The sequence below is a fragment of the Apodemus sylvaticus genome, chromosome 4, assembly GCF_947179515.1.
Source record: "Apodemus sylvaticus chromosome 4, mApoSyl1.1, whole genome shotgun sequence".
NCBI classification, from domain to species: domain Eukaryota; kingdom Metazoa; phylum Chordata; class Mammalia; order Rodentia; family Muridae; genus Apodemus; species Apodemus sylvaticus.
Window position 1 is genome coordinate 108,525,071 of NC_067475.1, and position 72,089 is coordinate 108,597,159.

The window sequence follows — 72,089 nt, forward strand, 5'->3', positions numbered from 1 at the left end:
ACTGGGGTAAGGTGAAATCTCAGGGTTGTTTTGATTTGCATTTCGATCATGGGGAATTATTGTTTTGATGCGTTCTTGGATTCGGTTGGCAAGAATTTTATTGAGTATTTTTGCATCGATATTCATAAGGAAAATTGGTCTGAAAATTCTCTTTCTTTGTTTGATCTCTGTGTGGTTTTGGTATCAGTGTAATTGTGGCTTCATAGAATGAGTTGGAAAGTATTCCTTCTGTTTCTATTTTGTGGAATAGTTTGAAGAGTATTGGTGTTAGGTCTTCTTTGAAGGTGTGATAGAATTCTGCACTAAAACCATCTGGTCCTGTGCTTTTTTTGTTTGTTTGCTTGTTTGTTTGGTTTTGTTGGCAGACTTTCAATGACCGCTTCTATTATCCAGCCCATATACAGTTACAAAGGCCAGACATTATTGTGGATGTCCACAAGTGCTTGCTGACCAGAGCCAGATACAGATGTCACCTGGGAGGCTCTGCTAGTGCATGAAAAATACAGAGAGGGACGTTCTCAGCCAGTCATTGAACTGAGCACAGGGTTCCCAATGGTGGAGCTAGAGAAAGGACCCAAGGAGCTGAAGGGTTTGCAGTGCCATAGGAGGAACAACAATATGCACCACCCAGTACTCCCAGAGCCCCCAGGGACTAAACCATCAGCCAAAGAGTACACATGGAGGGACCCATGGCTCCAGAAGCATAGGCAGCAGAGGATGGCCTATCAAAGGAGGAGAGGTCCTTGGTCCTGGGAAAGCTCAGTGTTGCAGTGTAGGGTAATACCAGGACAGGGAAGCAGGAGTGAGTTGATTGGGGAACGGGGGAGGGGAGATCACTTGTGGGATTTTCCAGGGGTGGGGTACCAGGAACGGGGAAATCATTTGAAATGTAAATAGAGAATATATCTAATTTAAAAAAAAAGAATAAGGACCACAAAAAAAGAAAGAAAAGGAAGAGATGTCTACAAGTTTACTGATGACACTAAGAAATCTAGAAAAACTTAAAATGTTTAGAAACATTGAAGAAAAATTTCTAAGAAAATAAATGTGGTCATACATATCTGTACATATTTTATACAAATAATTAAACTCTTCGATTAAATATAATAATTATTTTCTCATAGGTTTTTACTGGGGGTATAGCCCGAGCTATTCTTCTTTCTTGTTTGGTTGTTCTTGAGGCAGTGGATGGGAGAGAGCGGTTAGCAGGGTTAGGGGTGTGGGTAAGATTGGTCTTATGAGATATTTAGTGTTGCTGTATAATAATAAAACTTTTATCTAAGTCACTTTGCTTCAGTAGCTGAAGCTGACCTGCCTTCTGTGAGTTTCTCTGAGTTCAGAAACTGTATAGCACCTCATCATAAAAGAGCAGAGGGTTAAGTGAAAAGATTTATTGCTAGTACTCCTTTCATTGGTGAATCAGCTAGAAGCCTCTCTGACTAAGCTGGTTAACTCTTTGTGAACCAGAGAAGGAAAGAAGAATAATTAAAATGTTTTGTAGAGGCAACTATACACAGACATATATACATTCAAACATTCATACACCCACACTTTGGCCAGGCCTGACCACCTGTCACAATCAACTCCACAAGTATTCTTGCATGGTTACATACATAACAGATATACATACACACAAACATATAGACAAACAGCCATGTACATTTGGATGGATCGATGGATGGGTGGATGGAGCAAATCTCCCCAACCCAAACCATTCAACTAACAATTTTCTTTTTTCTTGTTATGTTATACCTTCTTAGACAAAAAGGTTCTTTAGAAAATTACCTCAGAGATAAAATGTTATCCTTATATATAGAAGGATGTTGATATTAAGTTCAAAGCAGTGTTTTGTTATAATATACTCATTAAAAGTTCAAAGCAACAGTTTTTACATGGCCTTGTCTTATCACATTGCACATCTGTGACTTTAACCTTGGACCTAAATGTTTTTTCTTGAACACAAAATTTCTCCTTTTAGTGTGATTGTGAATACTCACTGAATTTCTTCTTATGAAGCCTTTCTTATTATTCTGAGTAGTGGGCCCAACTTGAGATCCACTTTTAATCCAGTCATTAAAAACAAAAACATTGTGATTTTTTTCAGGCAAGTGAGTAGAACTTGAGAATTTCATCCTGAGTGAGATAACCCAATCAAAAGAACAGGCATGGTATGTAGTCACTTGTAGGTGGATATTAGTCATAAAGTACAGAATACCCATAATACATACCACAGACCTAAAGAAGATAAACAAGAAGGAAGGCCTAGCAAGGATGCTTGAATCTCTCTTAGAAGACGGAATAAAATAGTCATAGGAGATGGATGGAGTGAGAACTGGCTGGAAGGGGGGATGGGGAGGAGAATGGGGTGTTGTCCTGGATCAGGAATGTGGAGAAAAATGAGAGAGGACTGGAGGGCAAGAAGAATGGAGGGAGTTGTTGAAGAAATCAACAGGATATGTCAGAGGCCTAGTTTGGGGGAAGCTCCTAGTAATCAAAGGGTAACTTTAGATGAATCCATTGGAGCAATAAAGACACCAAACGTCCCATAAAATTTTTGACCCAAAGTGTATCCTGCCTACAAGAAATGTGGGAGCAGATAGGGACTAAGGGAATACTAACCAATAACTCGCCCAACTTGAGATCCATCTCATGGGCAAGCACCAATCCTGACACTATTAATGATACTCAATTATGCTTGAAGACAGAAGCCTATCAAACTGGCCTCTGAGAGGCTCTATATAGCATCTGACTGAAACAGATGCAGAGTCCCACAGCCAAGCACTGGATGAAGGTTGGGGATCATTATGGAAGGGTTGGGGGATGGATGGATGACCATGAAGGGGATAGGAACCCCACAGGAAGTATAATTAAAGATCACATACTTAAATAACAGGAATTATTTTCAGTTTAGATGTTAAGCTTCTCCACAATAAAGGAAGGCTTACTATTAAGAGTAGGTAAATTTCCAAAGATATAAAGTAAAAAAAAAAATGGGTTTAATTTATATTGAGCACATGGAACTAATGTATAGACAGCTTATAACTGGGAACCTTGCTAGGAATACAAAGCAGTATTCGCTCCATACAGCATTATTTACAATTTTTCTTCCTTAAACATTCTCATCTCTATCACTCACTTTTTATCACGGCCTGGAAATTGCCATGATTTTTTGATATAACTACATTTTAAGGCTGAACTACTATTTTTGAATTATAAGAGACTATCCATCACAATATAATACATTATAACAATGGAAATAGTAAGCAAATATCTCCACTTTATCAGTAAATAACATGTTTAATGTATATATTATATATAATGTAATATTATATGTATATTTATATGTAGGTTTAAATACAATTCTAATTATAATCATGCTTATGAAATTTTAGATTAAATTAAATTATAAGTTTTTTTCTAACCAACTGATATACTTATCTCTTATTCTTAATCCTAAATGTAAATTGTATGGCACTGTAATGAGTAACATGGCTCCATGTATCCCGTCTTCTATGTGATCATGAGTAACTTGAACCCCAACCTTTCTAAGCTGTGTGATATAAATAAGACCATCATCTCTTAGGATGTCATGTTCACAAGTGAGGATGTATGTTAATGGCAAACTCTGTAACTGGGAGTCACTGACTAGCAAAGGGGATAGCCTGCTGTCCACAAATGCTGGGTAGAAAGCATTTAGCTTTCCAAGAGAGGGCTCAGTATAAACATGGTTCTTTTTATACTTCTCAGGAAGGAAGTCACTCCAGTTAACAAACTTGAAGAGGTGTCTTGACCCTTTGGGCATGTGTTCATTTTTCTGCATAGCCTGGGGCAGTGCTGTGTCTTCAGTCACATATAGGCATCCCAACTTAATTCCAATCTCCCTTGAAAGAAAGGGACCATGTTCATAGTCTCGGTGAGATGGCATCCAGATGTCGATAAACTGTAGTCCTGGATACAGCAGGGCTTGTGCCTTTATTTTATCTTTGTGTTCTGGATTATTCTGTAGCTGTGAATATAAAAAAAAATCCTCAATTACTTTTACACATAAGGGATACATATTTGCATCAATAACCCAGGGTAAATAACTTCATAACATTTAAATACTAGTGATTATTCTCACACTATTACTTACTTGTTTAGTGATGTGAGGATGTGTCATTCCACATTCATCAATGTGGAAATGGTGTATGCTCTCCTATGCATACAGTTATTCTCAGTATGACAATAACCAAAAGATGATCAAGGGAGTCCCAGAGACAATGACAGCATAATTATATCTCAGACTAGTTTTTAAAAAAGTATTTGAATGTTTTTGCTTTGGTGTGGTGGTGGTGGTGATGGTGATGGTGAGGGTGATGGTGATAGTGATGGTATGTGTCTGTGTGTGTGCATGCGTGTGCATAAAAAAGAGAGAGACAGACAGAGAGAGAGGGGGGCATATATACCATGTTGTTTTAGAACATACAGTCCTCCTACCTCAGCCTCCAAACTACTCAGGTCATAGGCATGTGTCACCATTCTCTAATTGGTTAAAAACACACACACTCCCACACATATACACACGCAAACACATATGCATATATATATATATATGTGTGTGTGTGTGTGTGTGTGTGTGTGTGCAAAATGACTCCAAATCTGATATATAAATAAACTTTATAAAAGTGTAACCTTAACATGTTGAGGAAATGTCAGGAGCCATCTAGGAGAGGCTTAGACTAGCAGGTAAAGTTCCTGGAGGTGGCCCACCATTTTTTTTTTTTTTTGCATGATTCTGAGAGGCTCTGGTACCTGAGCTCTGAGAGGCAAGGTCCCAAGAGACTTCATCTCAGTACTGCTTCTTGCAGCTGATATGCCTTTCCTGTAATGATTTCATAGCTTAAGAATTCCTGGGCATTAGCAAACTCTACTGAGCAAATTTCTTGCAGGTTGACATAAAGATACACTTACATGAATTATTGCTGTTTAGAAGAATTAATAATTTTATAGAATTCTTAATTTGATTCAAACAAATTTAGAAAGAAAGTTTGAAGTGATGGTTTTACTTGTTTTGCCAGAAAGATATAATAAAGTTAGACTCACTAATAAAATATGGCAACTCCTCGTAACATAGTAAGTAAAGGGAGCTTACTATGGAATACAATGAGCTTTCACCATTACACTAAAGAGAAAACTCAGCTTGGGACAAAATTTGTCCCACTATGATAACGCAAGGACATGTGAAACAATTCCTTTGGACTTACAAAATGAAACACTGCTTTGTGCATATCAACTCATTTTGTAATTCTCCTTTTAGTAATAATATATATTCAAAAATAATAATTTTAAAGAATGGTTGTCTATTAAAAGATTATAGAAAAAACATAAAGTGGTACCTTGTGGGGTTCTGTCACATCCATCCATCCAAATGTATGCATGTGACATATGGGGTTCAGCCTAATCCTCCAAATGTATATATGTATATGTCTGTCTATATATATATATATATGTATATATATATATGTAGGTATATATGTTTGTATGTAAGCATGCATAAACGTGTGTGGATTTGATTAAGACAAATGACCAAGTCTGACGTGTGTGTGTGTGTGTGTGTGTGTGAGTGTCTGTGTATTTGTGTTTGTGTATGTGTGTGTGTGCATATTTGCCTCCATACAGAATTTTACTTCTAAGAAACCGGCAATGTTTCTCAGCCCTCCGAAGTTCTTCATGTGAAAAATCTTTGTTTAGTTTGGTACCCCACTTTTTAATGGGGTTATTTGGTTCTCTAGGTTCTACCTTCTTGAGTTCTTTGTATATATTAGATATTAGCCCTCTGTCAGATTTAGGGTTGGTGAAGATCCTTTCCCAATCTGTTGGTTGACATTTAGTACTTTTGACAGTGTCCTTCGCCTTACAGAAACTTTGTAGTTTTATGAGGTCCCATTTGTCAATTCTTGATCTTAGAGCATAAGCTATTGGTGTTCTATTCAGGAACTTTCCCCCTGTGCCCATGTCCTCAGGGGTCTTCCCCAGTTTCTTTTCTATTGATTCACATTTTTCTGCATGCTGACCTCCAATTGAACCAGCACCATTTGTAGAAAAGACTATCTTTTTTCCACTGGATGCTTTCAGCTCCTTTGTTGAAGATCAAGTGGCCATAGGTGTGTGGGTTCGTTTCTGGGTCTTCAATCCTATTCCATTGATCGGCTTGCCTGACATTGTACCGATACCATGCAGTTTTTATCACTATTGCTCTGTAGTAAAGTTTGAGGTCTGGGATACTGAATCCCCCTGAAGTTTTTTACTGTTGAGAATAGTTTTAGCTATACTGGCTTTTTTGTTATTCCAGATGAATTTGAGCATTGCTCTTTCTAGCTCTATGAAGAACTTGGTTGGGATTTTGATGGGGATTGCATTGAATCTGTAGATTGCCTTTGGCAATATGGCCATTTTAACTATATTAATCCTGCCAATCCATGAGCATGGAAGATTTTTCCATTTTCTGAGAAATGTTCGACATCATTAATCATTAGGGAAATGCAAATCAAAACAACCCTGAGATTTCACCTCTCACCAGTCAGAATGGCTAAGGTCAAAAACTCGGGAGACAGCAGGTGCTGGCAAGGATGTGGAGAAAGAGGGACACTCCTCCACTGCTGGTGGGATTGTAAGATGGTGCAACCACTTTGGAAATCAGTCTGGTGGCTCCTCAGAAAACTGGGCATGCCACTTCTGGAGGACCCTGCTATACCACTCCTGGGCATATACCCAGAGGATTCCCCAGCATGTAATAAGTACACATGCTCCACTATGTTCATAGCAGCCCTATTTGTAGCAGCCAGAAGCTGGAAACAACCCAGGTTTCCCTCAACAGAGGAATGGATACAAAAAATGTGGTATATTTACACAATGGAGTACTATTCAGCCATTAGAAACAATGAATTCATGAAATTCGTAGACAAATGGATGGAGCTGGAGAACATCATACTAAGTGAGGTAACCCAGTCTCAAGAGATCAGTCATGGTATGCACTCTCTGATAAGTGGATAATAACCTAGAAACTTGGAATACCCAAGAAATAATCCACATATTAAAAGATGTCCAAAAAGAACAGAGGAGTGGCCCCCCTTTCCAGATTCTGGAAAGACTCAGTGCAGCAGTATAGGGGAATACCAGAACAGGGAAGTGGGAAGGAGTTGATGGAGGAACAGGGGGAAGGAAGAGGGCTTTTGGGACTTGGGGGGAGTGGGGACCCAGAAAATGGGAAATCATTTGAAATGTAAATATAGAATACATCGAATAGAAAAGAAAAGAAAAAAAAGAAACCAGCAATTTTTATAAAAAATATTGAGAGAGTTACATTGCAAGAGATGAGTGCTCATTAAAGCAAAAATAATAAGACTACAAGGCCAGGGATTATCAATCTTTGACCATCATTTGACACTGTGTTAAGACCAGTAGCACTCCTCTAAGGACCTGGCCAATTCAAATATTAATCCTACCTTTAGGAAAAAATAGAATGATTTATAAAAGTCAAAAAAAGTCGGAGAAGATGAGGGATGCTCTGCGAATACAGCCCCCATCTTTACCAGAAATGGATATTGTCCTGAGATTATAGCTGTAAGAAGATTCCTCTTCTTCCCATTTTCTAGTTATGCACACAGCAGGAGAGAATGTGTAGTGGGTCCCTAATGCTCATTACTCCAACAGCACATATGCTCATGCAGCAGCACAATATCCACAAAAGTCCATCTCTGTAGCCCTCCACGGGGAGTTCTCAAGGACACGCCCTTGAAATCTCCACTGCACATAAGGAAAAGTAACTGACCAATCTCAAAATATGCAGACACACAATGGATGCAAAGTTCTACATGATAAAGAATTAATTACCGAAGAGAATCATTTTTGCTGTTTGTAAAATAAACACTAAAATTTTAAATTTAATGAGATAATATGTAAAATATTTTCTATATATTCATTTGTACATCCAAATGATAACAATTTCTTGTAGCCAAGTATATTTTTAGGCAAAGTTTCTGCCTTATGTAATTTACATATGAGTGTCTATGGAAAGGAACAACAAATCTGTAGTCTCATACCCATCCAAGCCTGCAGCTCAAACCCATATATGCCTGCCTTTTTAAAATAAATTAAAATGGAATGACATTAAAAATTTATATCCTCAGTCACATTAGCCAAATTTCAAGTATGCTAAGACATGACTAATGACTCCTTTCTTTGGTGTGGCGGGTATGTGTGTGTGTGTGGGGGGGGGGGGGTACTTGAGCTGAAAAGGGAATGCAGCATATCAGAAGATCAGAGAAGAGAGAGCATGGAACATGGTACAAAAACTTTGACAGATTTAAGTGATAGCTTCTCCACAAGGAAGCAGGTGTCATCTCAAGTGAATTGGTAGATGCTTCAGGTAAAGCCAAGTGCATCCCTGGACTGGGCACCTAGTGCCGCAGTTTCACAGAACTTCAAGTTCAGGGAATCATCTTACTTGAAAACAGATAAGACCTGAATGAGGTCTGCATGGATTTCTACACGTTTGTGCATAGATATGAGCAAGAAACAGCATACATGCGGACATTCACAGACATATGTATTCAAATTTATATACAAAAGAAAACAGAAATGAAGTGAAAACCAGCAAACTTTAGGGAAATGGGCAAGAATAGGCTTCCTTTGCAGGAGTTCAAATTTCCCCCATTTAAATCAAAGGAAGACAAAAGAGAGTACATTAATTAAGGGAAAACAGCAATATCTGGAATTCAGCTTTTACTATTCCTGTTCAGTCCTGAAACACTTGGTATCTTTTCCAATACCCATTATATTAAAACTACTAAACTTTTATAAAAGGAATGAATATCTTTATGTACCTTATACTTTGTGGTCAAACTATTCTTCATTATTAAAATCCCAAAATAGTGGATCCAAATGTGCTGAAACACTTCCTGAAGCTCACATAAAATAATCTCCCAGAGATGCTCTGATAACCAGGACATCCAGTTCAGGGCATTTTGTAAAACAGTAATTATAGAAAACTTTGTGTTGCCTAAATTAGTTTAGGACTGTGGAACAGTCCTGGGAACAGCTACTGAAGTCTCAGTCTTGGTCACTTAGCTGGATAACAAGTCTCACCTACCCAAAAGCATATGAAATTTCAGGATACAGACGAATCTATATGAAACCCCTGCTTTTCCCTTCCTACAGCCCTTTGTGAGTCACACCAGTGCTTTGTGGGAAGACTGTAGCGATCTCAATGGAATATATGTGTAATATTACATTCTACAGACACAGAGACCATTTGTCTAATTTCATGTCCACAAGGACCATGGACAGAAAACACTGCAGTTGAGTAGCCAGGCCATGTCTCCTCAACCAGAAAAGCTTCAGTCTGGCAAAGATGTGACCTGAGTACCAAACAGTGTCTCAAATGCTTGAATTATTTTTAGATTTGTCTTGTAGGGCACCTCATAGAATTTCATTAGCTATTTCAAATGTGTGTAGAGTCAGGTAGAAAAAGAGCAGAGCAAATTTGTTTGTGGTACCGGGCACAGCTTGGTAAAGTGAGATATACAGAACAGAAGCAAGCACCAAGACAGAATAGTAAAACATCTTCAGCAACACAACATACCAATTGAGTTGCTGTGGCTGCCAATGTACCACCAGAACTGTCTCCAGAAATACAAATACGAGTGGGATCTACTCCATACTTTTGAAGTATTGTGTCCTGGAGAAAGAACTTGATGACAAGAACACAGTCTTCAAGGGCAGCTGGGAATGGATGCTGAGGAGCAAGTCTGTAGCTTTAAAGGAAAACCAAACACCGAGAAGGCAACATGATAAAACTTATACATACAATGATCTCTCAGCTTCACCAACAATATATAAATAAAATTTGTCTTTCCTTTGAACCTTTAGTTCCATCAATAAACCTAGACTTACTAGCAGTTTCTGTTTTAAAACAGAAGCAGATACTGGCTTAAAGGGTTTCAGGTACTGGTCCTATGGTAATATGGGTGATAGAGGATGAATGTTAATGAGAATAAATTTTTATGAGAGAGACCATTATAAAGTATGTAGGATTCACCAGGCGTTCTGTGAAGTTTGTGACATAAAGCAGCAATTCCTGGTTATTATAGAAGTCCCCAGGAAAATGTAAAATCAGAGAATATGGCATCGATTAAACACAAGTGCCTTCATTTAGGAATTTGTTTAAGGCAGAATTCTATAAAAATAAAGAATTTCATATGAGAACCCTGAGCATTTGAATCAATATTAGAATTATATTAATTAATTAATAATTATTTAAATGTGTTATAATTAAATAATTATTAAATTATGTAATAATTTAATAATTATTTAATTATGTGATAATTTAATTAATTATGTAACAATAATAGAAATATTAAAATATTTATATATATTTAAGTATATCTTAACATTATATATGTATATTAATGCATCTTACCAAAATGCTATAAGTTAATTATTAAGAACATATTGTATTCTGTCTGTGTGTCTGTTTGTGGAGTGTGTGTGTGTGTGTGTGTGTTCTGATATGAGAGCACACCTCAATTGGACTCTCATATTATTTTCTTCTATTTTTTAAACCATTAGAATTCTTCAGCTATTTATATATCAATATAAACAATGTTATTCAGATAGTCTTAGTTTTAATATTTTAAATAGGGCCTAAATATTTTAAAATAGTCTAAATAAAGCAAATTTTAAAATAATGTATATATCAAGGCAAGTACAAGTACCTTAAGAAATATAGATTTATTAAAGTAAATGCAATATAATACACCATTTTAAAAGGTTACATAGCATAATAATGTGGTAGATTTGGTTGAAATTACAAGAGGATAGGAAGATCATCCTTAAGATTGTAAGTCATTTATTCCTTAAAATAAAAGAAGCTATTTTGATTACTTCAAAGAATGCTTATAAGGCCGTCACTAATCTCTACAGTATGTTTACTTGATTTTTTTACATTTGCAGTCAAGAAATTTCTTTCAGTGTATTCAGATGAGTCCATAATTCTGAAATTTCTGAACTATAGACTTGGCAGTAAGGATTCACCCTCATGATGAAGGTTTCACAAATATCAAGTATACCTAATACATATTAAAATAGTAGGAATCTTCCTGTCTTTGGTGTGTGATAGAAAAGTCTGGCCATAATAATGATATATGTAAAGTATTATTTGAGGAACACTTAAACTATTTATATAGTATCAACACTGGTCATTTAATATTACTAAATCCATGAATAATTCTAACCTACATTGTTCTTATTAGTAACTCAAATAAAACATATCCCAAGGCTGTTGTGGCTGTATTTTCTGTGTAAGAAAAAATAATTTAAACCCTAACATCAGAACGAGGATCCCGACTTTTTTTTTTTTTTTAAGGTTTAGTAAATTGTTTTCTTACTCTAGTCCCACAACAACAGCATCAAGCTTGTTTGCTGTCCATCTATTCAGGTAATCATACGGATGCAACTCTGAAATGAAAGAGATAAAAACAAGACTCTGCTTGGTGGATTATCAAGCAGTGGAAACACATGTAGATCTTAGAATGGCTCTAGAAATGTGAACCGTGATGAGTTGAGGACAACTCTAAGAATTAACCGTGTAACACCCATTGTTTTTGGTAGTCAGTGCTCTCAGGCAAAATCTGGTTGGACACAATGGAAGATGGGTCTTGTATATTGCTACCCTGCTTTGGGATAAACAGAACAGTTCCTCCACGGTCAAGGTAGTGCTCCAGTCAAGAGACGCCATAGGTGCAGACAGGTCCCCATGTAGCACACTGTGCTGATCTCTGGGGTGCGTTTCATGAGGAGGAGGTTTTTGATTAAGCAACACTGATAGAAACTTTATCAGGAAATATTGCACTCATGATGACCCATTAGCAGGAACTATGGACATAGTAAAAATGCTTGGTTAGCAATAAGCACATTGTTTTCCATGTTCGTTGGTTGAATTCTGTATTTCTCAAGAGATGGAAAAGTGTTATGTCTTGGCTCTCCAACTCCTCAATAACATGTTTCCTACAACTGTGGTTAGAAGTTGAACTTAACCAGAATTTTTATTTTTGTAAATTCAGATTTTTGCTATAATTGGCATCTTAATTAAGTTAGTCCCAATTTTGTATATTTTAACCTTTTTAAATCTTTGATATTATAATACAATTATGTAATTTTTCTTTTACTTTTCTCTGCCTGAAGCCTCCCAAATACCTCTCTTTTGTCTCTTTTCAATTTTGTGGTTTATTTTTCATTATTTATTGTTACATGCATCTAGTGTGTATATATACCTATATATACTTCTAAATAAAACCTACTTAGTCTATACAATGTTACTTGTATTCAGGACTGACCATTTGATATTGGCTAACCTATTGATATGCTCTTTGCTGGAGCAGATCTTTTGGGCATTTCTTGGTTGTCCATAGTTCTTTGTGTAGCACTGATGCCTGAAGGGCTATCCCCAGTCCACTTTGGCATGTATATTGCCCTTTGAGACTTAAACTAAAACTAGATGTACTTCTTGGTATAAATTTTTTAAATAAGATTTTTATGTTGCCATGAACATAAACACTTACATAAATATATTTATGTTTAAAAATTCATAAAAAACTGTACTTTCTAAACAAATGCATTCAGTCCTCATTAAAATAAGCAATATCATATTCTTGTATTAGAAATTCCTTATAAAATGTTTTATTAATTAAATCTAACTACTACATACTCACAAGGAGGTAGATTAAAAAGAGGGTTAAAATTTGTCATTAATATCTGATCAGAAAGCAATGTCAAAATTCCTTTTACTTATAAATGGAAACCAACTCACTTTAAAGCATAAAATGGCCTTCGATATATAAAAACAACCATTGTGACTACTGTTAAGTGCTCAAGGAAAGAGAAATCATTGCAGTAAAAACTGTGGCAAGGTCTGAGAAGTAAAAGCTCAGTTCAGAACATCAAGAGGCAATTTATTTAATTCTTACATCAAAAAAAAAAAAAACTTACTGCAGCTTCCTAAGGTAAAGGCACCACCATGAATGTAAATCACAGCTGGTCTCTTTCTTTCAGATTTCCTTTTAGGTAAATACAGACGAACAGGGATGTCACTGAAGTCTGTGTCAATCACTGTAATGTTTTCATCTGAAACGGGTTTTGTCAGTTGCAGTCTCAAAAGTATGGACAAAAAATCTTGATATTTCATAAGACCCATGTTTTCAAACATTTTGGCCTATCAAAACAAAAATTTAAATATTAATGGTTTGTATTAACAACAGATGTGTATATAGATGCAACTTGAAAACAAAAAAGTGATATGAAGATGCCTTAGGTGTGTATATCCCTGCCCTGAATATGTCCACAAACAGGAAGCAGATTACAAAGTCCTGACTAAAATGCAGTCTTCTGGCCATTATAAGATGCTGTACTTGTGACCCCACAGCAGCTAGGATTGCCTGAACGAGATTATGCCAGGCAACTTTCCAGTAAGTAGAAGTGAGTGATTCAGTAGGACCTTTTCTTGGTAAGAAACAATAGGCTAGTGGAGAATTAATGGAGAGTCAATTTCCTGTGGGGGTGTGACTCTAAGTAGATTACTCTGGCACTGGTAGATGGCCATATACCCATGCACATAGGGACTACTTGAACTAGACTCACCCCATTTTTTGTAGAACATGAAAGAGGCATGTGGTGTGGTAGAATCTGCAGATTTTGGATGGGGAGATTCAAGGATATATTTGATTGTAAAACATTGTACATATATACAAAATTCTCAAAGAATAAGTAATATATATGAAATATCACTAGACAAGTTCAAAGACAAATTAATAAAGAAAATATTTATAATAAATAAGTCAGAGTTACCATCTTTTTTTCAGAAACAACACTGATTGAATTATTACAAATTGTTTAGGTGCAAACCAAAAAGAGAAGGAGAAGTTGAGGATTCTTAACATGGTTACCTGTATAAGTGCAACACAAGACTGGTGCCATCAACTTTTTCTAGGGGGCATGGCAGGGGTCTCTGAAGCCCCATAATAACTTTAGGAACTATGGTTAGTCAATGTTTTCTGGGAGAGGTGGTGCCATTTTCTTCAGTGGTATAGACACTGATAATTTACCCTTCTTCTCTTAAGTATCTCTTCCAACACTCCAACATGAAACTACATAAGCCCAGGTGAATCTCACAAAAAGAAGGTATGACAGTAAAGGGGACTGGTTAAGAGGTTTCAGCAGAAGGGGAGTCATGAGAAAGGGAGAGAAAATTTATAAAATTGCCAAATAATTTTTAAAATATTGATTTCCTTCTTGATTTTCCATGGACTAAATTATCATTTAGCAATGTGCTGTCTAGTTTTGAAAAGCTTGTTTATTTTATATAGTTCCTATTATTGTTGATATCCTGATTTATTATTTTTTGATCATATAGAACTCAGTGTTATTTCACTTTTCTTATTTTGAGTGAAATTTGCTTTCTTTCCTGATATGTGGTGGATTTTGGAGAAAGTGGCATGATTTGATGAAAGAAAATGTATGTAGTTTGGGTGGGATATTCTGTAGATGTATTTTAGATTCCTTAGATTTATAAGGTCATTTGACATCAGAATTTCTCTGTTTACTTTTCTGTGAGTTATCTGTATATTGAGAGTAAAGCGGTAAAGCCACCCAATATCACTGTAGAAGGGTGAGCCCATCAATACCTTTTAGATCAAATAACAATTCTTTTAGGAAACTGCACACACACACACACACACACCAAATAACACTTCCCTATATAGAAAAATTTAAAAACTTTAAATTAAAAAACACAAGATATATAGTGCAAGTTTACTTTAACATGAAAATTGAAAAAAAGATTCCATATAAAATCCTTAATAATTGAAATATCATTATTTAAAAGAGGCAGTTCTGTAGTTTCCATAAACTGTTGGTAAATTTTATAGAAGAATTAGAAAGAAATGAAACTGGAATGTAACACAAGGCATGAGACAATACAGAAAACTATTGTATTGTCACCTGGTTCAGAGGTGAGTATGCTTCCTATAAAGTCTGTGATGACCAGAAATGTTGATCTTTCCAATCATTTGATATATTTAGAAAACTTAGAGCAAAAAGACAAGAGAAAAAAGAAAAGAAGTACAAATAAGGAAGAAAAAACTCTGGAGTGGTGAATGTACTTATTAACATAAAGACTGGAGTTCAAATGCTCAATGCCATGTAAATATCTTGAGTGTAAAAATGAGCTGTAACTCCAGATCTCAAATAGCAAAAATATGTGTCCTTGAGGCAAGATAGCTATCTAAAACTAATCAAAGCATGAGCTCCATGTCCAATAGAATATCCTCAACAAATAAAGTGAGGTACACTGTAAAAAAACATCCAGCGTTGATTTTGATTTGTTTGGTGTTATAGCTGTTATTGTTTTGTTCCCAGGCTACCTCACTCAAAAGACTATTAAAAAGAATATTTACCATTTTCCTGAAAATTACATAACATTTTCCTGTATGGAAAATAAAAAATAAAGGATTCAACTGTGTGTATTTAAGCATTTTAATTATCCATCCATTTTCTGGTAAACATTTATAAAGAATCCATTCCCTTGCTGTTGTAAATAAGGAAAGCTGCAAACATAGATGGGCTATGCATCTCTTTTAAGGATATGGAATGCTTTCATCACAACTCCTAAAATGTTGCAACCAATTTATATGATAGCTATATTTTTCAGAACTAGAAAAATTATCATAAATTTTGTAAGGAGATACAAAAGATGTCAAATGTCTAAAGCATAGGAAATAACCACAAGAACTGATATAGGGGATAAAAGGAAATGACAGACCTACTAAACATAGCAAGTGACTATCTGTAGAGTAAAAAGACAATCTAGAGAGTGACAGAAGACATTGAGAACTATACACTCAGAGAGGAAGCATGAAATAGAACATGTATAACTGAATTTCCAACAAATAAATGAACAAATCCAATGAAGGGATAGTACTCAAAAGAAATAATTTAATAAACATCTGAGATGGTTAATAAATGTCTGAGAATGGTAAAAACATCTTTGACTACCAGGGAATTAAAAATTAGACCTATTTTAGATTTTTTATCTCCTACAAACAGAACACCTAACACCAAGAAAACAAATAATGCCAAATGCTAATGAGGGTGCGGGGAAAAAAAGAACACTGACGGGCAAGGGGGCAACCTGGAAATGGAAAATCATTTGGAATGTAAACAAAGAATATATAAAATAAAAGGAACACTGGCACTGAAACATAATTATAATATGAGCAGTCACTGTGGAAAGCCCAGTGAGTGTCCCCACAAACACAACTAGAACTTCCACATCACCTAGATATACTGTTCCTGTGTATACCCAATGGACTATAAACTCTTACCACAGAGAAACTTGAACATACTGTTGCACTGCTCATAATGATTAGTACATAGATACTATGAAGCAATACTTACAATATATATATATACATATTGTAAGTATATTGTAAGTATAAGATTGTATATATATAAATATATATATACAATTATAAATTGCATATATTTATACAATTATATAAATTATCTTTGTGTAACTCTAGCCAAACAAGTGAAAGAATGTCAGGAGCCAATGAGTAGAAGGTAAATACTAGCAGGTGACTTCCTGAGATGGTCCACTTTGGATTAAATATATATGATGGATTTGCTGTGGTAGGCCAGGCCCAGGAGAAATCTGTTTTAGGAAAGAATCCTGCTATTTATATGCTTTTCTTTTTATTATATATAACAATCACTAGGTATTAGCCCACTCTTTTGAGCTGATCTCTGCAGAACAACAAAGATATACTGACCTGCACTGATATAGACAAATAGATTATTTCTTTAACCTTAATGAAGATCCTATAAGAATGCCTAAATCATAGTAATTATGTACTTTTTATACTAACACTGCTGTATATATATATACAATCTTATTTAGATGCAATGGAATATGAAATTAGAAAATTTGTCCCAGGGGAACCTCCATTCTCCTGTTACCTCTCCTCTACCTCCATCAGACTCCTGGAACACACAGGTAAGCTTTCTTTCTCCCAACCATCTTCCCTGTGTGCTAAACCCTCTAGGTCAATCCAAGTTGCTCTAAACATCCTGCTATCCCAGGAGGACCTCCATTCTCCGGCTGCCTCTCCTCCACCTCTATCAAACTCCTGACCAATAGTTAAGCTTCCCTTCTCACACACATCTATCCTGCTCTGCCTGAGCCCCATTGTCATTCCAGTGTGGACTTCTACCTCAACCCACCTCCCCCACAGCCTGCCTGTCATACGTGAAGCCCAACATAATCCGGATCATGGGTAAGATCCAAGCCCCAAATACCCATGTGGTTTGGGACACCCACAAAGTCCAAAAGATGTAGCATCTCTTTCTCTATACCTAAGCCCAATCATGCTTCCAGTCTGTACCTCTACTGAACCCTTAGCAGATCATTGTGCCTACCCCAGGACCCCCAAACCATCCTGTTTTCAAGGTGCCTGCCCTAACCAGGGACACGGGGATACAGAGACACTGCAGACTTGCTTTAACAAGGACCACGGGAGGCCTGCCCTAACCAGAGACAGAAATGTCTACCTCCCAGAAGGCCTGATCTAACCCAGGTTACACAGTTCTACTTACCTCCAAAGAAGTCAGCTCCAGTCAGACACCCAGGCCAGTTAACACCAGAGATAGCCAGATGGCAAAAGGGAAACCCAAGAACAAAAGCAACAGAAGCAAATGTAATTTGACACAATTAGAAGTCTATTGTCCTTCCACAGTAATCTCTGTCTACCCAACACGTCTGAAGAGCAAGATTCTGACCTAAAATCCAATCTCATGAAGACGATAGAGGCATTTGAGGAGGATATAAATAACTCCCTTAAATAAAGGTAGAAAAAAGAAAAGGAAGACAGAGGCAAGCCCTAAATGAGGAAACAAACAAATCCCTTAAAGAAATACAGGAAAGCACAATCAAACAGGTGAAGGCATTGAACAAACTGTCCAACAGCCTATATCAAATTAAATAGATGCTTGAATCAATGCCACTAAAAATCAGGGACAAGACAAGGCTGCCCAATCTTTACCTATCTATTCAATATAGTACTGAAAGTTCTCACTAGAGCAATTTGAGAACAAAAAGTGATCAAGGAGATCAAGATACTAATTGGAAAAGAAGAAATCAAGGTATAACTACTTGTGAATGATAAAGTAAAATACATAAGTGACCCCCAAAAATTTACCAGAGAATTCCTAGAGTTAATAAACAACTTCAGCACAGTGACTAGATATGAAATTAACTCAAACAAATCAGTAGCTTTCCTTTAAACAGATGATAAACAGGCTAGAAGGAAATTAGGGAAACAACACACTTCACAATAGCCACAAATGATATAAATTATCTTTGTGTAACTCTAGCCAAACAAGTGAAAGAATGTCAGGAGCCAATGAGTAGAAGGTAAATACTAGCAGGTGACTTCCTGAGATGGTCCACTTTGGATTAAATATATATGATGGATTTGCTGTGGTAGGCCAGGCCCAGGAGAAATCTGTTTTAGGAAAGAATCCTGCTATTTATATGTTTTTCTTTTTATTATATATAACAATCACTAGGTATTAGCCCACTCTTTTGAGCTGATCTCTGCAGAACAACAAAGATATACTGACCTGCACTGATATAGACAAATAGATTATTTCTTTAACCTTAATGAAGATCCTATAAGAATGCCTAAATCATAGTAATTATGTACTTTTTATACTAACACTGCTATTAAATCTTTTCTGATAGGTAAAACTTCAATGAGAACTCTGCCAGTCTTTAATGTCATGATGCAATTGCTTCTGAGATAGAAATCAGGCATCTACTACTCAGCGCATACTCTAAGGTGTTGTAAAAGCATAAACCAAAGGTCACAAAAAAGAAACTAATGATTTACTACAGGTGCTAGGACAGAAGAAATATTGACTGAGTTTATCTATATAACACTTCACTAATACCTTGATCACAAAAGTTACAATTTTTAACTCTCTATGACCCTGCAGAGATGATGGCAGGTTATATATGTTCAGCCAGACAATTACTCCAAATGGGATAAAACAAGTCTTTTTTTAATAGCAAGGTAGACTTAGTCATACTAAAGAGTACAAAACTTTCTTCTTACTGACTGCTTAAGTCACTTAGCAATAAAAAGGTAGAAGTGTTTTATTTCTCTATGCAATAAAGATTGGAACTCATTTTTCACACAGAATAAGTGAATTCTTTCTGCACTGATGCTTAGTATTTTGCTCCATATACATATGTAAGTGTTGATGTATGTTTGGAGTTATATAATCATGACACAGTATAAAAGCTGAACCCAACTGGTCTGAATGGAGATTTAAGAATGTGTATACATGAATATGATATGAATTTATGTGACTTTAATTCATATTTGCTTGTGTAAAATATTTTTCTTCTGTGAACATGATTCTTGTTTCCTGGCACAATAAAAGTTTATTGCTCCCTAGCCTGACAAGCAAGAGGCATCTAGACAAAAGGGAAAAGGTTCTAGCAATTAATCCTTTACTTAATACCCTGTTACTTTATGATGAGGTGCTAAATCCCAAAGACTGCAGTCTCTTGTCTCAAAGGGACAGAAGGAGATCAGCTACCATAGCAAAATGATTTAGACTTAGATAGGTAAACATTTTCTAATTATACGGCAACCCTAAATATCTCATGAATCCAAATCTTATTCATGCCAACATTCTTCCCCTTCTGCTGCCTCAAGAAGAACTAAGAACAAGTAAGAACTACCAGGACTGGTCCCCCAGCAAAAGATCCGTATGACAAGAACGTCAAGTCCCTGAAGAAAGAAATTGAAGCAGATCTCAGAATATGGAAAGATCTGCTATGCTCATGGATCAGTAGGAATAACAGACTAATAATGGGCATCTTACCAACCAATCTACAAATTCAATGCAATCCGCATCATAATTCTAACACAATTCTTCACAGCCATGGAAAGAACAATTCTCAACTTCATATGGAAAAACAAAAAACCCAGGATAGACAAAACTCTTTTGAAAAATAAAAGAACTTCTGGAGGAATCACCATCCCTGAGCTCCAGCTGTACTATAGAGCAGTGGTGATGTGATAGAGGCATGCAGATCTCTGAGTTCAAGGTCAAACTACAGAGCAAGTTCTAGCACAGCCAAGCTTAGGTAGTAAAGGGGTTGGAAAATAGAAAGTTGGTGATAGTGTAATAGAACAAGGGGGCATGTTCCAGGCCCAGCAAGCATCAGGACCTGGTTGCTTCAGCCATGTTGCTCTGGCTTTATAGTGAAGAATGGAAGGGACTACTTGGACAATTGATGCTTGTTAGCTGGAAATTAGTGGTGAATAAGAAGAGACCAGCATCACCAATGTAAAATCTTCTGGGAATTGTTTTCTGAAAGCAGAAAGAAGCTGTGTTCCAGAGTTAGCCAAGGTTGTAGCTCATGCTACAGCTGGTGTAAGAATTACCCAAGTGGTTGTGGTTTTGAAGGCATAAAGAGTTCATGAAGAACATGTAAGACTTTGAAACATGAGAGGCCAGGGAAGGCCATTGTTGAAGATGCAGCCTCCTTTTCAATTGATGGCCCGGGACTAAATGGGTCGTGCAATGAAGTTGAGGCTTGGAAACATGACAAGAGCCTTTTATAGGCTATTGGTGAGGCCTAGTTGCAGGGGAAGACTTCAGTGTATTGAAGATGTCAGTACTGTGGAATGATCACCAAGAACAGCAGCAGCAGTGGAATAGTCAACTGGGTCAAGAGTTATAGAGAAGCCACATCAGAACTCTGCCTCCCGCCAGTCAGTTACCAGGGCTCCATATTGGTTCTCGGTCGCCAGAGAAATCAGACTGAGGTACTCAAATATAACCCGAGACCAACATCGCGGGGGTCTAAGCCCGACGGGCGTTGGCCTGCACCCAGGCCCTGGGCTGATCGGGGGTCCACCGGGGTGCAAACCCGGCCAGGAGGTTTTTTTCCTCCCGGGCCGGCGCGCGCACCACCACCATTTTGCCTAAGGGAAGCCAGGGAGACCTAGCAGTCAAAACCAAACGGCTAACAGGCATAGCCCGAGGCGGACATAGCAGGGATCTCAGACAGTCAGGCCCCGGACTGCCCCCAGGTCCTGGGCTGCTCGGCGGGCCATCTGTGTGCCGACCCAGCCAGGAGCCGCCATTTTGCCTACGGGAAGCCAGAGAGACCTAGCAGGCAAAACCAAACCAGCTAACAGGCATAGCCCGAGGCAGACATAGCAGGGGTCTCAGACGGTCAGGCCCTGGACTGCCCCCAGGCCCAGGACTGCTCGGTGGGCCATCTGTGTGCCAACCCGGCCAGGAGGTTGTTTATCCGGGCCAGTTTGCGCACCACCGCCATTTTGACTATGGGAAGCCAGAGAGACCTAGCAGGCAAAACCAAACCAGCTAACAGGCATAGCCCAAGGAGGACATAGCAGGGGTCTCAGACAGTCAGGCCCTGGACTGCCCCCAGGCCCTGGGCTGCTCGTTGGGCCATCTGTGTGCTGACCCAGCCAGGAGGTTGTTAGCCCAGCAGGCTCTCCCAGCACTCTCAGGGAACTAGCGCACGCCACCATCCTAGCCACCTGACACACCCAATTAACACCCACAGCTGAGGGGAACTTTGCACCGACATTGGCCTGCCAGGCTTTTGCCTAGACTCAGGGCCTGAGCAGCTAGGCTAGCCTTGTGTGCACCAACCCGGTTGGGAGTTCTGCTGCCCAGATCAGCCTGGGCGGCAGCACCACATCTCCAAGTCCTGCAAGTGGCTAGCTGGGTTTCCGGGCGGCCAGCTGGGAGAAGTCAGTGTGCTCCAGTGAATCCAGCGGGCCCCAGCGGGAGCCTTCGGGTGCCTGCTTTGGGATCTGAACAGCCTAGGCAGCAGCACCCTGTCTACAAGCAGCGCAGGAGGTAAGCTGTGCACCAGAGGCCAACTGGGAAGGGGCAGCTTGCACTGGTGAGTCCAGCACTGGCAAGAAAAACTAACACCAGTGAGAACTAGATGGCAAAAGGCAAACACAGGAACGTCACTAACAGTAATCAAGGCAATATGGCAACATCTGAACCCAATTCTCCTCTACCAACATGTCCTGGATACCCCATCACACCAGTAAAACAAGATTTGGATTTAAAATCACTGGTCATGATGCTGGTACAGGAACACATGAAGGACATACTTAAAGAAATTCAGGAGAAAATGGGTCAAAAGTTAGAAGCCCTTGCAAGGGAAACACAAAAATCATTGAAAGAAATCCAGGAGAATACAAAAGCCAACAAGGAGGAAATGCAAAAAACACTTAAAGAAATACAGGAGAACTTTGCTCAACAGGCTGAGGTCATGAAAGACGAAACACAAAAATCTCTTAAAGAAATACAGGAGAACTTTGGTCAACAGGCTGAGCTCATGAAAGAGGAAACACAAAAATCTCTTAAAGAATTACAGGAAAACACAAACATGCAAGTGAAGGAGCTAAGCAAAACCATCCAGGATCTAAAATCAGAAGTAGAAACAACTAAGAAAACTCAAAGGGAGACAACTTTGGAGATAGAAAGCCTTGGGAAGAAATCAGGGGACAGAGATGCAAATATCAACAACAGAATACAAGAGATAGAAGAAAGAATCTCAGATGCTGAAGATTCCATAGAAACCATGGACTCAACAGTTAAAGAAAATGCAAAATGCAAAAAGCTTGTAACCCAAAATATCCAGGAAATCCAGGACACAATGAGAAGACCAAACCTAAGGATTATAGGCATAGATGAGAGTGAAGATTTACAACTTAAAGGGCCAGCAAATATCTTCAATAAAATTATGGAAGAAAACTTCCCTAACCTAAAGAGAGAGATGCCCATGAATATACAAGAAGCCTACAGAACTCCAAACAGACTGGACCAGAACAGAAATACTTCCCGTCACATAATAATCAAAACACCAAATGTTCTAAACAAAGAAAGAATACTAAAGGCAGTAAGTGAAAAAGGCCAAGTAACATATAAAGGAAGACCTATCAGAATCACAGCAGACTTTTCACCGGAGACTATGAAGGCTAGAAGGTCCTGGGCAGATCGCATGCAGACTCTAAGAGAACACAAATGCCAACCAAAACTACTATATCCAGCAAAACTCTCAATCACCATAGATGGAGAAGCTAAAATATTTCATGACAAAACCAAGTTTACCCAATATCTATCCACAAACCCGGCCCTAAAAAGGATAATAGGAGGACAACACCAATACAAGGAGGGAAACTTCACCCTGGAAAAAGCAAGATAGTAACCTTTCTTCAAACCCAAAAGAAGTTAAGCAATCAAATTTAAAAAATAACGTCAAAAATGATAGGAAGTAACAATCACTATTCCTTAATATCTCTTATCATCAATGGACTTAATGCCCCAATAAAAAGACACAGACTAACTGACTGGATACGTAAACAGGACCCTACATTTTGCTGCTTACAGGAAACACACCTCAGGGTCAAAGACAAACACTACCTTAGAGTAAAAGGCTGGAAGACAATTTTACAAGCAAATGGTCTCAGGAAACAAGCTGGAGTAGCCATTTTAATATCAGATAAAATTGACTTTCAACCCAAAGTCATCAAAAGAGACCCTGAGGGACACTTCTTGCTGGTCAAAGGAAAAATACAAAAAGAAGAACTGTCAATCCTGAACATCTATGCCCCAAATGCAAGGGCACCCTCTTTCGTAAAAGAAACTTTATTAAAACTAAAAGCACACATTGCACCTAACGCAATAATTGTGGGTGACTTCAACACTGCACTTTCCTCAATGGACCGCTCAGGAAAACAGAAACTAAACAGGGACACAATGAAACTAATTGAAGCTTTGGACCAATTAGATTTAACAGATATATATAGAACATTCTATCCTAAAACAAAAGAATATACCTTTTTCTCAGCACCTCATGGTACCTTCTCCAAAATCGACCATATCATTGGTCACAAGACAGACCTCAACAAATATAAGAAGATAGAACTAATCCCATGCCTCCTATTTGATCACTATGGAGTAAAAGTGGTCTTCAATAGCAACAGAAACAACAGAAAACCCACATAAACGTGGAAACTGAACAATACTCTACTCAATGATACCTTGGTCAAGGAAGAAATAAAGAAAGAAATTAAAGACTTTTTAGAACACAATGAAAATGAAAACACAACATACCCAAATCTATGGGACACAATGAAAGCAGTGCTAAGAGGAAAACTCATAGCCCTGAGTGCCTCCAAAAAGAAAATGGAGAGAGCATACATTACCAGCTTAATGACACACCTGAAAGCCCTAGAACAAAAAGAAGCTATTTCGCCCAGGAGGAGTAGAAGGCAGGAAATCATCAAACTCAGGGCCGAAATCAATCAAGTAGAAACAAAGAGAACCATACAAAAAATCAACAAAACCAGGAGCTGGTTCTTTGAGAAAATCAACAAGATAGATAAACCCTTAGCCAGACTGACCAAAGGGCACAGAGAAAGTATCCAAATTAACAAACTTAGAAATGAAAAGGGAGATATAACAACGGAAACTGAGGAAATCCAAAAAATCATCAGATCCTACTACAAGAGCCTGTACTCAACACAACTGGAGAATCTGGAGGAAATGGACAATTTCCTTGACAGATACCAAATACCAAAATTAAATCAGGACCAACTAGACCATCTAAACAGTCCCATAATGCCTAAAGAAATAGAAGGAGTCATAGAAAGTCTTCCAACCAAAAAAAGCACAGGGCCAGATGGCTTCAGTGCAGAATTCTACCAGACCTTCAAAGAAGAGTTAACACCAATACTCTTCAAACTATTCCACAAAATAGAAACAGAAGGAACACTACCCAATTCCTTCTACGAAGCCACAATTACGCTGATACCAAAGCCACACAAAGATCCAACAAAGAAAGAGAACTTCAGACCAATTTCCCTTATGAACATCGATGCAAAAATACTCAATAAAATTCTTGCCAACCGAATCCAAGAACACATCAAAACGATCATCCACCATGATCAAGTAGGCTTTATCCCGGGAATGCAGGGTTGGTTCAATATACGGAAATCCATCAATACAATCCACTACATAAACAAACTCAAAGAACAAAACCACATGGTCATTTCATTGGATGCTGAAAAAGCATTTGACAAAATTCAGCATCCCTTCATGCTTAAAGTCTTGGAGAGAACAGGAATTCAAGGCCCATACCTAAACATAGTAAAAGCAAAATACAGCAAACCGGTAGCCAGCATCAAACTAAATGGAGACAAACTTGAAGCAATCCCACTGAAATCAGGGACCAGACAAGGCTGCCCCCTTTCTCCTTATCTTTTCAATATTGTACTTGAGGTACTAGCTCGGGCAATTCGACAACATAAGGAGGTCAAAGGGATACAAATTGGAAAGGAAGAAGTCAAACTATCATTATTTGCAGACGACATGATCGTCTACCTAAGTGACCCAAAGAACTCCACTAGAGAGCTCCTACAGCTGATAAACAACTTCAGCATAGTGGCAGGTTATAAAATCAACTCAAGCAAATCAGTGGCCTTCCTATACTCAAAGGATAAGCAGGCTGAGAAAGAAATTAGGGAAATGACCCCCTTCACAATAGCCTCAAACAGTATAAAGTATCTTGGGGTGACTCTTACCAAACATGTGAAAGATCTGTATGACAAGAACTTCAAGACTCTGAAGAAGGAAATGGAAGAAGCCCTCAAAAAATGGGAAAACCTCCCATGCTCATGGATCGGTAGAATCAATATAGTTAAAATGGCCATTCTGCCTAAAGCACTATACAGATTCAATGCAATACCCATCAAAATCCCAACTCAATTCTTCACAGAGTTAGAAAGAGCAATTATCAAATTCATCTGGAACAACAAAAAACCCAGGATAGCTAAAACTATTCTCAGCAACAAAAGAAAATCTGGGGGAATCAGTATCCCTGACCTCAAGCAATACTACAGAGCAATAGTGTTAAAAACTGCATGGTATTGGTACAGTGACAGACAGGAGGATCAATGGAACAGGATTGAAGATCCAGAAATGAACCCACACACCTATGGCCACTTGATCCTCGACAAAGAGGCTGAAAACATCCAATGGAAAAAAGATAGCCTTTTCAACAAATGGTGCTGGTTCAACTGGAGGTCAGCATGCAGAAGAATGCGAATTGATCCATCCTTGTCTCCTTGTACTAAGCTCAAATCCAAATGGATCAAGGACCTCCACATAAAGCCAGACACTCTGAAGCTAATAGAAAAGAAACTGGGGAAGACCCTTGAGGACATCGGTACAGGGAGAAAGTTTCTGAACAGAACACCAATAGCGTATGCTCTAAGAGCAAGAATTGACAAATGGGACCTCATAAAATTACAAAGTTTCTGTAAGGCAAAGGACACCATCAAGAGGACAAATCGGCAACCAACAAATTGGGGAAAGATCTTCACCAATCCTACATCAGATAGAGGGCTAATATCCAATATATATAAAGAGCTCAAGAAGTTAGACTCCAGAAAACCAAACAACCCTATTAAAAATGGGGTACAGAGTTAAACAAAGAATTCTCACCTGAAGAACTTCGGATGGCGGAGAAGCATCTTAAAAAATGCTCAACTTCATTAGTCATTAGGGAAATGCAAATCAAAACAACCCTAAGATTTCATCTTACACCAGTCAGAATGGCTAAGATTAAAAATTCAGGAGACAGCAGGTGTTGGAGAGGGTGTGGAGAAAGAGGAACACTCCTCCACTGCTGGTGGGGTTGCAAATTGGTACAACCACTCTGGAAATCAGTCTGGCGGTTCCTCCGAAAACTGGGCACCTCACTTCCAGAAGATCCTGCTATACCACTCCTGGGCATATACCCAGAAGACTCCCCACCATGTAATAAGGATACATGTTCTACTATGTTCATAGCAGCCCTATTTATAATTGCCAGATGCTGGAAAGAACCCAGGTATCCCTCAACAGAAGAGTGGATGCAAAAAATGTGGTATATCTACACAATGGAGTACTATTCAGCCATTAGAAACAATGAATTCATGAAATTCTTAGGCAAATGGATGGAGCTAGAGAATATCATACTAAGTGAGGTAACCCAGACTCAAAAGGTGAATCATGGTATGCACTCACTAATAAGTGGATATTAACCTCGAAAACTGGAATACCCAAAACATAATCCACACATCAAATGAGGTACAAGAAGAAAGGAGGAGTGGCCCCTGGTTCTGGAAACACTCAGTGAAACAGTATTCAGCAAAACCAGAACGGGGAAGGGGGAAGGGGTGGATGGGAGGACAGGGGAAGAGAAGGGGGCTTACGGGACTTTCGGGGAGTGGGGGGGCTAGAAAAGGGGAAATCATTTGAAATGTAAATAAATTATATCGAATAAAAAAAAAGTCACATAAAAAAAAAAAGAGTTATAGAAGGCAGAGATGGAGAAGTGATAAAAGCCCTTTTGAGAAGCCCAGAGATCGTGTTTGGATTCCAGACACTGGAATAAGAAACTGTAAAGTTAAAGTTGCCTTGAAGATTCCAACTTCAGATGCCAGAAGCTGTGAGATACCTGCTGAGGAAAGTGCCCAACAGATAGTGGAACTAGCCCAGGAGAAAGAAGTTTATTGAAATCAACAAAGATCAAAGAAATTGGAGTTCTCTGGACCTCTCTGACATCAGATCTACAGATGCATTGTTTAGAGCTTCCCCAGCTTATTACTGGTCTTGTTTGGTTCAGTATTTCTTCACTGTGATATTTTGGAATGGTAATGTATATTTTGCGGTATTTAAGGTCTGCTTTTTGATTGAATGAATCTTAGAAAAGACTGAACTTTGAACTTTTAGCACTGCTGAGAATTCTACAGACTATGGGGACTTGAAAGTTGAACTAAATATATTTTTATTTTGCTATGGCTAGGTATGGCCCCTATAGAGTCATGTGTTTAATCAAGTCCATGAGGGTCAGAAAGTGGAATGTGGTGGTTTGAATATACTTGGTCCAGGAAGAGGCACTATTAGGAAGTCTGGCCTTGATGAAGGAAGTATGTCACTGTGGGAGTAGTCAATGAAAGACTCCTCCTAACCACCAGGTGGGAGCGAGTCTTCTTCTGTTTGGCTTTGGAACAAGATGTACAACTTTCAGCTCCTCCTGTGCCATTTGCCTGCCTAGATACGTCATCCTTCCTGGTTTGATTAAAATTGTCTGAACCTCTGAACCTATAATCTAGCCTCAATTAAATGTTGTCCTTTATAAGAATTGCCTTGGTCGTGGAGTCGCTTCAAAACAATAAAACCCTAATTAAGACACAACCTAGCACCTTTCTTGTTCTAATAATTAGTTGCATCATTTACTAGTACTAAGGAACGGAAATAAAAGGATATGTAATGATTTGCTATTGATTTAAAAGGCATGCTAGGAATCAAACACAGGTCCTCTGTAAGAGATCAAATGCTCTTAAGTGTTGAGCCACCTCTCCATGAGAACTTAAAGGACATTTTGAACACAAAGTAAAAAAATACAAATTTTAGAGGTCTCTAATGCAAAGAAAGGATTGCTGTATATGCATTTAAATTTATAAATATTACAGTTATTAAAAATTGCATTTAAAACTAGCCCAAACAATTGTTCTGTTCATGAACTGTTTTACTTACTCTCTGCACTTCATTTAGAAGTGGGAATAGTAACAGTGATACCTTCAAAGTAGAACAAGAGGTTAAATACTTAAGATAATTGAAGTACTGAGCCACTAGTAAATAACTTCTAACAGAGTCCCTGCATGTTAAAATATTAGTTTTAGGGCCCATAGATTCTTGAACTAGACCTGACCTCATTGTCCCCTTCCTGAAGACTTGCTTACATGGTATTAGAAGACATCATGCAAGCTTCCAAAGAGACATGGAATTAACATTGCTACCTAACTTTGATGATGATGAACCACATCAACAACCAGCATGTCATTATCATCCTAAAGATGAAGTAGTGTCAAATATACCTTGGTGTTAACCAACAGTTCTCTAATTGGACTTAAGACCATCCTAACAAGAAGAAAACCATGCCCAGTATTGAAAAATCTATCTAAACACTCAGTGATGGTGAATTCATTGTCATGGGAAAAGAATCTACAACCACTAATTTACTAAATAGGCATAATCTCAAAAATCTATTAAATTTATGTTTAAATCTAGAAATAAGTGTGATATTCAGTACTTGTCTAGGAAATTTTACACTTTGCAATAGACAGAGACCACTACAGAAAACCACAAGGAATCTAAATGGAGAGTTTTAGACCCTAATTCCAGTGAATACAAATACAAAATACTCCCAATCTTAGTTCAAGGAACATTTCCGAAGAGCTGATGTAAAGACTGTAAAAGCCACAGGATCAGAGAACTTTGCTGTGAGATTCTGTGTCTCCTACTAATCTCAGGAGCTGCACCTTTGAAATCTGACCAACATGGTATACCAAACTGGAGCTGAACAAGGGTGATAGCAATGCATATACTAAAATGAGTAGGGAAAGTCCATGATGCCTCAGCTCTACTCAAAAACTGTACATAACAGAAGAAAGCTGGGATTCAGAGAGGGGGCCTTTCCCAGGAAAGAGCACACCAACTGGCTGTCCAATGACAAACAGCCCTGAAAACGTATGATAGGGAACATTATGTAGAATGAACAGTTTAAATATAGGAATATGTTTATACATACACATGTATGTATACAAAAACAATTAATAAAATAGAGATCATGAATTTTAAGGAAAATGTTAAGGGGTATATTGAAGGATTTAGAGGAAGGAAAAGGAAAGGAAAAATATTGTCATTAATTAAAATTTGAAAAGAAAAGTTTCATTAGTAAAGATATCCACAAAGATTATTTTAGCCAGGCAGTGGTGGCCCATGCCTTTAATCCCAGCATTTGGAAGGCAGAGGCAGGCCTGCCTAATTACTATGACTTCTCTGATCATGCATTATCTGCTTTTTTATCTCCATAAATTTTCCTATTGACATTATATCCATAAGGCTTCCAGACAGAGATATATTTTAGTAAAAAGAAACATGGTATATCATCTTCAATAAGCCTGAGTTTAGGCACTGCCTTAATAATAAAATCTAAAATCTAGCAGCATGGACTTAAGTTAGACAGCAGCAATTGCAGGGGTCAAGACTTTAACCATGTGGCTCCCTGACATGTCAGGGAGTATGTGTCATCTAACACATTTTCTATTTCAAAAGAACTTCTCCTCTGTTTATAATCGCATAATAAAGATTTCTGGGGAGATATCATGGGTGGAATAACACAAAAGAATAGTTAATTTGAAAGCAGACAGGAAAGCCAGCTCTTCCCCTTAAACAAATGTGTTTCAGTGATCTAAGATAATAGAAAAGGAACTTCCACCATGACATTTTTTCTCTTACTAAAAGTACATTTTTATGTTAATACAAATACACCACTGTGTTAAATTGCAATGATCTTCTTTAACATCACTATTATCATCATCATCAGGGAGTTATGTACTACCACAACTAAGAGTGACAGTTGAAAACCTCTTCGGGGTTCACAAAAACACAAGACATGTGCATAATTCCTGAGAATAAGAAATTGAACTATCCAGAGGAGAAAAATAGTAACTGATTAAATATACATAGAAATCCTATAGTATAATAGACATTATATAATATAACATTAGTTTAGGAGTGTATAAGATCTTAGATTTTTTCAGAAAAGCATTTAATATATTTAAACTTCTTAAAAAATCACTCAAGTGTTGCTTTAGATAACACTAGTTTTTTTATTCTGATGCCAATATATGATAGCCATTTAGTTTAGAAATAGCATCTTAGAAAACATGTGTCTGTCTTTCAATTAAACATGTTCAACATTTACAAAAGCATTGAGATTTTTTGATTATTCATAATATCATAAAAGAAACAAAGTCTATTTAAAATTGCTACTAAAGTATTATAAATTATGAAATATTTTCACAAATAATTGTAAAAAGGTCTCCCTGGTCCCCAGAAAATGTCTTACAACATTGTGCTAATTCACAAAGAATTAATAAAATATTACATTAAAATATATTACCATAAATGACAACATTCTTATACCAGCATCCAGAAACTGAACTTTCCAGCGTTCTTCAATGTTTTCAGGAATTGGTAAATAAATATAATTAGCCAAAAGAATACACAACAACCCAAAGCACAGAGTTTTGTATCCCATGGTAAGTCTTTCTTTAGCTTCCATGCAATGATGAGTGTCAGCCTAGACACAGATTACTAAATAGTAAGTCAAAGGGCTTAAGTGAAGTCTTTGACATGAAACAACCATTTAGCAACACTCACCTCTAGAGGCCATATTATAGTGATTTTGTAATTATGTGTCTAGTGAAACTAGATTTATGACCACATATCTAAATACCAATCAACATTAGACAACATTATAATCGCAGCTGACTGTTCTTTCTTAATCATACAATGTCAGCAAAGCACAATGAAGTAGGACTCTGGTCAGAGCATACACATGAGAAGGAAATACTATTTTGCAAATATTTTAGAAATATGTATATATATTTTAGAAATATGTATATATATGGTCTCAACAGGTTCAATGCTGAGAGGGTTCCCAGCAATGAGAAGTAAGCTTAAATCCTACCCATAATCACAAAGCTATCTGCAATTGGCACCAATGTTGCACATTAAAACATAGTTGCTTCCAATGGAGTCTCATTGGTGATATTAAGCACACTTAAAAGTAGGCCTCATGCTTAGCAGTGGATGGTAAATGCAAAATGAGAACAGTGGTATATTTGTAAACTTTTTGTCTGAATATTGTTCTATTTGGGCATGCCAGTGTGTTGCTGGGTTATTATGATTTGTGAATTTGTGGTATTATGTTCTTTCTCTCTCTTTCCTCGCTCCCTCTCTCTCTCGGTATATGTTTATAAATTCTACTCTTATTCCCTGTTGCTGTGAAAAAATACCTTGACAAAAGCAATTTAAAAGACAAAGGGTTCATTTGGCTCATAATTTGTGCCCATGTTTTATCTGTGCCTAGAACTTAAAGTGACAGGAACTTGAGTTGGTTGTTCATACCAACAGTTAAAAGCCAAGCATAACAAATTAATAATGTGTGTAAACGAGTGATCATCAAGCTCCCTCTTCCTTCATGCAATGGAGAATCTTCTCCCGAGATTGGCAAGGCTCCCCAACTCATTAATGGACCTTAACTATCTTCAGAGACCCCACTATACTATACTGTGTGTCTATTACATTAATAACTCTTCTAATAATCTTCCTACTCCTCTTGAACCCCACATCATATACCTATCATTATCTACCTTTAAAGGTCTCCAAAGTCTTTAAAAATTACAATTAAAGTTGAGCTTAACGCTGAGGAGTTCTGGAAAATAGTAGCTGCAAATAGGTGTAGTGGCTATATGTTGAAGTATATGAATTGTTTTGTGCAGACAATCTCAAATAAGTAGAAATGTGTGAAGGTGACTCTTCAGTTTTTTAATGGATGCCTGCAAGTTTTTAATGGGGTCCAAAGAGTCATCTTTCATGCCAGGATGGATGTTTTGATGATGTTAATACCTCTGAGTAGTTCATGATCTAGTGAGGTGCCCTAATCAATATTCCAATAATGAAACCAATAAATATTGGTCCAACAAGTTAGACATTTGTGGAATCATTTTATTCTAGTATTGGTTTCTTTTTAAATTTTTTTATTTTTTTATTTTTATTGGATATTTTATATATTTGCATTTCAAATATTATGCACTTTCCCAGTTTCTCTCTAGAATCCTCCATTTTGAGAATTGTTCTTTCTAACTCTGAAAATTTGACTTGAAATTTTGATGGGGATAGCATTGAATCTGAAGATTGTTTTTGGCAAGATGCCCATTTTTACTATATTAATCCTGCCAGTTCATGATCATGGGAGTTCTTTCCATCTTCTGAGGTCTTGTTCAATTTCTTTCTTCAGAGACTTGAAATTCTTGTCATACATATCTTTCACTTGTTTGGTTAGAGTCTCACCAAGACATTTTATATTGTTTGTGAATATTGTGAAGGGAGTTGTTTCTCTGATTTTTCAGCCTGTTTATTCTTTGAGGATAAGAAGGTTACTAATTTGTTTGAGGTAATTTTATAAATAGCCACTTTGCTGAAGTTGTTTATCAACTATAGTAGTTCTCTGGTGGAATTTTTGGGGTCACTCAAGTATACTATCATATCATCTGCAAACAGTGATATTTTCACTTCATCCTTTCCAATTTGTATCCCTTTTACCTTCTTTTGTTGTCTAATTTCACTAGCTAGAACTTCAAGTACGATATTGAATCAATAGGGAGAGATGAAAAGCCTTTTACAGTCCCTTATTTTAGTGGGATTGCTTCAAGTTACTCTCCATTTAGTTTGATGTTGGTTACTGGCTTGCTGGATATTGCTTTTACTGCATTTAATTATGGGCCTTGAATTCCTGATCTTTCCAAGACTTTTAATATGAAGGGATGTTGAATTTTGTCAAATGCTTTCTCAGCATCTAGTGAAATGATCATGTGTTTTTTGCCTTTGAGTTTGTTTATGTAGTGGATTACATTGATGGGTTTCCCTTTATCAAACCATCCCTGCATCCCTAGGATCAAGCCTACTTGATTTTGGTGAATCATCATTTTGATATGTTCTTGATTTCATTTTGCAAGAATGTTATTGAGTATTTTTGCATCAATATTCATAAGGGAAATTGATCTGAAGTTCCCTACCTTAGTTGAGTCTTTGTGTAATTTAGGTATAAATATAATTGTGGCTTCATAGAACAAACTGGGTCATGTTCCCTCTATTTCTATCTTGTGGAATAGTTTGAAGACTGTTCGTATTAGGTCTTCTTTGAAGGTCTGAGAGAACTCTGCACTAAACCTATCTGGTCCTGAGCTTCTTTTGGTTGGGAGACTTTTAATGATTGCTTCTATTTCTTTAGGGGTTATGAGACTGTTTAGATGGTTTATCTGATGCTGATTTAACTTTGGTACCTGGTATCAGTCTAGAAAACTGTCCATTTCATCCAGATTCTCCAGTTTTGTTGAGTATAGGAATTTGTAGTAGGATCTCATGGTTTTTCTAATTTCCTCCATTTCTGCTGTTATGTCTCTCTTTTCATTTCTGATTTTATTAATTTGGGTACAGTCTCTGTGCCCTCTTGTTAGTCTGGCTAAGGATCTTTCTAGCTTGTTGATTTTCTCAAAGAACCAGCTCCTGCTTTTGTTGATTCTTTTTGTCATTCTTATTTTTTTGTTGTTTTTTTGTTTTTTAGGGTTTTTTGAAAATTGTTTAGATATTTTCTTTATTTACATTTCAATGTTAACCCCTTTCCTGGTTTCCCTGCTGAAAATCCTCTCTCCCATCCCACCTTCCACTGCTCACCAACATACCTACTCCTGCTTCCCTGTCCTGTCATTCCCCTATAATGGGGCATCAAGTCTTCACAGGACCAAGGGACTTACCTCCCACTGATGTCCAACAATGCCATCTTCTGCTATATATGCAACTGGAACGACTTTGATAATTCTTTTTTGTTTGTAATTGGCTGATTTCAACCCTGAATTTAATTATTTCCTGCAGTCTACTCCTCTTGGGTGTATTTGCTTCTTTTTGTTCTAGAGCTTTCAGATGTCCTGTCAAGCTGCTAGTGTATGCTATGTCCAGTTTCTCCTCGGAGGCACTCAGAGCTATGAGTTTTCCTCTTACCACTGCTTTCATTGTCTCCCATAAGTTTTGGTATGTTATGCCTTTATCTTAATTGAATTCTAAAAAGTATTTAATTTCATTATTTCTTCCTTAACCAAATTATTATTGAGTAGGACATTACTCAGCTTCCATGTGTATGTGGGCTTTCTCTTGTTTATGTTGTTATTGAAGATGAGCCTTAGTCCCTGGTGATATGACAGGATGCATGGGATTATTTCAAACTTCTTGTATCTGTTGAGGCCTATTTTCTGACCGATTATATAGTCAATTTTGGAGAAAATACCATGAGGTACTGTGAAGATGGTATATTCTTTTGTTTTAGGATGAAATGTTCTATAGATATCTGTTAAAGCCTTTTGGTATAAAACTCAGTGTTTCAAGTACTTTTGATTGCCTAAGGAAAGGCAAGCTTTAAAATAATGGGCTATGATGATGTCTCTTTAAGGAATGACAAAATGAGACTTCCTATTGGAGTAGTTTAGAGGGGAGAGGTCATATTTGAATTCTTCACTTTTCTCTCTGTGTCATATCTGCTTGTAGTTTATGATCTGAGGTCTGTCTGTTGGTTGTCTACCTGTTCTGTGTGTTTGATATTTGTCTCTGTTGCCTATCTTAACAAAGGGCTTTGCTCTATATTTACTGACCAGCATAGAAAATATAGTATGAGAAAAATGAAGATATTTATTCATTTCTTTATTTATTCATTCATTCATTTATCTCGGTTACTTTATGTAACTGTGCTAGAACTCACTTTGAAGTCAGGGCTAGGATTGAACTCACAAAGACCCTACTGACTCTGCTTCCCAAGTGCTTGGATTAAACGTATGAACCACCATGAAAAAAAAAAAAAAGAACCACCATGACTGGCCAGAAAAGCATCTTTTATATAAAACTCCTTAATAATTTTACAAAAGAAGGAGTTACTTTATGGACACAATCAGAACCAGAAATATCCTCAAAGTCATGAACAGATTTTAGCCTTTATTCAGAGGTTGATTTCAGTGTTTATGATAAATATTTGTCTTGTTTAAGCTCTCTTTTTTTCTCTTTTTTTAATTTGATATATTTTTATTTACATTTCAAATGATTTCCCCTTTCCTGGGTTCCCACTCCCTGAAAGTACCATAAGCCCTCTTCCCTCCCCCTCTTCCCCCATCTACCCCTTTCCACTTCCCTGTACTGGTATTGCCCTACACTGCTGCACTGAGCCTTTCCAGAACCAGGGGCCATTCCTCCACTCTTCTTGGACATCATTTGATATGTGGATTATGTCTTGGGTATTCCAAGTTTCTAGGCTAATATCTGCTTATCAGTGCGCGCATACCATGATTGATCTTTTGAGACTGGATTATCTTACTTAGTATTTTCTCCAGCTCCATCTGCTATACCACCCCTGGGCATATACCCAGAGGATTCCCCTGCATCTAATAAGGATACATGCTCTACTATGTTCATAGCAGCCCTATTTATCATAGTCAGAAGCTGGAAAGAACCCAGATGTCCCTCAATGGAGGAATGTATACAAAAAATGTGGTATATATATATATATATATACACACACAATGGAGTATTATTCAGCCATTAGAAACAATGAATTCATGAAATCCTTTTAATATGTTGACTGCTTTCAATAATGATTCCCACAACAGAAGCACACAAAGAGATGGAGAGAGAAAGAGAGAGACCGAGACAGATACAGAGAAACAGAGAGGAAGAGAGAAAGAATATTTTTGGTCAAGGTCATAGAAAAGAATATGGTTTAAGATTAAAGCTATGCATTTAGTTTAAATTAAAAGCTACAGAAATATTCGACATAAATATTAGTTATGTGATTTTAAATTGTTTTATTTATATTTCCTAGAATTTCATACAACATATTTTTTTAATTTATTGATATATTTATTTACATTTCAAATGATTTCCCCTTTTCTGGACCCCCACTCCCCGAAAGTCCCATCAGTCCCCTTCCCTCCCCCTGTTCTCCCACCCAACCCTTCCCACTTCCCTGTTCTGATTTTGCTCTATACTGCTTCACTGAGTCTTTTCAGAACAAGGGGCCACTCCTCCTTTCTTCTTGTACCTCATTTGATGTGTGGATTATGTTTTGGGTATTCCAGTTTTCTAGGTTAATATCCACTTATTAGTGAGTGCATACCATGATTCACCTTTTGAGTCTGGGTTACCTCACTTAGTATGATGTTCTCTAGCTCCATCCATTTGCCTAAGAATTTCATAAATTCATTGTTTCTAATGGCTGAATAGTACTCCATTGTGTAGATATACCACATTTTTTGTATCCACTCTTCTGTTGAGGGATACCTGGGTTCTTTCCAGCATCTGGCAATTATAAATAGGGCTGCTATGAACATAGTAGAGCATGTATCCTTATTACATGGTGGAGAATCCTCTGGGTATATGCCCAGGAGTGGTATAGCAGGATCTTCTGGAAGTGAGGTGCCCAGTTTTTGGAGGAACCACCAGACTGATCTCCAGAGTGGTTGTACCAATTTGCAACCCCACCAGCAGTGGAGGAGTGTTTCTCTTTCTCCACATCCTTGCCAACACCTGCTGTCTCCTGAATTTTTAATCTTAGCCATTCTGACTGCTGTAAGGTGAAATCTCAGGGTTGTTTTGATTTGCATTTCCCTAATGACTAATGAAGTTGAGCATTTCTAAGGTGTTTCTCTGCCATCCGAAGTTCTTCAGGTGAGAATTCTTTGTTTAACTCTGTACCCCATTTTTAATAGGGTTGTTTGGTTTTCTGGAGTCTAACTTCTTGAGTTCTTTATATATATTGGATATTAGCCCTCTATCTGATGTAGGATTGGTGAAGATCTTTTCCCAATTTGTAGGTTGCCGATTTGTCCTTTTGATGGTGTCCTTTGCCGTACAGAAACTTTGTAATTTTATGAGGTCCCATTTGTCAATTCTTGATCTTAGAGCATATGCTATTGGTGTTCTGTTCAGAAACTTTGTCCCCATACCAATGTCTTCAAGGGTCTTCCTCAGTTTCTTTTCTATTAGCTTCACAGTGTCTGGCTTTATGTGGAGGTCCTTGATCCATTTGGATTTGTGATTTGCAGATGACATGATAGTCTACCTAAGTGACCCAAAAAACTCCACTAGAGAACTCCTACAGCTGATAAACAACTTCAGCAAAGTAGCAGGTTATAAAATCAACTCAAGCAAATCAGTGGCCTTCCTATACTCAAAGGATAAGCAGGCTGAGAAAGAAATTAGGGAAATGACCCCCTTCACAATAGCCACAAACAGTATAAAGTACCTTGGGGTGACTCTTACCAAACATGTGAAAGATCTTTATGACAAGAACTTCAAGACTCTGAAGAAGGAAATGGAAGAAGACCTCAAAAAATGGGAAAACCTCCCATGCTCATGGATCGGCAGGATCCATATAGTTAAAATGGCCATTTTGCCAAAAGCAATATACAGATTCAATGCAATACCTATCAAAATCCCAACTCAATTCTTCACAGATTTAGAAAGAGCAATTCTCAAATTCATCTGGAATAACAAAAAAACCCAGGATAGCTAAAACTATTCTCAGCAACAAAAGAAATTCTGGGGGAATCAGTATCCCTGACCTCAAGCAATACTACAGAGCAATAGTGTTAAAAACTGCATGGTATTGGTACAGTGACCGGCAGGCAGATCAATGGAACAGGATTGAAAATCCAGAAATGAACCCACACACCTATGGCCACTTGATCCTCGACAAAGGGCCTGAAAACATCCAATGGAAAAAAGATAGCCTTTTCAACAAATGGTGCTGGTTCAACTGGAGGTCAGCATGCAGAAGAATGTAAATTGATCCATCCTTGTCTCCTTTTACAACATATTTTTTATGTCTTTTCTGTCTTCCAACTCCAGATCCTCCTTTCTTTCTCCACTCAACTTCATATTCTTTCTCTCTTTAACAAGGATAAAACAAAATGAAAAGTCACTAAAATCATAGAGTCTAATTTATGTTGTATAGCTACTCCTGAGCATGGAGACTGACTTGGAGAGTGCTTGATATATCTGGTGTCACTTTTTTAAAATAAAACTCATGTTCTCTCTCCCAACAGATATTATTATTCAAATTGCTTCTCATAAGGGATGGGATTTTTTTCCTTAAAGGCAAGTTAAACAGTCCTTCTCCACAGCTGTGTAGCAAAGTGAATATATAGTGAATAAAACATGTCATTGCATGCCACTTATTGGGTTCAAGGTCTAGTTCTAAGAACTATTTTATACAAACATGATATGCACAAAAATTTGGTGTCTGAAGCATTCATGAAATGCAAATTTAGGGAAAGTATCTCATTGTGTCTGATAGTAGAAAGAATTAAGGTTTCATTTAATAGAATATGATCAAATAACTCATGAAAATATTAAATTTTGATTGTTCATTTATAGTGATGTCATCCATTTCTACTCTTCCTTTATTATTATATTACTTATTAATAATTATATATACTTTTGCTTAACATGTGTTTTGACATATGCACATATTATTAGCTGATTAATTCAAGATGATTAATATTTAAATTTTACTTGACTGTAGCCAGTCTTTGCTACATTGTGTGTTCTTTTTCCTCTCTGCACACTTTTTTTTTTACCCTCTAAACTCCCTAAAATTGGATAGGGGAGAAAAATGATAGCGAGGAAAGGAAAGAGATCCTTGAACAATGGCAGGGGTCAGATAGTGGCCAATGCTATTGTTAGACTACTCCTGCCCTTTGTTCCTTGAGGCAAGATTGATCTTCCCCATCAGACTATCTCATTTCTTCTGATTCTTTCTTCTTTTGCATGACCACAAGCTACAACCAACAATCAACACAGCAACCAACAACCCACCTGAAGGACCACCAACTACCAACCCCAGCAATCGGGACTCAGCATTTAAATACCCTCCAAAAAGCTTTCAGAATTCCAAGTTTCACACAATCAAAGAAACTGTATGAAGGTGGCCAAATCATTCCCCTGCTAGAGCACAGGGTAAATCATAGTCACCTGCTATGGGCAATGTGGAGCAGCTCCAGATCCTACACCTGAAATTAAAACAAAAGCATACACTTATAATATCTTTGTGATTTTTTATAAGAAACCAAAATTCCAAAATTGTCTCTACATTTGACAATATTCATTTGTCTACAACATTTTTCTAAAACAATTCATGTCTACAACATATGATTATTAAAAAGAATCACTATTGTTTTCAAACAAGCTTTTGAAATTATCCCCTTACTGTTACTGTTAAGTCTATCGACCAACATTGCCCAAAGTTTCCTGCCACCGTTGCCCCAGGAAACAGTCATTCTATTATGAGACCATTGTTTTCCTTTGCTTACTTTTTGCACTTTGTTTTATAGACAACCAGGTACTTAGTCATTAATTCAGGCATAGATACCTAATTTGATTCCACAGTGCAACTATTTTGTTTAGTGTCACAATAAGAATGAAGATACTTTTGATAAAGTATCTAAATGCTTTATCTATGCTTTGGTCATTTCACTCATGTGAATACTATATTTTGATTATATTAAACCTATTACTTTCTCTATGCCCACCCATCCCCTTTGAAACACTTCTTCCCAGACACTATCCTGATGCTACTACCTTTTAAAATATTTTATTATATTTATTTGTGTATTAGCACAGAGTCAGACAGAGAGTCTGAGACAAAGAGACAGACAGACAGACAGACAGACAGACAGACAGAGAACATTCATGACAAGGTGTATCTAGATGTCAGAAGGCAATTCTTAGGAATCCATTCAACATGTGGTTCCAAGGACAGAACACAGATCTTCCAATGACCAAGTGTATTTATTCACTGGGCCATATCACTGGCTTTCTCTTGTCTCTTTTCTCCAATCTACTGTGTTCAGTTAGAGTTGTGGGTTTGAGATTATTTATCAGAGCATAAGCATACTAAAATAAGCTACATAACTGAAGAAAAATGACCATCTCACCACTAACTAGTAGCCATTAATAGTTATAGTACTTCTGCTAAGGAGTTTGCTTTATAATCCTCTCCCCAATTCATTAGGAAACATTGATAGGCTCATTTTGTAGAGAACTTGTGAAGGTAACCACATCTGCTGGGATATCAAAAGTATAATGGCATGCTCCTATATTTTTTCTACCTCCTGCTCTGCAACAGAGGGGATGATTTAAGTGTCTTGTGATTGAGCATTCCATGATTACATATGTTCTCTCTCTCTCTGTTGGCTAGTTATGAATCACTGCATTAATCAATTTCCTAAAGCATATTCCCTTTCCTAGTCTGAAACAGCACTAATCTAAGAGTATATACATAAATATTTATAAGGCAATTTTTCCATTTACCAAAGTAATTGTAACTAAAGTCACCTCTGAAGTTTTTTGTGACTGAGCCAAAGGTTTTGACCAGCCATATAATAGGAATGTATTCTATCTTATAGAACAAGCCTGGTATCCAAAAAAGTGGTTTATTGACACCCATTGCAACATGTAACTACTGTACGGTGGACTCATCTTGCTTATCAAGTCAGTAGGTGATATGTACATTCTAACACATTAATGACTTGTTTCCCTAGTGGCCTATATAGCACCTTCTAATACTGTGAATGCTATCCAACATGGAGAATAATTCTAGCAGTTCAGTTACAACAATGAAAGCAATATATGTGATATTTTTCAATCATCTCTATTAAGTGAGCAATCAAGTATAGCAGAAAAAGACCATATTTTTGGGGAATCCTCCAGGACCATAACAAGGTAGAGGGAGATATATGTTGCCTAAAACTATTGAGAGGCAAGCTGATTTAAGGCTTTCTCAGAGGCTCTGTTGAAAGGACAAAGGAATCTAGTTCAGTGTCTTTGCCCAGGTACAGATTTGGCTAGGTCCAGTCTGGGACTGGGGCCAAGGCCTCAATGAGTCATGAAAAAAAGTTACAGCAGAAATGTTTGCATGTCTTTCTAATAAGACTGGTAAATGACTAAACATTCATTATCTATCTAACCCATAAGTTTATTGTAAGTTTAAAGCAATAATTATTTTTTTAATATTTTTTATTCGATATATTTTTTATTTACATTTCAAATGATTTCCCCTTTCCTAGCCCCCCCACTCCCAAAAAGTCCCATAAGCCCCCTTCTCTCCCCCTGTCCTCCCACCCACCCCTTCCCACTTCCGCGTTCTGGTTTTGCTGAATACTGCTTCATTAATTTTTATGTCATATTTCTACATGGTTTTGCCAATAGAACAATCATCACCTAGTGTCTTCTTTTAAAATTTTTTTGTAGATAAACTAGTCAACATTTTATTTACTATACTTGTACCTGCAATAAATTGTCCATTCCCAATTTATGACCTTTAGTTACTAGATAGTGGTCTCACAACTAACCTAGAAGAAATGTTTTTCCTGATGATAAATTTGTTCCAAGTCTGTTTTCTTTTCCTAGTGCAATTAGCTTTTGACACATGAACATTTACAAAGCCCTAATTTCAGCTTTTAGATAGCTCAAAATTACTAGTATAGATTTAGGAATTTTATAGAATCAGTTTTAGGAATTATGAAATGATAGATTTATCTACACAGCATTACCACATAAGGGGACACCTTCATGTTAATCTTCAGAAAAATATGTCTAATATGGTGGACTAATGTCTAGGAATCATTATCCTACATAATAGGGTCAGAAAGAAGGCATCACAGCAGTGAGAGGCAACCCTGCGATGAAGTCTCTTGGGACATTGCCTCAGAGCTCACTCATCATAGACCATGGAAAATAGTGGGCCATCTCCAGAATATTCACTTGCATGCCTTTAGATTTTCCTAGATGACTTCTGACACAGTAAATTTTTCAGTTTCCATTTCTTCAGCGATTCAGGAATTTATTATTTTTAGTTTTTCTTTCAGTAATTTTAAAGTGCATTTGTATATTATTAGAATGTACAAAGATAATGGTAATTATTCTTTTAAATTATTTGGAAGTTCTTCAAATCAGTCTCATTAGGATCCAACAATATGGGATTAGTAAATTATGAATAAGACATGTTATCTTGGTTTTGATTCCTGCTACTTTTGCTTTTGCCATGAAAAATTATTATCTGGAGTATGTTTATATGTACATGCATTATATATGGATATTTATAAATGTGTACATTAATATATGTCAATGTATATATTATATTTTTATATGTGTGTATATGTACTTTTATATGTGCATATATAATATGTATATTACATATATTTAGGCATTTATAAATATATAATACATTTGAGTATATAGAAAGTGAAGATTTAACAAATACCTATGGATCATATTTGATTTAATTACCTTTCTTTTTTATATAAATTTTAAATTTATTCTATATACTTCCCAATTGAGTCACTCTGATATTTCAGGAAGAGGTCTCACAACCAGAGGTTGCCTGTTTCCATTCTTTCTGTTGGCCCGCAGGGTTTCAATTCTTTTCCTTCCCCAATGTCAGATCAGGTTCCCCTCTACCCCCAACTCCCCTGCCTTGTCCATTTTCCCCTCCCAGTTTCCTCCCTCCCTCCTAATTTCTGATTTTATTCTTCTCCCTCACAAGTGGGATTGAGGTATCCTCACTTGGGCACTTCAGTTTGATGACACCCTTTCTGAGTTCTGTGACTGTATATTGGGTATTCTGTACTTTTTTTGTTTGTGTCTACTATCCACTTATTAGTTAGTACATACCATGCATGTCCTTTTGAGTCTGAGTTCTCTCGCTCAGGATGATATTTTCTAGTTCCATCCATTTGCCTATAAAACTCAAGATGCCCTTGTTCCTAATAGCTGAGTAGTATTCCACTGTGTCTGTCATGGGACATCTAGGATGTTTCCAGCTTCTGGGTATCACAAATTGGGCTGCTACTGAACATAGGGAAACATGTGCCCCTGTGAAATGGTGGGTCATCTTTTCTGTATGTTTCCAATAGTGGTAAAGCTGGGTTTTCAGGGAGATCTATTTCCAATTTTCTGAAGAACCTCCACATTAATTTCCAGAGTGGTTATGGAATCCCACCAGCAATAGAGGAGTGTTCCTCTTTCTGCACATCCTCTCCAACATGTGTTGTCACATGAGGTTTTGATCTTAGCCATTCTGATTGGTGTAAGGTGGATTCCTAGGGTTGTTTTGATTTGCATTTCTCTGATCACTAAGGACCTGAAACATATCTTTAGGTCCTTCTCAGCCATTTGATATTCCTCAGTTGTGAAATCTCGGTTTAGTTCTCTACCCCATTTTTTGATTGGGTTGTTTGGTCTTTTTGGTGATTAGCTTCTTGAGTTCTTTACAAATATTGGATATCAACCCTCTATATTGCCCCTTCCCCCACAGCATTTGGCTGGACTTCTTAGCCCATCCTACTCAAGCTGTGACATTCCTGGCCAGCAGCCCCCACCCTTCAGCTGGTGTTACCCAGCCTATTCAAGCTGCAACATTCCTGGCCTGCAGGCTCCACAATTCCCCAGGAGTTATCTCCGGCCCTTGTTCTGTTGGGAGCAATACAGCCGCTTTCACCTTAACAACCAAGGCTGCCTCAGGGCAGTCTCACCTGGAGACCAGCAGAAAACTACCTGACTGGAAGCAGGCGACCCCCTGAGAAGAAGAACCAAGGAATTCACAGCCATTTGGGGGGCAGGGTTGTTTTCTAAAGACTATATATATTGGCTAAATAATAGTAAAGTCAGTCTCTATCAGCAATTGTCTTCTTGACTCAATTCTCTTTCGTCCCCTTTCCATTTATCCCCAGAATTCTCTTCCAGGTCCCCAGTTCACATGTGGCTGTGGGTGGCTACACTATATGATATGGTGTCAGTGAAGTTTTGTTTTGTTTTTTTCCATTCTGTAGGTTGCTTCTGTCTTAATTGCTCTTCCAGGACTCATTCTAACATTGGAAATCTGTTTTAATTTTCTGGTTCCCTCTTATTTTCTGGTTTGTTCTTGTCTTTGCCTGCAACTGTTCTTGTAAAATCACTCCCAAGTACATCAGCCTTCCCTCTGCCTTTCTGCTGGTGCTGCACTCTTATAAGTCCTCCTTTTCCTTTCTGTTCTCCTGAGAGTTAGACATATCCTATCTCTGATTCATTCTGTTAAATCTCTTTCCGAGAGCTGGGTGGTGGTGGCACACGCTCTTAATCCCAGCACTTGGGAGGCAGAGGTAGGCAGATTTCTGAGTTTGAGGCCAGCCTGGTCTACAGAGTGAGTTCCAGGACAGCCAGGACAATATGGAGAAACCCTGTCTCGAAAAAACTAAAAACATATATATATATATATATATATATATATAAACATATATATGTTTTTATATATATATATGTATATGATTTGACATTTTTTTCTGTCCATCAACAAAATAACACTTTCAAACATGGCTGCTTCCTTCTGCAAACTAAATTTACACACAGTGTTGTGTACTAAGGGCATGTCTGAATTCTAGCCAGAGGGTTAAAAGCATGTGGTATGAATGCATTCCAGCCAGATCAAATGATGAAGAAGGTATTTAGATGTGATCCCTTGCCAGAGCAGTCATACTGCTGGATTAAAATTCCCCTACAGGGACTTGTACTCATTCCCTGCATGTCACTGAGAAGTACTTGATCTTCAGTAAGATAAGCATGCCAACTCGATAGTCATCTTCCCTATCAGAACTGGACCAGTTTCATACTGTTGATAAGATGCCATAAATGTATCAATATACTATAAACAGGAGTAAATAAAGGCCTGTGCCTTAATTTTGTCTTTGTATTCTGGCTCATTCTGCAGCTGAACATATATAATGAATACCAATGAGGTGATATATTTTAAACAAGATAATTGGAAAAGTTCTTAATAACCTGGGATAAATTATAAAACTGAAATCAGTGATTATTCTCATAATAATTATACATTGTTTTTATCTATGAATATTTCATTCCACTTTTAGCAGTGGAATACATACATGTATATACATAGCAGTACACACATATTGTGATATATATGTGATATATCATGTATGTGATATATATGAATGGAAACCTAACAACTAATATAATCAAGAGAGTAATAGTGAATGGCAAGATAATCTGGTTTAGAATGATTTTTAGGTTAATTTCTTTGTGATGTTCTATGATAGAACATTATTAGCTAATACATTTTTTTCTTATACATGTTATCTTCATATATAAACCTCAAAAGTGTTTGGATTGCAGTCTTGAGGCAATGAACATAGTTCCAACCCTGTAATCATTCATTTTAAAATATATTAATCAAAATATGAAGAAACAATGATAATAATAAAATGCCAATGAAAATTTTACATATTATATGGATACTAATATAGATGCTTTCTAAAATGTATACATGCGGCTCCGCTTCCGGATACAGATCAGCCTGGGCGGCAACACCACATCTCCAGGTCCTGCAAGAGGCAAAAGGGGCTTCCAGGAGGCCAACAGGAGAAGTCAGTGTGCTCTGGTGAATCCAGCGGCCCCGGCGGGAGCCTTCAGGTGTCTGCTTTGGGATCTGAACAGCCTGGGTCACAGCGCTCAGTCACCAGGAAGTGCAGGAGACCGGGTGTGCACCCAGAGGCAGTCTGGGAAGAGTCAGCTTGCACTGGTGAGTCCAGCATTGACAAGACCAACTAACATCAGTGAGAACTAGATGGCAAAAGGCAAACGCAGAAACATCACTAACAGAAATCAAGGCAATATGGCAACATCTGAACTCAATTCTCCTTTAATAGCATGCCCTGGATACCCCATCACACCAGTAAAACAAGACTAAGATTTAAAATCACTGGTCATGATGCTCGTACAGGAACACATGAAGGACATACTTAAAGAAATTCAAGAGAAAATGGATCAAAAGTTAGAAGACCTTGCAAGGGAAACACAAAAATCACTGAAAGAAATTCAGGAGAATACAAAAGTAAATAAGGAGGAAATGCAAAAAACACTTAAAGAAATACAGGAGAACTTTGGTCAACAGGCCAAGGTCACGAAAGAGGAAACACAAAAATCTCTTAAAGAATTACAGGAAAGCACAAACAAGCAAGTGAGGAGCTAAGCAAAACCATCCAGGATCTAAAATCAGAAGTAGAAACAACTAAGAAAACACAAAGGGAAACAACTTTGGAGATAGAAAGCATTGGGAAGAAATCAGGGGACATAGATGCAAATATCAACAACAGAATACAAGAGATAGAAGAAAGAATCTCAGATGCTGAAGATACCATAGAAACCATGGACTCAACAGTTAAAGAAAATGCAAAATGCAAAAAGCTTGTAACCCAAAATATCCAGGAAATCCAAGAAACAATGAGAAGACCAAACCTAAGAATTATAGGCATAGATGAGAGTGAAGATTTACAACTTAAAGGGCCAGCAAATATCTTCAATAAAATTATGGAAGAAAACTTCCCTAACCTAAAGAGAGAGATGCCCATGAATATACAAGAAGCCTACAGAACTCCCATCAGACTGGACCAGAACAGAAATACTTCCCGTCACATAATAATCAAACACTAAATGTACTAAACAAAGAAAGAATATTAAAGGCAGTAAGAGAAAAGGGGCAAGTAACATATAAAGGAAGACCTATCAGAATGACATTAGACTTTTCACCTGAGACTATGAAGGCTAGAAGATCCTGGGCAGATCTCATGCAGACTCTAAGAGAACACAAATGCCAGCCAAAAGTACTATATCCAGCAAAACTCTCAATCACCATAGATGGAGAAACTAAGATATTCCATGACAAAACCAAGTTTACCCAATATCTATCCACAAACCCAGCCCTACAAAGAATAATAGGAGGAAAACACCAATACAAGGAGGGAAACTTCACCCTGGAAAAAGCATGATAGTAACCTTCTTTCATAAAACCCAAAAGAAGATAACCAATCAAATTTTAAAAATAACAGGATGTAATAATCACTATTCCTTAATATCTCTTAACATCAATGGGCTCAATGCCCCAATAAAAAGACACAGACTAAGCGACTGGATACGTAAACAGGACCCTACATTTTGTTGCATACAGGAAACACACCTCAGTGTCAAAGACAAACACTACCTTAGAGTAAAAGGCTGGAAGACAATTTTACAAGCAAATGGTCTCTTATAAGCTGGAGTAGCCATTTTAATATCAGATAAAATTGACTTTCAACCTAAAGTCATCAAAAGAGACTCTGAGGGACACTTTTTGCTAGTCAAAGGAAAAATACAACAAGAAGAACTCTCAATCCTGAACATATATGCTCCAAATTCAAGGGCACCCTCATTCATAAAAGACACTTTATTAGCTCAAAACACACATTGCACCTAACACAATAATTGTGGGTGATTTCAACACTACACTTTCCTCAATGGGCCGATCAGGAAAACAGAAACTAAACAGGGACACAATGAAACTAATTGAAGCTTTGGACCAATTAGATTTAACAGATATATATAGAACATTATATCCTAAAGCAAAAGAATATACTTTTTCTCAGCACCTCATGGTACCTTCTCCAAAATCGACCATATAATTGGTCACAAGACAGACCTCAACAAATATAAGAAGATCGAACTAATCCCATGCCTCCTATCAGATCACTATGGAGTAAAAGTGGCCTTCAATAGCAACAAAAACAAGAGAAAACCCACATACACGTGGAAACTGAACAAAATTCTACTCAATGATACCTTGGTCAAGGAAGAAATAAAGAAAGAAATTAAAGACTTTTTAGAACTTAATGAAAATGAAGACACAACATACCCAAATCGATGGGACACAATGAAAGCAGTGCTAAAAGGAAAACTCATAGCCCTGAGTGCCTCCAAAAAGAAAATGGAGAGAGCATTCATTAACAGCTTAATGACACACCTGAAAGACCTGGAACAAAAAGAAGCAACTTCACCCCGGAGGAGTAGAAGGCAGGAAATCATCAATCTCAGGGCTGAAATCAATCAAGTAGAAACAAAGAGAACCATACAAAGAATCAACAAAACCAGGAGCTGGTTCTTTGAGAAAATCAACAAGATAGATAAACCCTTAGCCAGACTAACCAAAGGACACAGAGAAAGTATCCAGATTAACAAACTTAGAAATGAAAAGGGAGATATAACAACAGAAACTGAGGAAATTCAAAAAAACATTAGATCCTACTACAAAAGCCTATACTCAACACAACTGGAGAATCTGGAGGAAATGGACAGTTTCCTAGACAGATATCTGACACCAAAACTAAATCAGGAACAAATAGATCAACTAAACAGTCCCATAACACCTGAAGAAATAAAAAGGGTCATAGAAAGTCTCCCAACCAAAAAAGCACGGGACCAAATGGCTTCAGTGTAGAGTTCTATCAGACCTTCATAGAAGACCTAATACCAATACTCTTCAAACTATTCCACAAAAGAGAAACAGAAGGAACTCTACCCAACTTGTTCTATGAAGCCACAATTACGCTGATACCAAAACCACACAAAGATCCAACAAAGAAAGAGAACTTCAGGCCAATTTCTCTTATGAATATTGATGCAAAAATACTTAATAAAATTCTTGCCAACCGAATCCAAGAATACATCAAAACGATCATCCACCATGATCAAGTAGGCTTCATCCCAGGGATGCAGGGATGGTTCAATATAAGGAAATCCATCAATGCTATCCACTACATAAACAAACTCAAAGAAAAAAAGCATATGATCATCTCATTAGATGCAGAAAAAGCATTTGACAAAATCCATCATCTTTTCATGCTAAAAGTCTTGGAAAGAACAGGGATTCAAGGCCCATACCTAAACATCATTAAAGCAATATACAGCAAACCGGTAGCCAACATCAAACTAAATGGAGAGAAACTTGAAGCAATCCCACTAAAATCAGGGACTAGATAAGGCTGTCCTCTCTCTCCATATCTTTTCAATATAGTACTTGGAGTTCTAGCTAGAGCAATTAGACAACATAAGGAGGTCAAGGGGATACAAATTGGAAAGGAAGAAATCAAATTATCACTATTTGCAGATGACATGATAGTCTACTTAAGTGACCCGAAAACCTCCACCAGAGAACTCCTACAGCTGATAAACAACTTCAGCAGAGTGGCTGGTTATAAAATCAACTCAAGCAAATCAGTTGCCTTCCTATACTTAAAGGATAAGGAGGCTGAGAAAGAAGTTAGGGAAATGACACCCTTCAAAATAGCCACAAACAATATAAAGTATCTTGGTGTGACTCTAACCAAACAAGTGAAAGATCTATATGGCAAGAACTTCAGGTCTCTGAAGAAGGAAATCGAAGAAGACGTCAGAAAATGGAAAAATCTGCCATGCTCATGGATTGGCAGGATTAATATAGTTAAAATGGCCATATTGCCAAAAGCAATCTACAGATTCAATGCAATCCCCATCAAAATCCCAACACAGTCTTTCACAGAGTTAGAAAAAGCAATTCTCAAATTCATCTGGAATAACAAGAAACCCAGGATAGCTAATACTATTCTCAACAACAAAAGAAATTCTGGGGGAATCAGTATCACTGACCTCAAGCAATACTACAGAGCAATAGTGTTAAAAACTGCATGATATTGGCACAGTGACAGACAAATGGACCAATGGAATAGAATTGAAGATCCAGAAATGAATCCGCACACCTATGGTCACTTGATCTTTGACAAGGGAGCCAAAAACATCCAGTAGAAAAAAGATAGCCTTTTCAACAAATGGTGCTGGTTCAATTGGAGGTCAGCATGCAGAAGAATGCAAATTGATCTATTCTTATATCCATGTACTAAACTTCACTCCAAGTGGATCAAGGACCTCCATGTAAAACAAGACACACTGAAACTAATAGAAGAGAAACTGGAGAAGACCCTTGAGGACATGGGCACAGGGGAAAAGTTCCTGAACAGATCACCAATAGCTTATGCTTTAAGATCAAGAATTGACAAATGGGACCTCATAAAATTACAAAGTTTCTGTAAGGCAAAGGACACCATCAAAAGGACAAAATGGCAACCATCAAATTGGGAAAGGATATTCACCAACCCCACATCTGATAGAGGGCTAATATCCAATATATACAAAGAACTTAAGAAGTTAGACCCCAGGGAACCAAATAACCCTATTAAAAATGGGGTACAGAGTTAAACAAAGAATTCTCACCTGAAGAACTTCAGATGGCGGAGAAACATCTTAAAAAATGCTCAACATCATTAGTCATTAGGGAAATGCAAATCAAAACAACCCTGAGATTTCACCTTACAGCAGTCAGAATGGCTAAGATTAAAAATTCAGGAGACAGCAGGTGTTGTCGAGGATGTGGAGAAAGAGGAACACTCCTCCACTGCTGGTGGGGTTGCAAATTGGTACAACCACTGTAGAAATCAGTCTGGAGATTCCTCAGAAAACTGGACATGAGACTTCCAGAGGACCCTGCTATACCTCTCCTGGGCACATACTCAGAGGATTCCCCGGCATGCAATAAGGACACATGCTCCACTATGTTTGTAGCAGCCTTATTTATAATAGCCAGAAGCTGGAAAGAACCCAGATGCCCCTCAAAGGAGGAATGGATACAGAAAATGTGGTATATTTACACAATGGAACACTACTCAGCAATTAGAAACAATGAATTCACAAAATTTTTAGGCAAATGGTTTGATCTGGAAAATATCATCCTAAGTGAGGTAACCCAATCACAAAAGAATACACATGGAATGCAATCTCTGATAAGTGGATATTAATTAGCCCAGAAGCCCTGAATACCCAAGGCACAAATTGCATAACAAATGACTCCCATGAAGAAGTATGGAGAGGGTCCTGATCCTGTAAAGGATTGATCTAGCATAGGAAGGGAATATAAGGACAGAGAAAATGGAGGGAGGTGATTGGGGAAGGGATGGAGAGAAGAAGGTTTATGGGACATATGGGGAGGGGGGATCCGGGAAAGGGGAAATCATTTGGAATGTAAACAAAGAATATAGAAAATAAAAATATTTTTAAAAAAATGGGGTACAGATCTAAACAAAGAATTTTCACCTGAAGAAATTCGGATGCACGAGAGGAACCTTAAGAAGTGCTCAACATCATTAGTCATTAGGGAAATGCAGATCAAAACAACCCTGAGATTTCACCTTACACCAGTCAGAATGGCTAAGGTCAAAAACTCAGGAGACAGCAGGTGTTGTCGAGGATGTGGAGAAAGAGGAACACTCCTCCACTGCTGGTGGGGCTGCAAGATGGTACAACTACTGTGGAAATCAGTCTGGAGGTTCCTCAGAAAACTGGACATGAGACTTCCAAAGGATCCTGCTATACCTCTCCTGGGCATATACCCAAAGGATTCCCTGGCATGTAATAAAGACACATGCTCCATTATGTTCATAGCAGCCTTATTTATAATATCCAGAAGCTGGAAAGAACCCAGATACCCCTCAAAGGAGGAATGGATACAGAAAATGTGGTATATTTACAAAATGGAATACTACTCAGCAATTAGAAGCAATGAATTCACAAAATTTTTAGGCAAATGGTTTGATCTGGAAAATATCATCCTAAGCGAGGTAACCCAATCACAAAAGAATACACATGGAATGCAATCTCTGATAAGTGGATATTAATTAACCCAGAAGTCCTGAATACCCAAGACACAAATTGCATAACAAATGACTCCCATGAAGAAGTATGGAGAGGGTCCTGATCCTGGAAAGGATTGATCTAGCATTGGAAGGGAATATAAGGACAGAGAAAAAGGAGGGAGGTGATTGGAGAAGGGATGGAGAAAAGAAGGTTTATGGAACATATGGGGAGGGGGGATCCGGGAAAGGGGAAATCATTTGGAATGTAAACAAAGAATATAGAAAATAAAAATATTAAAATAAATAAATAAATAAATAAATAAATAAATAAAATGTATACATGCACATATGAAAAAATAATTTAAATGTAGTTATCATATAACAGGGTGGCAATGCTCTTATTTAAATACCTTCAGTTAACTCCTTTGGAGTTATTGACCAGGTATGCCCCATAGATGTCCAAACATTATAGTCTTTTACCAAAGCTCTTAGTTCCGATGAAGAACTTAATGGTAAGACCATATTGGTGTAGATACCACATATCTGAGTCATAGTACAAGGAGAGAATCAGCTGGAACTGATCTGGAGCCTTCATGACCCTACTAGCTAGCTTGCACAGTATAGGAAGGTGTTATATGCTCTATTAGAAGAGAAAAGTTATCAGTCTTATCCGGCTGTGAACCATGAAGACCATAATAATGATTCATTCACCAGAAATGACCTGAATAGTTGGGAAATTGTAACTCAAGTGTCATAAGAATGAGAAACCATTTTCTGGTTGAATTTAGGCATGTTCTACAAGAGAGAACCCATATCTGGCTGCATTATCATAGCTGAGAATGTGTCTAGACTTATCACCTACCTATGGGGGTCTGCATACCAGGTGCTATCCTCACGGATCCTCAGATCCCTGGCCCAGGCTGAGTGCCCAAAGAGTTTAGTTCTCAGAGGGGGAGGTGTGCAGCAGGCAGCTAGGAACCAAAGTCAGGGCCATGAGTAGAAAGTGACTGTAGTAGTCTTGAGCAGCTTCCAGCAATGAAAGCTTCAAGAGAGAATTTTCTTCCCCAAGGTGTAATGGCTTCATAAGACACTCTCAGATGGTCTTTGATGAAATAACTCATGTATTTAGTCATTGTAGATAGGGCCTTATTTACATTTTAGGGTGAGTTAGGGTCTAAAAGTAGATGCTTTCTATTGGCTTGGTCTCAGATGTTAGGGCTGCCACATCTATACATGGAGAGGTGCTGCCCCTACAAGACTGATTGTCACAGTCCTCTCCATGGGGTGTTGTGGTCACATGTTCCAGGACAGGAACCTGGCCAGGAGTGGACTTAATGGTTCTCAGATATGAGAATTACCAGGCTTTCTGAATCCACTGGACCTTACCAAGTTTTCTGTCAAGTGGCACTGTCCATTTCCCCACAGACATAGAGGATAACTTACTATTGTTATTCTACTAAGTGAATTTAGTATTAAACTGACTTCTAACGACTTATTACTATACCCATAGAGTAGTATATCTGTAAACACTCATCAGAGAAGCATCTCTCTTCAGTATATGATAATTAACACATATACCCTCAACTAGTCAGTCAGCAAGCAGAGAATAAAAGACTAAAGAACATTCAGCTATAAATGGGACATCTACACTTATTTCCATGGTTCAGATATCTTCATGGTAGAGGAGTCAGGAAGAAAGAATAGAAGTGATGAATGACTTCAAGGAACAAGAGTCTTCAAGACAGAGCAGAACAGCTGCACATATGAGCTTACAGTAATTGTAACAGCATGCACAAAATCTATAGCAACTCAAAAGACAAAATCTCAGGATGGAGAGGGAAAGTGAGAAACTGTTGGCAACTGATTTATGCTGGAAGAACAATCATTTTCCATTAATAATTTGGACTCTGGTAGATCCTCCACACAAGGGTGTATTTTCACACATCTTGGATATATAAACAAAAGAAATTGGACTTGAGATTTTAAAAAATGAAAATCATGTGGAAACAATATTGAATGGTATGAAGAGGGAGACAGACACAGAAAAAGTTGGGGAAGGGGATGCATTGGTATGACATGAACAAAATATACTGTATGAGATTCTAAAGAAACTTATACAAATTTAAATACTAAGTAAATTGACAAGAAAAATTACATTTTTAAAAAACTGTTACTTTTATACATGCAAGTTATGATCTTAGTAATGTGGTGTGATAAAAATATTGAGAATAATTTATGAAGTTGAAAACATAAAAATATTTGGAATGTTAAATGTGCAGCTACATACTACAGGAGAGAAATTGGAGGGACTTTCTTAAGCATAATTAGTTAAGGAGCACAGGCTTCTGCAGCAGTGCCATCTGCATCAATAGCTGCATTTGATACTGCTCTTCAGGAAATTCCCAAATATGCAAAATGTTCTCACAATCATTAAAAGATTTACACAAAATGAGAGAATTCCTTGAAATCTCATTAGCACACCACTAGGGTCAACTCCAAATTGCAGGGAAATAGAAAAAAAAAAGTCCTACAAGTTCAGAAGAAACAATAATTTCCCTAAGAGAACCTTCCCAGACCCCTTGATCACTCCCATTGGCTATGGATTGAAATTTTCTAAATAAAATACAGTGGCTCAGAAAGATGGGGGAGGAAACCACTGTGACCCTGGTACCAAATCTGAAACAGAGTCACAATACAATTTGCTCTAGTGAGAGCAAGAGTGACTTCAAAGTGAGTGAGCACAAGCTATTAGGGCTTGAGGCACAATGATATTCTTCTTCAGTTTACTCTTTCTCTTTTACAGTGAAATATAGAAGAAACTTAAAAGCAATGTGAAATCCAATGTTGAGAACATGCTCAGTAGGTTCCATCCCAAATAAAAAACATGAAGATTTGAATATAGACGTTCAGAACCAAATTACTGCTAGACTTAGGGACTGATATCTCTAGCCCAAGACGAATGAGAAAAGTTAAGACAAATAGATTGCATGAGCTCACTGACCATATTTTGGAGCAGAGTTAACAAGCACCAAGCTGAATGCAGAAAAAAAATGGGATATGTCTGGATTTTTTCTGCAACACTATATAAGGAATTCAGTAAGTTTTATTATACAAATTATAAAGTAGATTATACAACTTTAGAACTCCAGTCTATGTACTTTTTTTTTCTTTATAATAATACCTACTTTGGAGGTTCCCTAGTAAAAATAATTGAAGGTAAAAAAAAAAAAAAAAACTCACAGATCCTGTTTTTTTAAACACATCAGAATCCCATAAAAAATAAAATGGGAGCCATAATACATACACAGAGGACCTGGTGAATGCTGCTTCAGCGTCTGTGAGTGCACATGAGCTTTGCTCATGTTGGGTTAGAAGGTATGGTTTTATTGATGTTCTCCATCCACTTGGACTCTTCTACCTGTTAGAACAACTAGCCTCATTGAAACAGGTGACAATTTACGATGGCAGGAATTTGAGCAGGAGGAACACTCTTGCATTTCTGGTAGGTATAATGTCATACAGCCACTATGGAGTTCAAAATTAGTGTGGTGGTTCCTCAGGAAGATGGAAATTAATCTACTCCAAGATCCAGCTATACCACTCTATCATACGTACCCAAAAGATATTTCATCCTAGCAGAGAGACACTTGCTCAACCAGGTCTTTTGCTGCTCTATTCATAATAGCCAGGAATTGGATAAAGAAATTACGGTATATTTACACAATGGAGCATAACCCAGCCATAAATAAATTTACATCATGCAGAGGGCCTATGTTAGACCAACGAAGACTCCCTGATTGTTGGTTCAATCTCAGTAAGCTACTCTAAATCCAGGTTTGTTCATTTTGTGGGTTTTCATGTGCTGTCCTTGACCATTCTAGCTCCTACAATCATTTCTACCTCTTTTCCACAGGACTCATAAAGTTCCACCTAATGTTTGGCTGTGGGTCTCTGTGTCTGTTTCCATCAGTTGCTGGACCTCTGATGATGATTGTGCCCTGCCCATGTATTTTTATAATGGAATAACATTAAGAATTACCCCTTTTATTATGTTTGGTTCTATCTTAAGTCAATGGTCCAACTTCCTGGCCTCTGGTTATTTGGTCCATCAAGTAATGTCAGGGTTGGCCTCCCTCAAATGGGAGGGGTCTCAGGATGGACCAGTCACTAGTTGGCCACACCCTCAATTTATTATAGTTGTGTAGCATGCTGTTTTTGTGGGTCTCCCAACAGAGTGATCAGGGCCTGTTTCTGATGCTATCGCCTGCTTTGTGTAGTTTTGTACTGTTATTGGGTTGCCTCATCTAGCCTCAACATGAGGCGAAGTGCCTAGTCTTACTGCCACTTGATATGCAGTGCTTGGCTGATATTCCTAGGAGGACTGCCCTTTTCTGAAGAGAAGTGGAGGAAAAGTAGATGGAGAGTTGAAGGTGGGAGAAGGGGGGAATTGGAGAAAAGGAGGTGTGGAAACTCTGGGACATAATATATGGCAGAATAAATTAATAAAACATCAAAAGACAAAAAGCTAAGCATACACCTGGACAGTATCTGAAACATACAGCAAAGCTTGCTTGGGTCATGGTATTCATATTTACCTCCAGAACAAACAATCTTATCTCATTTAAGCTGACACTTGTGAAACTCATACCTGCATTGGAGTTCCTTGTTTTATACACCCAGTAGTTTTTATATTCTGGGATATTTTTGTTCTATTCTTCCAAGGAAGTGTGCTGTGATATCTCACTTGATATTAACTTGAAATTCCCCAGTGAAGGATGGTGTTGAATACATTTGTATATGCTTATTTGCCACCTGTGTCTCTTTTAAGTGAAATATCTAATTAAAGCCATGTTGCTTGCAACCAGGTCCAAGACCTTTAGGGTCTGAGGGGAAGAAGGCACAGAGTCAACAACATAGACTCCAAGAATTGGGAAACTGGCAAAAACCAAACTCTTTTACTACAGGAACTGGGCAAAACATTATAACTACCTCCCTGCATCCCATTGGCTCTCAAGTAGCCAAATATGATCCTATATTTTTCTCAGTGGCTTTCTCCACTGCCTGGTCTAGCATCAGTGGTCTCTAGCTGTGCTGGAAAACTCTAGATTGACTCGGGAAAGATATATCAGGAGCACATAGGCCAGCATTGCTGCTGAGCCTGATTGGCTAAGTTCCTCCTACATTTCCACCTGTTGTTTTTATTTTTTTGATTAATCAGTGGGAGTTGAAGTTCTTTTCATATGCCTCAGGGTGCCTCCAGTATAGTGAACAAAACACTTAAGCATTATTATTATTATTATTATTATTATTCCTATAAGACACTAACAGAGAGGGGTCAAAAAACCATTTTTATGTTGTTCCAAACCTTTTCCATTAATTCCATATCAAAATAAAAGTCAAGAATGGGTACCCCAGTCTCACTGAGCTTGCATATATTTTCCCTGAGTAGAACTGAACAGTTTAACAATTTGTTGGAGCAGGTCTACTTATTATAATGGGTTAGTTGTTCACAGGCCTGGGAAATATGCTGTACTTGATAGAGTGTAAGGCAAATGACATGAAATGGGAGTCAGCGGCCAGTAGAAACATATCTCTAACAAATGCCAACTCCTTAGCCAGAAGGTTGAGGCGGGGGAGACTTCATCCCTGTCTTCATTTGCCATGGCTGGTCAGAAGTCCTGTACCACCATTCATTATGGTGTGGAGTCATGTGGGAAAACACATGAGTATCCTCATACCCATGTCAGGAAGGGGCAGATGACTGCCATTGAGGTGTTAGGGGAACTCTCCAATGTACCAATGGAAGATGGTAGGAAAGCCCCGTGTTTATAGGCAGGACTTAATCACTGATCATCCAAGATGAGGAAGTTTAGGTGAAACAAGGCCTTTGCTAGGGTGAGGTGAGGGTCACATTTGGACTCAGGGGAGGTCAGCAACTCCTTTAGAATCCAAGTGGATCTTTCTACTCTCACATGAGCTTGGGGGAATATTGGGAAACCAAAAAGTATGGTTAATCCTCCATGAGGCAGCAAATTCATTGAATTGTTAATAGGCATAGGCAGAGCCATTATCCATCTTCAAAACCCAAGAAATGCCCATAACCAATATAGCAGATTTCATAGTCTAGATGGCATGGGAGGCATTTTCTGTCAAAGCCACAGCATATACAAAGGAGGACCAAGCACTACAATAACATGTACATATCTAAGATAACAAAAACAAGGATAGTGAGTCGCATCCACCTGCAAAAATAGCACTGGGGAGTAACCCTCTTGGTTTGACACCTCCCACATAGAATGGCCCCAATGGCACAAATGGGGTGCAGGTGGTGCTAGTTCTTGCAAGATGTTTGCATTATGCCATGAATAATTCCAGCAAGATCTTATGTAAGTTTTGTAGGGAAAGGTGAAATTGCTGATGCAATGCTTTCACCTGTTCCAAGAGCCCCTGGTCAACAGTCATTAACATCAAGTCAGTCATTGAATTGACCTTAGCCATTATTCCTTATAGCCTGGAGTAGGATCTGATGTGAGAAAAGAACCATGGCTCTGCTCTATTCTCAAGGGCTTCTTGAAGGGACTTCACAAAGATGTATATGGGTTTATTCTATTCTTTTATGTAGGAGAATGATAACGTTTGAACACCCTGTACTGCATATTGACTGTCTGAAAATACATTGATAGTATCAGAATGACAGAATTCAAAGATGATCAGGAGCCCCAACAATTCCCCTAATTGGACTGAACCAGGGCTGAGAAGGATATGAGTTAACATTCATCAATCCTGGTCTCTGTATTAAAATTCCATATTTTTGTGGTACTGCGGGTGATTGCATGTGTGGGAGCCTGGCTCAGGAGTTTCAGAAGAAGAGTGTTAGTATGTGGTCCAGAGACAGTTCTTGTGGTATTTGGGAAAAAATATGGTTGTTTTGTCCTTGTCCAAAGGTCTACCTGGGACTAAATTGAAGAATTTTGTATGAATTACATTAGCAGAGGAAATTTCAGAACAGTCTTGCAATGATTCTATTGTGTGGCTGTTAGCACCCGTATGCAGATTTATAATGAAAAGAAAAAATATAATGTGCAATTTGAAGAGAAAACAGGCAGCAAGAACTCTAAAATAATTAAAGGAAAGCCTCATATTAAGTGTAATAAATGGTGGGATAACCTCAAAGTAAAACATCACCTAGCTAAGCTTTCAATCTGTGAAAACGAATTAAAGAAAAATGAGAAGGAATTAAAGGAAGTGTTATAGAACTTCAGATCTCTGAAGAAGGAAATTGAAAAAGATCTCAGAAAATGGAAAAATCTTCCATGCTCCTGGATTGGCAGGATTAATATAGTTAAAATGGCCATCTTGCCAAAGGCAATCTACAGATTCAATGCCCAACCCAGTTCTTCATAGAGCTAGAAAGAGCAATTCTTAAATTCATCTGGAATAACAAAAAACCCAGGATAGCTAAAAGTATTCTCAACAGTAAAAGAACTTCAGGGGGATTCAGTATCCCAGACTTTAAACTTTACTACAGAGCAATAATGATAAAAACTGCATGGTATTGGTACAATATCAGGCATGCGAATCAATGGAATAGGATTCAAGACCCAGAAATGAACCAACACACATATGGTCACTTGATCTTCGACAAAGGAGCTGAAAGCATCCAGTGGAAAAAAGATAGTCTTTTCAACAAATGGTGCTGGTGCAATTGGAGGTCAGCATGCAAAAGAATGCGAATTGATCCATTCTTATCTCCTTGTACTAAGCTCAACTCCAAATGGATCACGGACCTCCACATAAAACCTGACACACTGAAACTAATAGAAAAGAAATTGGGGAAGAACCTGGAGGTCATGGGCACAGGGGAAAAGTTCCTGAATAGAACACCAATAGCTTATGCTCTAAGATCAAGAATTGACAAATGGGACTTCATAAAACTACAAAGTTTCTGTAAGGCAAAGGATACTGTCAAAAGGACAAAACGTCAACCAACAGATTGGGAAAGGATCTTCACCAACTCTAAATCCAACAGAGGGCTAATATCTAATATATACAAAGAACTCAAGAAGGTAGAACCCAGAGAAACAAATAACCCCATTAAAAAGTGGGGTATGGAGCTAAACAAAGAATTTTCACATGAAGAACTTCAGAGAGCTGAGAAACACCTTAAGAAATGTTCAACATCATTAATCATTAGGGAAATGCAAATCAAAACAACCCTAATATTTCACCTCACACCAGTCAGAATGGCTAAGGTCAAAAACTCAGGAGACAGCAGGTGTTGGTGAAGATGTGGAGAAAGAGGAACACTCCTCCACTGCTGGTGGGATTGCAAGATGGTGCAACCACTTTGGAAATCAGTCTGGCAGTTCCTCAGAAAACTGGGCATGACACTTCCTGAGAACCCTGTTATACCACTCCTGGGCATATATCCAGAGGATTCTTCAGCATGCAATAAGGACACATGCTCCACTATGTTCATAGCAGCCCTATTTGTAGTAGCCAGAAGCTGGAAAAAACCCAGGTATCCTTCAACGGAGGAATGGATACAAAAAATGTGGTATATTTACACAATGGAGTACTATTCAGCCATTAGAAACAATGAATTCATGAAATTCTTAGGCAAATGGTTGGATCTGGAAAATATCCTAAGTGAGGTAACCTAATCACAAAAGAACACACATGGAATACAGTCACTGATAAGTGTATATTAGCCTAGAAACTTTGAATACCCAAGACATAATCCACAAATTAAATGATGTCCAAAAAGAATGGAGGAGTGGCCCCTGGTTCTGGAAAGACTCAGTGCAAGAGTATAGGGGAATTCCAGAACAGGGAAGCGGGAAGGGGTAGATGGAGGAACAGGGGGGGGGGGGAAGAGGGCTTATGGGACTTGCAGGGAGTGGGGAACCAGAAAAGGGGAAATCACTTGAAATGTAAATAAAAAATATATCAATCAATAAAAAAAATAAATAAAGGAAGTGTTAGGTCACACTGTGGTGTCAAACACCTTTAATCCCAGAACTTAGGAAGCCAAAAGGGGCAGATCTCAAAATTCAAGACTACCCTGGACTACCAATCAAGTTCCACAGCAGTGAAGTTTCAGTAATGAAGGAAACTATCAAAAACAGAAAGCCAATTAAGATGTAATTGAACCAGGGGCCATGTTCCAGCCCCAGCAAGCAGAAAAACTTGGCAGGTTCTGCCATGTGGTTCTGGCTTTAGAGTCAATGACAGAAGAAAAGCATTATGAAATCTCCCTCCATGACTAAGGAAAACCATTGAGGCCAGACATATGGCAAGAATGTCTCTGTATGGAGGTCTACAGAAGGCAATGTGTGTGGATCTGTAAAGGTCAAATGACAAAGTTGTGGGATATTTTGACAAGGAGAGCTGCTACCAAGATGTGAAAGCATCCCAAGAGAAAGAAGTTTGTTGAAGTCAGCAAAGCTGAAAGGAGTTGGAAATCTGAAGGGCATTTTGATATCAGACATGGAGATAAAAAATGGACCACTGAAACTATAAGCCAGCATCAATTAAATGTTTTCTTTCATAAGAGTTGCCATGGTCATGGTGTCTCTTCACAGGAATAAAACGCTTAAACATCAACCTCTTGGAAATACTATTGAAAAATTCTGAAATTCAGCATAGGAACTGAAGAAAGATGACAGTAACAGCACATCAGTAGTGGCTTAGAGCCCTGTGACACTCTGAGACATGATTACAGAGTAGATATAAACCAACACGCTAAATCTAATTTGTTCCTTGGATGAACAGTCTTTCCAGAGGAATTTCTAGAAGTAATACAGAACCAGATGGAAAACCAGCTGTTTTCCATAAAGAAATGTATTCAGTTGATCTGAGGAAATGAAATGAATGCTACGATCATGATTTTCTAGTTATTGAAATATATATTTCATTTTAATTTAAATATACATATATGTTAACTTCTTATATAATTACCTTCATCAACAACTTCACCATTAAATTAATTACTAATACATTTAATATGGATAAATATTAGTCATGCTTAAACTCTCTGGATTCACCAGGAATTCAGAAAATGGGCAGTTTCTGAAAATAGAACTTCGGAGAAGTCTCCAACATTGGAAAAAATAGTAAAAAAAAAAAAAAAAAAAAACTGGAATGACCATACTATTTGAATACAATGTTATGTGTGAAAAACTTAAGAGAATATATGATCTTGGGTTTCCTTAAAGTGTCAGATATATTCAAGTTTCTTAGTAATTCATCACAGAAAATATTATTTTATTCCAATGACAATACATGCATGTTTATTTTAGAAATAAATGGTTTTCAAGAATTGTGTATCTCGGAGACCTGCACCACATCAGCACGGAGAAGATGCCACTTCCTGATACTCTCTAGAGAACTGACAGGAGCAGGGTAAACATCACCACCCAACACAGAGAGTCCCGGAGCCCCTCTGCTCTGGGACTCACTACCCAGCAACCTCCAGTTTGCCTATCCCCTCCTGCCCCTTCTACCCTCCCTCCTCCCCCGTCACTGCCCCTTTCCATGGGAGCAGTGGGAGACCTGCACCACATATGGTACAAAGAGGACCACACTTCCTGATATTCTCTAGAGAACTGACAGGAGCAGGGTATTTGAAAATTGGCAGGTGCAGCGCACCCTTGCCAAGTCTGCCACAGGGGAGACCCCATCACCTGGTATTTCCTGGAGAATCGGCTGTTTGCAGGGCATTGGACAGAAAGAGAATCCCAGGAGTACAGAAACACAGGCCTGCAGGAGAGAGAAGATAGTGTAATCAAGACCAGCTAACACCAGAGATAACTAGATGGCCAAAGGCAAATGCAAGATCATTACCAACAGAAACCAAGGCAACATGGCACCATCAGAATCCAGCTCTCCCACAACAGCAAATCCTGCATACTCCATCACATCAGAAAAGCAAGAACTAGATTTAAAATGATATCTCATATTGCTGATGGAGGACTTCAAGAAGGATATAAATAACTCCCCTAAAGAAATACAAGAGAACATGGGTCATCAGGTAGAAGCACAAAAATCCCTTAAAGAAATACAAGAGAATATGGATCAAAAGGTAGAAGCCATTAAAGAGGAAACACAAAAATCTCTTAAAGAAATACGGGAGTATTTGGGTCAACAGGTTGAAGCCCTTAAAGAGGCAATACAAAAATCCCATGGGGAATTATGGGAGAACATGGGTCAACATGCAGAAACCCTTAAAGAGGAACCACAAAAAACCCTAAAAGAAACACAGGAGAACATGGATCAGCAGGTAGAAGCCCTTAAAGAGGAAACACAAAAATTCCTTAATGAATTTTAGGAAAAAACAAACAAACAAGTGAAGGAACTGAATAAAACTACCTAGGATCTAAACCTGGAAATAGAATCAATAAAGAAACCACAAAGTGAAACATCTCTGAAAATAGAAAACCTTGGAAAGAATTCAGGAGTCATAGACTCGAGTATCAACAACAGAATACAAGAGATAGAAGAAAGAATCTCGGATGCTGAAGATTCCATAGAAAACATTGACTCAACAGTCAAAAAAATGCAAAATGTAAAAAGCTTGTAACCCAAAACATCCAGGAAATCTAAGACGCAATGAGAAGACCAAACCTAAGGATTATAGAAATAGAAGAAAGCGAGGATTTACATTTTAAAGGTCCAATAAATATCTTCAACAAAATTATAGAAGAAAACTTCCCTAACCTAAAGAAAGAGATGCCCATGAACATACAGGAAGCCTATAGAACTCCAAACAGATTGGACCAGAGCAGAAATTCCTCCTGTCACATAATAATCAAATCACCAAATGCATTAAACAAAGAAAGAATATTAAAAACAGTGAAAGAAAAGGTCAAGTAACATATAAAGGCAGACCTATCAGAATTACACCAGACTTCTCACCAGAGACTATGAAAGCCAGAAGAGCCTGAGCAGATATCATACAGACCCTAAGAGAACATAAATGTCAGCCCAGCTAAACTTTCTATTACTATACCCAGCAAAACTTTCAATTACCATAGATGGTGAAAACAAGACATTCCAGGACAAAAGCAAATTTACACAGTATCTTTCCACAAATCCAGCTCTGCAAAGGATAATGGGTGGATAATACCAACACAAGACAGTGAACCACACTGTAGAAAAAATAATAAGGTAATCTTTCATCAAACCCAATAGAAGATAGTGATACAACCAGAATGTCACCATTAACTAAAAAAAAAATAACAGTAAGCAACAATCACTTTTCCTTAATATCTCTTTTTTTAATTTTAATAAGTTTTTCATTTATTGTTGTATTTTTTAATATTCTTTTTTTTTCTTCTTGCCTTCAGGTCAAGTTCTTTTTTTTAAATATTTTTATTTTCTATATTCTTTGTTTACATTCCAAATGATTTCCCCTTTCCCGGATCCCCCCTCCCCATATGTCCCATAAACCTTCTTCTCTCCATCCATTCTCCAATCACCTCCCTCCTTTTTTTCCTCTGTCCTTATATTCCCCTCCAATGCTAGATCAATCCATTCCAGGATCCGGACCTTCTCCATACTTCTTCATGGGAGTCATTTGTTATGCAATTTGTGCTTTGGGTATTCAGGGCTAAAGAATACACATGGAATGCAATCTCTGATAAGTGGATATTAATTAGTCCTTAATATCTCTTAATATTAATGATCTCAATTCCCCTATAAAAAGACAGACTAACGGACTGGATACATAAACAAGACCCAATGTTTTGCTGCATACAAGAAACCCACCTCAGTGACAAAGACAGGCACTATTTTTTTATTTGATATATTTTTTATTTACATTTCAAATGATTTCCCCTTTTCTGGCTCCCCACTCCTCGAAAGTCCCATAAGCCCTCTTCCTGCCCCCTATTCCCCCATCCAACCCTTCCCACGTCCCTGTTCTGGTATTCCCCTATACTGCTGCACTGAGTCTTTCCTGAAGCAGGGGCCACTCATCCGTTCCTCTTGGACATCATTTAATATGTGGGTATTCCAGTTTTCTAGGTTAATATCCACTTATCAGTGAGTGCATACCATGATTGATCTTTTGAGACTGGCTTGCCTCACTTAGTATGATGTTCTCCAGATCCATCCATTTGTCCAAGAATTTCATGAATTTATTGTTTCTGATGGCTGAATAGTAAGTACTCCATTGTGTAAATATACCACATTTTTTGTATCCATTCCTCTGTTGAGGGAAACCTGGGTTCTTTCCAGTTTCTGGCTATTACAAACAGGGCTGCTATAAACACAGTGGAGCATGTGTCTTTATTGCATGCCAGGGAATCCTCTGGGTATATGCCCAGGAGTGGTATAGCAGGGTCCTCCAGAAGTGTCATGCCCAGCTTTCTGAGGAACCACCAGACTGATTTCCAAAGTGGTTGTACCATCTTGCAACCCCACCAGCAGTGGAGGAGTGTTCCTCTTTCTCCACATCCTCACCAACACCCACTATCTCCTGAGTTTTTAACCTTAGCCATTCTGACTGGTGTGAGGTGAAATCTCAGGGTTGTTTTGATTTGCATTTCCCTAATGACTAATGATGTTTAACATTTCTTAAGGTGCTTCTCAGCCATCCGAAGTTTTTTATGTGAAAATTATTTGTTTAGCTCCGTACCCCATTTTTAATAGGATTATTTGGTTCTCTGGGGTCTACCTTCTTGAGTTCTTTGTATATATTAGATATTAGCCCTCTGTCAGATTTAGGGTTGGTGAAGTCCTTTCCCAATCTGTTGCTTGGCATTTTATCCTTTTGACAGTGTCCTTTTTCTTACAAAAACTTTGTAATTTTATGATGTCCCATTTGTCAATTCTTGATCTTAGAGCATAAGCTATTGGTGTTCTGTTCAGGAACTTTTCCTCTGTTCCCATGTCCTCAAGGGTCTTCCCCAGTTTCTTTTCAATTAGTTTCAGTGTGTCAGGTTTTATGTGGAGGTCCTTGATCCACTTGGAGTTGAGCTTAGTACAAGAAGATAAGAATGGATCAATTCGCATTCTTCTGCATGCTGACCTCCAATTGAGCCAGCACCATTGGCTGAAAAGGCTGTCTTTTTTCCACTGGATGTTTTTAGCTCCTTTGAGGAAGATCAAGTGACCACAGGTGTGTGGGTTCATGTCTGGGTCTTCAATCCTATTCCTTTGAACCATTTGCCTGACATTGTACCAATACCATGCAGTTTTTATCACTATTGTTCTGTAGTAATGTTTGAGGTATGGGACACTGATTCCCCCAGAAGTTCTTTTACTGTTGAGAATAGTTTTAGCTATCCTGGGTTTTTTGTTATTCCAGATGAATTTGAGAATTACTCTTTCTAACTCTATGAAGTACTGAGTTAGGATTTTGAGGGGGCCTGCGTTGAATCTGTAGATTGCTTTTGGCAAGATGGCCATTTTAACTATATTAATCCTGCCAATCCACGAGCATGGAAGATTTTTCCATTTTCTGAGGTCTTCATCGATTTCCTTCTTCAGAGATCTGAAGTTTTTGTCATACAGGTCTTCACTTGTTTGATTAGAGTCACCCCAAGATACTTTATGCTGTTTGTTGCTATTGTGAAGGGTGTCATTTCCTTAATTTCTTTCTCAGGCTGCTTATCCATTGAGTATAGAAAGGCTACTGATTTGCTTGAGTTGATTTTGTAACCAGCTACTGTGCTGAAGTTGTTTATCAGCTGTAGGAGTTCTCTGGTAGAGTTTTTTTTTTTGGGGGGGGGTCACTTAGGTAGACTATCATATCATCTGCAAATAGTGATAGTTTGACTTCTTCCTTTCCAATTTGTATCCCTTTGACCTCCTTATATTGTCTAGTTACTCTAGCTAGGACTTCAAGAACTATATTGAAAAGATATGGAGAGAGGGGGTAGCCTTGTCTACTCCCTGATTTTAGTGGAATTGCTTAAAGTTTCTCTCCATTTAGTTTGATGTTGGCTACCAGTTTGCTGTATATTGCTTTTACTATCTTTAGATAGGGCCTTGAATTCCTGTTCTTTCCAAGACTTTCAGCATGATGCTGAACTTTGTCAAATGCTTTTTCAGCATCTAATGAAATGACCATGTGGTTTTTTTTCTTTCTTTGTTTATGTAGTGGATAGCATTGATGAATTTCTGTATATTGAACCATCCCTGCATCCCTGGGATGAAGCCTACTTGATCATGGTGGATGATCATTTTGATGTGTTCTTAGATTCGGTGGGCAAGAATTTTATTGAGTATTTTTGCATCGATATTCATAAGGTATATTGGCCTGAAATTCCCTTTCTTTGTTAGATCTTTGTGTGGTTTTGGTATCAGCGTAATTGTGGCTTCATAGAACAAGTTGGGTAGGGTTCCTTCTATTTCTATCTGGTGGAATAATTTGAAGAGTATTGGTGTTAAGTCTTCTATGAAGATCTGATAGAATTCTGCACTAAGACCATCTGGTCCGGTGCTTTTTTTATTTGGAAGGCTTTCTATCACCCCTTCTATTTCTTTAGTTGTTATGGGTCTGTTTAGATGATCTATTTGATCCTGACTTAATTTTGGTATTTGGTATCTGTCTAAGAATTTGTCCATTTACCCCAGATTCTCCAGTTGTGTTGAATACAGGCTTTTGTAGTAGGATCTAATAATTTTTTTAATTTCCTCAGTTTCTGTTGTTATATCTCCCTTTTCAGTTCTAATTTTGTTAATTTGGATACTGTCTCTGTGCCCTTTGGTTACTCTGGCTAAGGGTTTATCTATCTTGTTAAGAACCAGGTCCTGGTTTTATTTATTCTTTGTATGGTTCTCTTAGTTTCTACTTGATTGATTTCAGCCCGTAGTTTGATGATTTCCTGTCTTCTTCTCCTGCTGGGTGAATTAGTTTCTTTTTGTTCCAGGGCTTTCAGTTGTGTCGTTAAGCTTCTAGTGTATGCTCTCTCTAGTATCTTTTTGGAGGCACTCAAAGCTATGGATTTTCCTCTTAGCACTGCTTTCATTGTGTCCCATAAATTTGAGTATGTTGTGCCTTCATTTTTGTTAAATTCTAAAAAGTCTTTTATTCCTTTCTTTATGTCTTCCTTGACCAAGATATCATTGAGTAGAGTATTGTTCAGTTTCCATGTGTATGTGGGCTTTCTGTTGTTTTTGTTGTTATTAAAGACCACTTTTACTCCACAGTGATCTGATAGGAGGTATGGGATTATTTTGATCTTCTTATATTTGTTGAGATCTGTCTTGTGACCAACTATAATATCGATTTTGGAGAAGGTACCATGAGGTGCTGAGGAAAAGGTATATTATTTTGCTTTGGGATGAAAAGTTCTCTCTCTCTCTCTCTCTCTCTCTCTCTCTCTCTCTATATATATATATATATATATATATATATATATATATATATATATATATATATATGTTAAATCCAATTGGACCAAAGCTTCAGTTAGCTTCACTGTGTCCCTGTTTAGTTTCTGTTTTCCTATTTGGTCCATTGAAGAGAGTGGGGTGTTGAAGTCACCCACAATTATTGTGTTAGGTATAATGTGTGCTTTGAGCTTTAGTAAAGTTTCTTTTATGAATGAGGGTGCCCTTGCATTTGGAGCATAGATGTTCAGGATTGAGAGTTTTTCTTGGTGTATTTTTCCTTTGACCAGCAAGAAGTGTTCCTCAGTGTCTATTTTGATGGCTTTGGGTTGAAAGACAATTTTATCTGATATTAGAATGGCAACTTCAGCTTGTTTCCTGAGACCATTTGATTGTAGAATTGTCTTCCAATCTTTTGCTCTAAGGTAGTTTTTGTCTTTGACACTGAGGTGTGTTTCCTGTATGCAGCAAAATGTAGGGTCCTATTCATGTATCCAGTCTGTTAGTCTATGTCTTTTTATTGGGGAATTGAGTCCATTGATGTTAAGAGATATTAAGGAGTAGTGATTATTGCTTCCTATCATTTTTGATGTTAATTTTATACTTTTGTGGTTATCTTCTTTTGGGTTTGATGAAAAAAGTTTATTATCCTGCTTTTTCCAGGGTATAATCTCCATCCTCGTATTTGTGATTTCCCCCTATTATCCTTTGTAGGCTGGGTTTGTGGAAAGATATTGTGTAAATTTGGTTTTGTCATGGAATATCTTGGTTTCTCCATCTATACTGATTGAGAGTTTTGCTTGGTATAGTAGTCTTGGCTGGCATTTGTGTTCTCTTAGAATCTGCATGAGCTCTGCCCAGGATCTTCTAGCTTTCATGGTCTCTGGTGAGAAGTCTGGTGTAATTCTGATAGGTCTTCCTTTATGTGTTACTTGCCCTTTTTCTCTTACTGCCTTTAGTATTCTTTCTTTGATCAGTACATTTGGGGTTTCGATTATTATGTGACAGGAGGTATTTCTATTCTGGCCCAGTCTGTTTGGAGTTCTGTAGATTTCTTGCATATTCATGGGCATCTCTCTCTCTTTAGGTTAGGGAAGTTTTCTTCCATAATTTTGTGGAAGATAGTTGCTGGCCCTTTAAGTTGTAAATCTTCACTCTCATCAATACCTATAATCCTTAGATTTGGCTTTCTCATTGTGTCCTGGATTTCCTGGATATTTTGGGTTACACGCTTTTTGCATTTTGCATTTTCTTTGACTATTGAGGCCATGGTTTCTATGGTATCTTCAGCATCTGAGATTCTTTCTTCTATCTCTTGTATTCTGTTGTTGATATTTGCATCTAAGGCCCCTGATTTCTTCCCAAGGTTTTCTATCTCCAAAGTTATCTCCCTTTGCAATTTCTTAGTTGTTTCTACTTCTGTTTTTAGATCCTGGATGTTTTTGCTCAGTTCCTTCACTTGCTCGATTGTGTTTTCCTGTAATTCTTTAAGAGATTTTTGTGTTTCCTGTTTCATGACTTCTGCCTGTTGATCAAAGTTCTCCTGTATTTTTTAAGTGATTTTTTGCATTTCCTCCTTATTGGCTACTATCTTTTGACCCATATTCTCCTGAATTTCTTTAAGTGATTTTTGTGTTTCCCTTGTAAGTGCTTCTAGCTTTTGATCATTTTTCTCCTGAATTTCTTCAAGATATTTATTTATATCCTTCATATGTTCCTCTAACAGCATCCTGACCAGTGATTTTAAATCCAACTCTTGTTTTTCTGGTGTGTTGGGGTATCCAGGACTTGCTGTTGTTGGAGAATTCGGTTCAGATGTTGCCATAATGCCTTGGTTTCTGTTTGTAATGTTCCTATGTTTGCCTTTAGCCATCTAGTTCTCACTGGTGTTAGATGGTCTTATTGTCACTGACTGGCACTTCAACCTCATGTGGACCTTTAAGGCTATTTTCCCAACAGTGGATGCCTGGGTTTCCTCTATCCCAGGTTGCTGATGTGCTGCCTTCCTCTTTTGTTCTGTTGGAACCCTGCTGAGTCTTGCCCCAAGCAATGTTATGTTTGGGTTGTCTCAGTGAACCAGGTGCTCCCTGACTGCTGTCATGGAGCAAAGATAGAGGTGAGAGAGTCAAGCCCTCTGCTGATCCCCAAGTATAACACAGGCCCCACAACAGGCTGACTGGTAGATGAACTGCCTATGTACTCAGGTCCTGGGTGCAGGCAGACCCCTGGCAGTTTGCTCCCCCAGAGATCTTAACCTCTGGATATCTCAGTACCTGGTGCTGCTTTTCTGCCCCAGCAGGCAGGGAAGGCAGGCAGGGAAGATGGCGGTGGGTTGTCACTGACAGACACTATTTAAGAGTCAAAGGATGGAAAACAATTTTCCAAGCAAATGGTCCCAAGAAAAAAGCTGGAGTGGCCATTCTTATATTGGATAAAATTGACTTTCAACCAAAAGTTGTCAAAAAAAGATAAGGAGGAACAGACACTTCATACTGGTCAAAAGAAAAGTCTACCAAGATGAACTCTCAATTGTGAACATCTATACTCTGAGCACAAGGGCACCCACATTTATAAAAGAAACTTTACTAAAGCTCAAAGCACACATTGCACCCCACACAATAATAATGGGAGACTTCAACACTCAACTGTCAAAAATGGACAAATCATGGATCCAGAAACTAAACAGAGCTATAGTGAAACTAACTGAAGTTATGAACCAACTGGATCTACCAGATATTTATAGAACATTCCATCCTAAAGTAAAAGAATATACCTTCTTCTCAGCACCTTATGGTACCTTCTCCAAAACTGACCATATAATTGGTCACAAAATAGGCCTCAACAGATACAGAAATATTGAAATTATTCCATGTTATCTTTTCAGATCACCACAGCCTAAGGCTGGTCTTAAGCTCAAACAAAAGCAATGGAAAACACACGTACACATGAACTTTGAACAATGCTCCTCTCAGTGATAGCTTGGTCAAGGGAGAAATAAAGAAAGAAATTAAAGACTTTAGAATTCAATGAAAATGAAGACACATCATACCAAAACTTATGGGACACAATGAAAGCAGTGCTAAGAGGAAAACTCATAGCTCTGAGTACCCCCAAAAAGAGAATGGAGAGAGTTTACACTAACAGCTTGACAGTGCATTTGAAAGCTCTAGAACAAAAGGAAGCAAATACCCCTAAGAGGAGTAGATGGCAGGAAATATTCAAACTTAGATCCAAAATCAACCAAGCAGAAACAAAAAGAGCTATACAAAGAATCAAGAAAACAAGGAGCTGGTTCTTTGAAAAAATCAACAAGATAGATAAACCCTTAGCCAGACTAACCAGGAG

General features: G+C 37.8%; 1 protein-coding gene across 1 annotated transcript; it reads right to left on the reverse strand.

Annotated features, from left to right (window-relative positions):
• Window positions 1-3,403: 3,403 nt before the first annotated feature.
• On the reverse strand, window positions 3,404-31,315 carry LOC127682345 (arylacetamide deacetylase-like 2). The gene is made up of 5 exons (XM_052178715.1): window positions 31,178-31,315; window positions 13,027-13,249; window positions 11,427-11,496; window positions 9,623-9,794; window positions 3,404-4,006 (listed from the first exon to the last, which is right to left on the reverse strand). The coding sequence occupies exons 1-5, from the start codon at window positions 31,313-31,315 to the stop codon at window positions 3,404-3,406; spliced, it is 1,206 nt and encodes a 401-aa protein (XP_052034675.1).
• Between the last annotated feature and the right edge of the window lie 40,774 nt (window positions 31,316-72,089).

Excerpts from the sequence above, each read along its gene's own strand:
- LOC127682345 (XM_052178715.1), bottom strand. The coding sequence starts at position 31,315 with ATGGGATACAAAACTCTGTGCTTTGGGTTGTTGTGTATTCTTTTGGCT. Across the intron at positions 13,250-31,177 it reads TAAGAATGTTGTCATTTATG|GCCAAAATGTTTGAAAACAT; the intron begins GTAATATATTTT and ends TTGTTTTGATAG. Across the intron at positions 9,795-11,426 it reads GCTGTTGTTGTGGGACTAGA|CTACAGACTTGCTCCTCAGC; the intron begins GTAAGAAAACAA and ends TTTCCTTTAAAG.